The 60,948-nt window shown below is 40.7% G+C and overlaps 3 protein-coding genes across 3 annotated transcripts; 1 reads left to right on the top strand and 2 right to left on the bottom strand.

Annotated features, from left to right (window-relative positions):
- Positions 1–739: 739 nt before the first annotated feature.
- On the top strand, positions 740–5,421 carry LOC125747073 (translocon-associated protein subunit alpha-like). The gene is made up of 9 exons (XM_049021809.1): positions 740–925; positions 1,914–2,020; positions 2,165–2,258; positions 2,349–2,476; positions 2,846–2,980; positions 3,084–3,160; positions 3,267–3,345; positions 3,870–3,963; positions 4,687–5,421. The coding sequence occupies exons 1-9, from the start codon at positions 856–858 to the stop codon at positions 4,749–4,751; spliced, it is 849 nt and encodes a 282-aa protein (XP_048877766.1). The 5' UTR covers positions 740–855; the 3' UTR covers positions 4,752–5,421.
- Positions 5,422–6,152: 731 nt separating this feature from the next.
- On the bottom strand, positions 6,153–10,208 carry sys1 (SYS1 golgi trafficking protein). Its single transcript, XM_049021810.1, has 4 exons — positions 10,004–10,208; positions 9,283–9,526; positions 9,132–9,199; positions 6,153–8,422 (listed from the first exon to the last, which is right to left on the bottom strand). The coding sequence occupies exons 2-4, from the start codon at positions 9,442–9,444 to the stop codon at positions 8,182–8,184; spliced, it is 471 nt and encodes a 156-aa protein (XP_048877767.1). The 5' UTR covers positions 9,445–9,526; positions 10,004–10,208; the 3' UTR covers positions 6,153–8,181.
- A 4,542-nt stretch (positions 10,209–14,750) lies between these two features.
- eya2 (EYA transcriptional coactivator and phosphatase 2) lies at positions 14,751–46,201 on the bottom strand. The gene is made up of 17 exons (XM_049021800.1): positions 45,769–46,201; positions 33,608–33,736; positions 32,397–32,449; positions 32,092–32,146; positions 31,776–31,896; positions 31,514–31,630; positions 29,184–29,260; positions 28,866–29,046; positions 28,639–28,775; positions 27,953–28,036; positions 25,306–25,395; positions 21,411–21,469; positions 18,982–19,142; positions 18,560–18,674; positions 18,020–18,141; positions 17,556–17,656; positions 14,751–17,116 (listed from the first exon to the last, which is right to left on the bottom strand). The coding sequence occupies exons 5-17, from the start codon at positions 31,876–31,878 to the stop codon at positions 17,036–17,038; spliced, it is 1,428 nt and encodes a 475-aa protein (XP_048877757.1). The 5' UTR covers positions 31,879–31,896; positions 32,092–32,146; positions 32,397–32,449; positions 33,608–33,736; positions 45,769–46,201; the 3' UTR covers positions 14,751–17,035.
- Positions 46,202–60,948: the final 14,747 nt, after the last annotated feature.

The raw sequence follows: 60,948 nt of genomic DNA, 5'->3' as shown, positions 1-60,948 counted from the left end.
TGACTTTAACATAGATATTTGGACTGAAGAAATTAGAGCATCACAGACATCTGCAGATGGCTGGATGGAATCGAAAGGTTTCAAATCGATTACAAGCGTACTCGTTCACGTGATACCAATTGAACTGAGATCGTCTGGTCTGCTGTGCAACGGAGATACTGTGCTGGGGAAAATCTATTACCGAAGCAACACGTACTGTGCTGAGAGACGCTGCACACCGATTCTCAAAATCACACACAAAGATATTCACCAAAGATATGGGTGACAGGCCAGTGACTCCAAAAGACAAAGAACAAGTTGGATATACATTTTTATTACAGGAAATTTACTTTCCATCATTCAGTATTAGCACTTCATATGTACATGTTAGTTGCATAATAAAGTGGTTTAAAATACTGACTTCTTTATATTGTAAATACAAATGGTCTCACAATACAAATACAAATAATCCTCCCGTTAAATCATATACTTGCTTCTTTTATTTTATTAACATCGTTTTGCATAACAACCAATGAGATATTTCCCCTTTGGTTCTTAAGCAAAATAGGTAAAATCCAAAATATACCAAATCTGGTTCAAGTAATATACTAGGGATTCAAATTAAAGAATAGATACGGGATCTAATCATGTACATATAGCATGGACACTATGAAACCCTTTGGTGTGCTGCCATGAATTGCTTATCTTATGGCTCTGCTAATTCGTCATGTAACACGTTGCATGCCCCTTATTCAGAAGAGAGGGCGTGTTTTAGTGAAGTTTTCCTTCCTTTTCGTCCAGCTCGGGGCTGGTAAACCTTTTTTTTCCTCAGTGATCTGCTTCCACAGAGCAGGATAAAATCCATATCTGCAGAAAATGTTCACGTTGGGAAGAAATTTGCTTTTGCTTTTTCTCCTTGCAGTTCCATGTACCTTTATAAGGATCGGTAAGAATTACGCTTCCACGTTGCCAGTTACAATGCACTTTACGGTAGAAGTTAAATTGTATGTTGTGCCACCGACGTGGCACAATTGACTGATTTTTTTTGTCATGGTTTTATTATTGTGTTAAAAATACATTTCTCTTAATCTTTACTGATAATATTGATTTAACTAGAGCTGGCCGTGAATTTCACATTTTTTGGAAAGTTAATACGAATCACTGGGAAATGACTTTAAAGTACGGCAGCAAAGATTTTTAACATTTCGTATTCGATTTAGATCATTTAAAAATTGGTTTATGAGGTTTTATCAGATTGGCCGTCTTTTACTTTGATGCAATTTGCTACTATGACGCGCAGTAATAAATGTTACATTAGGGAAGTGGGTGTAGAATTCAAATCAGATCTAATGGGCTTAGAATGAATTTGTGTTTTTAAAATTTAGTATTTCATGTTCTATGTACTTTTACCGTAGTTTTCGTTGTTAAATGGAGTACTACAGCCAGTCAGTTTCCCATACAACACACTTACTGCTTTGGTGACGTGTCTTAAAACTCGCCTCGTAGCTATGCGATCGCTTTTGCCAGTGGGCCGTATTTACTACTACTGACCATACAGTTTGTAATAGAAATACGAAATAGTGCGAAATCATGTACCTAGAAATCGCTGTTTTATTCGGAGGTTTTATATTTCAGAGAGCCATGGTTAATTCTGTAGGGGTACCGTGTTAGTGACACTCGCTGTATTTTTCGAGATGTTACAAATAAAAGAAATATTCATTCTTGAACCTTGGACTGCAGAGTGCGCAAATTTGTTAAATTAAGAGTTGACCTAGAATTGGGTGTGTTAGTGAGTTTTTTTTTTGCGCTATTACACGTATTTAAATCGATATTTTTTTAGCTTTCTTGCCACTAAGGAGCAAACTGTGATCAATACATGGCCTACAGTTATGGGTAACCACCCTGAATGGAACCATAACTTTCTTTTTATGCAGGACAGGTGAATGCTGTAGATGAACATTTAGAAGAAACAGATTTAGTTGAGGATGAGGGTGATGATGATGAAGAAGGACTCGTTGAGGACGCCAATGCATCAGACTCCGTAAGTGTGGTTTGACTGACGATCAATTTACAGTAAGCATGAAGTGGGCTGTTGGTTCAGCATGAAGAAGTGTTAAACTACTACTGTGTTGCCTCTAGAGATTCAGTCAGGGTGGTAAGTGTGTTGATCGATGCTCTTTGACAGGGTACCGAAGATGATACAGATGATTACTCTATAGGCCCAGATGTGACATCTCATCCAGATGCTGACACCACCATCATATTCGTTACTGGGGAAGGTACACTGACAATCCAGAGCATATGGATTTCTGTGGAGCCAGAGAATGCAGTTCTTGTGCAGCTAATCTAATGCCATTTCCTGTTCCCAGAGTTTCCAGCCAATGAAATTGTCAAATTCTTGGTGGGTTTTACCAACAAGGGCACCCAAGATTTTGTTGTCCAGTCTCTCGAAGCCTCTTTCCGTTACCCGCAAGACTATCAGTTCTACATTCAGAATGTGAGTAATATTTACATCAGTTTCAGCTTCCATCTGTGTAGCTAATGGTCCCAGTCGATTCTCCGCACAGGCATGTTTATACAACCAACCTTCTTCATAAAACAGTGCATGTATGTAACCAAAGTTAGGGGCGGCAATTGTGTAAAGCTAATTATATATCAAGTTCTTAAAGGCCTTCTCTGTTCTCTTTAAGGAATGTAGACTTTGATCATACTTCCATTTCTCATTATATTAACCATTTAAACAATGATGATTTTGTTTTGGGCCAACACAATAGTGGTAGGTGACATGTATCTCCCTTTCTGAGAAACCGATTAAAGTAAATCACTGACAAGTTCTGTTATGAGGTTAAAATGCCCTTTGTTGCAGTTCACAGCCTTGCCCCTGAGCACGGTGGTCCAGCCTCAGAGACAGGCCTCCTTTGAGTATTCCTTCATCCCCGCTCAGCCTATGGCAGGCCGTCCTTTTGGCCTGGTCATCCTCCTTAACTATCAGGATGGTGAGGTGAGCAATGCTGTTGTCTTCCCTCTCACTCCATCTGGTAGCTCAGATCCTATGTGTTTGGGCTACGTATGTTTCTGCAACAGCCTTCTTTTTGGGCTTGCAGGGCAATGCTTTCCAGACTGCTATCTACAACCAGACGGTCACCATCATTGAGCGAGAAGAGGGACTCGATGGGGAAACGTAAGCCATTCTTTTTATATAATCGGTTATAATTGGCGAGAAATAGCCTGTGTGGTGATTTGTTGATTTAGTGATTTTACTCTTCTATGTAATGGCCTGTTCTCAGGATGTTCATGTACGTGTTCCTGTGCGGGCTGGGGCTACTCCTGCTGTTCGGAATCTACCAGGTGCTGGAATCTCGAACGGTACGGATCCCAGGATAATTCACCTGCAGCTGAGGGATGGGTCGATGGGAGGGATTCCATTTCTTTTGTTTTTGGGGATCAGAAATTTGCAAAGCAGGTCTACATATGTTCCAGTCAGTGCAAACTTTTCTTAAAATGAATAAAGCAATAGATCATGTTCCTTTAAAGTAAATTGCTCTTAAGATGGTTTGCAAACAGAAGAGGGATATTGTTCCACCCAGTAGGTTCTGTGCATGTAATGGGCACATATAAAGCTACAGCAGTGCTTAAAGGGTTTGGGAAATGGGCCCATGTTCAGCAGGTTTTGGGTTCCAATCCCACAGTTGGCAGAGTAATCACCTCACCAGCAGGCTCTTTAACAGGGCCCTTAACCTAACTGCTCTGGGGGTATGACACCGGCTGGCCTTGTCCCCTAACCCTAATCTTCCCTCATTTGTATATAACAGCACACAAAAGTACTTGATAAATAAATGCAGAAGAGTAAAAGTTACATTGGACTTGTGGTGTATTATGGTATTTTGCAGAGGAAGAGAGTGACACCCAAGGTGGAAACAGGCACAGGTGGGATGAATGATGTGGACATCAGCTGGATCCCCCAGGAGACCCTGAATGCCATGAGTAAATGCCCTGCATTCTCTCTCTCTCTCTCTCTCTCTCTCTCTCTCTCTCTCTCTCTCTCTCTCTTTCTTTCTTTCTCCCCCCCCCCACTATGCTGGGCTTCAGGGATTGGCTGATACAGCCATGACATCAAAGGACACGTTGCACGAAATGAAGTCTGGTTTTCCTGCCTGTCTACTATCCTTTTGCAAAACTTGATATGGTCTTCCCAAGATCCATCCATCCATCCATTTAGCAAACCGCTTATCCTACTGGGTCGCGGGGCTTTCCAAGATCTTAATGCTTAAATGTTACCATAAGTATTACAGAAATTATCATTTTTATGCTCAGGATTATAGTCCTAAACTGAGCTGTTCCACCCTTGAGCAAAGCCCTCAAAATGCTTAATTTTATTTTATTTCAATGCTCTAAAATATCTAGATGTATACGTGGGGAAAAAGCAGTGCTGGCTGTGTGTAGCTCTACCAGATTAGGACTGTCGTCATAAGGTCACTGGCTCCTGATGCTGTTCTTGGGCCCCTGAGCAGGGTCCTTATCCGCAGTTGCCCCTGGGCTGACTGGCTGATCTTTTAATTGAATGTACTTTTGGATCAAAGCATCCAATAAATGCATGTAAAAATGGTGCAAAAGACAACAGGAAGTGTTATGGGAAATGTTTTGTAGACTTCATCATGTGCTCCATTCCTATTGTTCATTTTCTCTCTCTCTCTCTCTCACTCTCAGACAAGACTTCTCCTAAAGCTTCTCCGAGGAAGCGAACTAAGAGAGCAGCTGGTACTGATCAGTAGGCCCTACCGTCTTCACTGTGAGGCAGACACTGAAGGCATGCTGTCACCAGCCTGAAGCATGGTCCTACAGCCCCAGGAATCAAGATCCTCTTTGTTAAACCCAGAATTGAAGTGTGGATGTGCTGCTTTGGTGGTTGAAAAAAAAAATGGAACTTTTTAGTTTCTTTGGACCTGAAAGCCTCTTCTACTGGACATTGCCAGTGAGAGAGCAAATTCTCTGTAATATGCATATTTTTTTATGGATATGTCTACGTGAGTCTTTGAACATGTCTGAACCATCTTTCCAGAGAGGCAGCTGCATCATTTTATTTTTATTTTTTTCCTTTTCTATTTTGCTGTGATGTCACACCAGAGAAAAATTTGAAAGGGCCGAAGGTGCAGGTATGCTTATGACACTAATGGCCGTCCTTTAAACTTCAAATTTATGGCGCACAAAATAGATACTCCTACTCTTTGGTATAATTAGAGCAGACAAAGAATACTCTGAAGTTGGTGTTAGGACTGTGTAATGCTGTCAAAGAGGAATACTGGTGTTGCGGACAGTATTATCAAACTGTAATAAAATCACCCAGTGATTCTTTGCAGCATTCATTTTTGTAATTACTGTGACATGTTGGTTATCTCCCCTAAAATAACACTGAGAAAGAAAATAAAGTCAGGGTTTAAAATTGTGCTGTACTATTTATAAGGAGGAAGGTGTTCTCCAGCTAAATTGTGGAGAGATACCTGCATTAATTTGGTCTAGTCTAGAATATTAGGCAGTGTATCAATGTCTAATATTCTGAACTGGATGTGTTTATAACCCAGAACACTACTGTAATATTACTTTTTATTGGTTCAGCGGGTACAGCAAATCTATCCCCCCCTAGTCTACTACAAATCAAGGCAAATAAGGGGTCCTGAAGATACGCCAGTTGAGAAGCCTTGCTCTAGATTGTTTTGAATATCTGACTGTTCTGTAAGACAACCAGAATTTGAAATGTAACAGGGCTGCACGATATTGGAAAAATGTTGCCGTGAGTTGTGCTGAAAAATCACTTATTTTTCCACAATATCGTCTCCATGGAATCCAAAGTATTCTCATATAGCGGAAAACTATTACCTTTTAGCGACAAGTTCTTTTTTGCTTTATTCTTTCCGACTCGTTTTGTTAAACGTCTCGCAAAAGCACCGTACTGTATGAGTGCGTCTGTCAGCAAGTATGAAAATGATTGACTGGCTTGGAGAGCACGTGCAGAGCTCAAGCAACAGCGGCGGCAGTAAGTTTTACACTGATTAGAGGTTAAATGATATGAATGTTAAACATCACGATTCTATTCACCAAAATTATCACGTTATCAGTATTATCACTGTATTGTTAAAATGTGCTGAAAATGCTCAAAAGTACTGTGACACAAGCAATTTCACAGAGTTTTATATTTGACAACCACGAAAAATCAGCAGCATTAGGCACTTCTCTGCCTATGAAAATCATACCAAATGGGCGTTACCATTAAAACTCTCCGGTGTGCCATCATCGTCTTCTGCTTTCATGCTTTCATTGACAAAAATCTGATACGTCTGGAATTTTATTGTGGTTTATCGTGTATGACTGATTCATTCCTAACACTGATTTTTAACAGATAATTCTGAAAAGAAACAACCATTCAGCTTGTCAAGCTTCGCTTCCTATGACGTAGTAAAAACGTTTTAGTCGGAAACCCCCATTCTGCTGGACAATATACCAGAACTAAATTGCAAAATAACATTGCCGTGTACTGCAGTATATCTGGATTATATGGTATGAAAAATGAAATACCGCCAAATCTCAACCCAGCTATTGTGGTCCTTGCGACGTGTATAATTTGCAATGTTGATAACGCTACTCATCACCCAGCTCCAAAATACAAAAAATGACCATCATTCCAGCTGTACAAAATGCGTTACTATTCAACATCTCCCTATGAGCTCCCTGAGTGAATGAACCCCAATGTGAAAGCCATCAGTCCAGAGAGTCTACTGCCTAACAACTATGTAGCTATCAATAGCATAAAGGTGCAGATTCTTAATCGATCATCTGCTTAATGGATCATTTACAGATTTGCAACTAAGAGCTCTCCATCTGGCCAATGCTACTGTGACTTTCTTGCAACATTCATCAAATGCCCTAAATTAAAGGCAGTTATCAGCTTTCAAATTAACATTACTTAACATAAAATGTGACAAACTTGACTCGTGATTATAGTTTAACACTGATTTTTTGTCTATATGTCAATAAAATCTATGCCAACGAGCTGGACTAAGCGTTACCAAAACAGACAAATCATAAATGGCATGAGATAGTAAGGAGACATAAAACACTACACAGAACTGCAATTACAAAAGTATGGACTTAATACCTTTTTCATACTCGTGAACAACATGAAATCTGTACTTCTGGAGAAAAACACAAGTTCATAGAACCTTAACCTTTGCTCAGAAACCATAGAAATCAGACACATGGATACATTTTGTGATGTGTGTGGTAATGCAACCATTTAGGCTCAGGTCCATTTACAACTAGAGAAGTGTTCAGGTATCAGGGTCACCTGCACATAAAACATTTGAGATTGGATTTCAAAACAGATTATCAATTAGAAAGATGTTCATGTGCGATCGGTTCAGGAAGCATTATATGTTATTTAGCTGCTTCGCAAATTCGCTTTATACAAGTAGTCTTCAAGAGCTTATAATTTTACACTTTAAATTACTAGAGAAATTCAGTACCTTAACACTAGTGCCACTTCTAGCATTTGAGTTATTAAACAATTAGACAGTCAAGCATATTCTCATCCAATGCTTAACAAGCTGCCCTGAAATGAGTTCATCAAAAAAGGAATGCTGGTTTCTTCTAGGAAACAATCACCTCAAAACAAATTTTAAAGAAAAATAAAGACGACAACCCTGGAAGTTGGTAGGTAAAAGCTTTCCTAGTATAACAATGTGTAAAGATCAGATACATTACGATAGAGATGAATTTATATCCCAATGTTAATTTGAAGATGTTCAAAAATTAATTCTGAATTAAACTCAAAAATAAGCAAAATCTAATTTTGTGCCCAATTCACAAGTCAGAGTTAAGGTAGGTGGGCAAACAAGGATTCCTTTGATTAACACAGCAAACTGTTATACATAAATACTGCAATGTTACAAAAAATAAACCTATTGCCTATGGATGGTGATTGTGGACTGTGAATATATCATTAAAGTAATCCCTGGCGATATGTCCTGACATTCACTTAATCCATTTCCCCATGTGCCTCTAGTTTCTTTCAATATTGTTGCACAAACCCCAGAATTACCAAGTTACCCCGAGTTTCATGTAACTCGAGTAAGCTGTTCCAGCAAATTGCTTCACTGTTCCTTTAGTGTCCACTGGTAGCCCAACTGTCACTGAGCTGTAGGTAGGTTGTCAGAGGTTTGATTTGGCTCCGCTGTTCACCGGTATGGCACGGAGCTCTGTTCTCATGCACAGATACTCTCCAATGACCGCCATCAGTGCTATGCATGCCATGTTCACAAGCCACCAGGAGAGGGCGACAGGGAGGTGGGAATTGTATATCCAGCAACCAATCATGTGGAAGAAGTGGACGGTGACAGTGAAGTCCAGGCACTGTTTCCCACGGCGGATGAAAAACCACAGACCAATTGCACTGCCAAAACAAGAGAGATGATCACACAATCGATCCATGGGAGCTTAACGTAAGGCAAAGGTTCCCAAAGTTCACAACCCCAGGAAGGTTCATGAGATATCAGCAGGAGGCTGTGAGCAGCGATAACGGCGGTCGTGAGTCTCCGGCTCTCTTATTTTGGGGGTCATGGGCTGAGAAGTTTGGCCATTCATAATCTAAGGGAATGTTACTGAACAGAAGGGTGATTTTAGACGTTAAAGGGTTAAAGTGTGGTGCTGTGGGGTCAAAAGTTCTGGGTTTAAGCCTGGAGTTGGTTCTGTCGATTCTGTCTTTGTGGATCTGTGCCCATTATCAGAAGGTTGCTGGTATCAATCCTGTGGTTGTTAGGGTGATGGTACACAGCGCAACGTTTTAAGCATCGTTGCTGGGCAATGCTGCTGACAAATGTTGCTCAGGCACTTCGCCTTTGATGCTGGGCCACAAATTTCTATTTGGTGATGATCCAGATCCAGGCGAGTTGCCTTTTGTCTCACCTGGCTGGTAACTGCCGGGTAACACTGCTCAAAAAGGTACCCTGTGTATCATCACCTTTAGAGTGACGTCACCATTCGGGCTTTGACCGAAGCTCTTAACCCCCAATTGCTCCAGGTAGTGGCTGATCCTGCTCTCTCAAATATACGTCACTTTAGATAAAAGTGTCTGCTAAATAGGTAAATTAAAATTTATTTACCATGTGAGAGAGTTGAGGATGAAGGCCATCATCGACAGCCTGCCTTGAAGTGTAGCGAGCCCAAGAACCTGCAGGGAGACACACATCTCAAACTCTGGCCAACCTGTTAAACCTACAAAAGGTTCAGGACATAGAAACACACAAAACTCACCTCATAACTGAATATCTGGTCTAGTGAACGGTTGTTCTGTACCAAACTATCCACCCCAGCCAACCATAGCCCTAGGAAGCTATAGTAGATGCACTGCATGAGGATGATCTGGTAGATTATGAGAACAGGGTCCCATATGTAACTCCGGAAATGACTTGCCATGTTAGGACCTCGTACAAAGGACAGATCCCGGACGGTGAGGACAGGATGCCAGCTACGTAGAAACCAGCAGCGCTTCTGCAGCCTGCAACGCATTTTCATTGATATTAAAATCAAATTGCTCCATTTCAGCATCGCTTGATGGTAAAACTCCGGGCCAGGCCAGTGAAAGAAGGTTAAAACTCGTTATGTCTTGCACATAACTACACATAACAAGCGGGGGAAAACGAATAATCTATCGCTAACTACATTTTTATAACGTAACTACGCTACCCCGTCAAAACCCATAGCGTGAAAATGTCTCACTCTAGAAATAACACAATAGTAAGCAACCACGCCAATGAAATACGAACGTAAGAGAAACTAATAGCTTCTTAGAAGGTAACTTTAACCCTAACTAGTTAGCATTCGACACCATCATATGGCGACCGTTCATCTCTCTTCGTCAACCTTTATAAAATCATATTAAACCGATTATCAAGCTACTCGCCACTGACGGTCAACTTTGGAGCGCTAACAGATACAAGAGACACACACAGAGAAAACATGATCGGGGCCTTACTTTACTTTCTGATCCTGGGAAGTTGCTGACCAAGTGTGAAGATATTAAACAAAGATTGAAGAAACCAAACAGGCATAAAGTGAGAAACATAGAGCGACAGCAAGGTTACAGCGCAGATCTTTCATATTTTTAAATTCTGACGCTGTCCAGATCAGCCGTGAACTTTACACCGGACACAGTACTGTATAAACAAAGTAACAAGCGATCTACAGTAAACGACGACACTCCGCCGCTCCTGATTGGCTTTCGGCGACATGACTCCTGTGAAACAATTGGATAACCCTTGACCTCTGCCGTCAGCGGAAGTTATCAAATGAGCACATCCGCGTCGCAGTCCAGGACCTTAAGTTGGGTTTCGATTACGTGTATTCATGTATTTATTTATTATTTAGATATTTATTAAACACAACGGCGACTGCAACGAAAGTACGAAGCACTGTTGTCTGAATACAGAAGACGTGTTGGTAGTGATGGTAAAATGGGGGCTTTTGGCCGATGGAAGCAATTGATTCAGAAATATACTCGTTCTTTCTAAACATTGTTTACAGTGACATCTAGTGGCAAAGTAGCGCTCCACGGACACCACAGCACAATTTTTTAATTGGTGATTAGTGGTTATTGTTCATCCCACACTACAGCGAAATGTGTCCTCTGCATTTAACCCATATGTGACATAGCAGGGGGCATATAATTCAGCGCCCAGGTAGCAGTATCTTGCTCAGGGTACCTCGCTGGTTAGGAATTCAAAGCAGCAATCTTTTGGTTACAAGTGTGCTTCCCTAACCATTAAGCCACCACTGCCCACCATGCTCTATTATGGCACCGTAGAAACGTGCTAAAACACTATGCACGGTGTGGCATTATTAAAGATGTGTTTGATAAACATTAATGCCGTTACATTCATTTAGTTTTGTTATGTAACTTAGTTTTGAAAGTGGTGGGCAATGGTGGCCTAATGTTTAGAGGGATGTGCTTGTAATCAAAAGGGTGTCAGTTCAAATCCCCCCCAACAAGGTACTTCTCCCCAGGTGCTAAGTAATAGCTGCCTGATGCTATGTCATATAGGAGTTGAGTACAGTGGATGCCTTTTGTCATTTTGTGCTGTGGTGTGTAAACATTGATAATTAATGACTTTAAGAAAACAAAAAACTTAGATTTGTCAGTACCTTTGAGGGTTTTTATTTCATGATTGCTTGCTATTTATTTTTGTTTGCTATTTATTTTTGTTTGCTATTTATTTTTCATTCTTTTCATTTGATTGTGATCAGAGATTATTTAATATGATTTACAGGAGCTTGTGTAATGATTTTATGAAGAAAGACAATATTGTTCAGAATATGTATTTCAATCTAAAAGATTTCTTTGTTGTGCTGCTACAGTACTAATTAAAAACTGTGCTTGGACTGAGATATTTTCCCCTCTTACTAAAAATTTCTTCTGCTTTGGGAAATACTTTCTCTAAACATCAAACATCTAAGCATGTACCCTCCCCAATCAAGAAGGCGCAGCAGAGAAACCAACTTCCTGTGGCACTTGAGATGCACGAGAATGTCACATCCCTGTCAACCTTCTACCGAGGCACCATTGAGAGTATCCTCACAAAACGCATCAGCCTGATTTGGATCCTTCAGTGCCTCAGAATGCCAGTCCCTCCAATGTCTCATCAAAACAGCAGAGAGGACTGCTAGGACCACGCTACCTTCTCCACCAAATATCTATAACGACCACTGCATTCAACGATCGGGGGCCCATCCCACCCCTTTAACACTGCCTTTGCTCCACTGCCGTCTGGTAAGAGGTTCTGCAGCCTCAAAGCCACAATATTAAAGCTAAAAACAGCTTTTTTTCCCCAGGCAGTGTGCTGTTGTATGGTCTCTCTCTGAAAAGGACTAACATTCCCCCTATTTGCACTGGAACCATAACTGTTACAAAACTGTAGCAAAAATCCATACTGCACGTTCCATACTGTAGCCATAATCTATTGTTGCACATCTTGGCCTATACAACTCATGCCAATTTGCACAGTTCTATATATGTTTTTAAACTGTATTTTTGATTGTACATCTTTGTCTATGTTTTACATCCTTGTCTCATTATATTGTGTTGTCAGTGTTTAAAACGTCTTTCAAATATATATTCTATTTAACACTGTTTTTTTGCACTATGACCAACAAGATCATAATTTCATCTCAGCATATGACCCTAGAGATGACAATAAAGGTACTCTGACTTTGATTTGATTTTCTCACAAGGCGCTGAGGTTATTGCAATGCTTTTATTAGCTGAAAGTGGTTTGGAAATATTGAAGAGTGTCTGGTCCACTAATCTAGGGGGTCATCTCCTCTGGATGTAAGGGTACAACTGGGGTCATGTTTCTGGATGAAAATGAAACCCTTCCACAGCAGAAAATGGTAGGGAGACCTTAACAGCAATGTCAACAAGAGCTGCTTTTGCCTTACTGTCAGGAAACAACAATAAATAGCTGGATTTTAAAACAAAATAATTGTGAGGTATGCAGAAATGCTCATATACATATACATTTACTTGATGGACCTCAGCTTTCTAGTGCTATCAAGGGCGACTTGAGTGATGCTGACAACTCAAGTTTTCCCAAGTTTATTTTGCGAATGCAATTTACGTTTTGTCCAGCAGAGGGACGCATTTAGCAACACAAATGTCCACGGTCTAGTACTGAACGCTAGGTCGCGACATGTCTGGTTCTGTACAGATTAGCCTATTGGCTAATAATAGTTGTTAAATTGAGTTTAAGTTAAATTGGTCGTGCGCCTTTACTTTATGCCTAGTCCAGTACTATGACAGTGCGCTGTCCTAACCATGCGTCTCTCTGGGTGAAAAGCTAGACAGATAACGAACATCTAGTAAGCAAATCGTGACATATATATATTTTTATTTTTCTTGAAAAATCAGTTTCATATAAATAACTTGCGTTATACATGGCGTTTGCGCAAACGTAAAAGTTTCATAAATATCATATGCTTGGAATTCATTACCATTCTTCACAGCTTCTGATATGATCGAATATTTCACAGTTATAGAGTTTGACACAGATATATCAATATATCTGTCTATCCTGGCAGGTCCTTCGGTCCTTTACAAATACGTTTTCTCCATAAAGTGAAATAACTTACAAACAGCGTCCAAGATGTGAACAAACTGGCAATAAACAGCGTAACGGCCTCATGCTCCGCTCGCCCTCAACCGGCGTCAAATCGAAGGCTGCTAGAATAATAAATGTATAACGTGAATGAAAAGTCGCGCCTCTTTGCATTTGTTGTTGAAATGAAGTAAGGATTCTTAAGTTGTTTGTTTGTGTGTGTGTGTGTGTGTGGTATATCTCGGATCCAGGGTGCAATGCAGTGATCGCCGTAATACCATATCTCTGCTTCTAACGTTATAGACATAATGTTGGCCATCATTTAGGCCAAACAATTTCGGTGTTACATTAGAAATTAATTTTGGTATTTTCTACGGTTTCATGACAGCAATCAACAGATAAGTACGATTCTAATTTTACACTACAGATTAAACAAAAATGTGATGTTTTCAAATAAAATATGTCATCTTTCATTATCGTAGAAAATAAGTTAATTAGTACTGTCGTTTTTCAATTGGATATGTTATGGTGTAACATGGTTATGGTGGCTGTATCGTGGACAATGTCCTATCTTGTTATATAACAAATGCTAATTGGTTTCTGAGGCCCTGAAAATTATTATATTTTGCAATTAAATATGTATATTATATTTATACTATATTATCTTTATTTGTTATAGATATATAATTGTAATCCAAAGTATTTTGATGATGAATATTGTCGACTTCCTTTCTTTCCAAATCTCTTGAACATACACCTATGAATACACCTCCTTATTAGGGTAGGTCAAGTTTGAATAACTTTTTTTATAACTCTACCCTGCAGTCGTTTTTTTCCTCAACTTCTCAGAGGAACGTTTTCTTCTATGGGAAAGAAGCAGTGTTTGATATCCTTGGCTTGTTGTGTTTGGCCCCCAGAACTGCCCAGGGCTCAAACCCCAAAAGGACAAAAGACTTTAGGATTTCCTCTAATCCCCTTTCTTCTGTTTTTTTGGAGTCTATCAGCTCTGAAATGGGGCTGGCAGTTTTAGTATCAAAAACATATGTTTTTATACAGAAGCTTGGAACTGTTTTTTTTGTGACTGGGGAAGAATGGTGGCTTCAAGAGGAATGTCTCCCGTGATTTATGCGTACTCTGCCAAACCACCCCTAAACTACCTTTCTCACATCCCTACTCCCCCTCTGCACCCCAGTTCAGCACACTGGCTGTCCACAGAGCCGTGCAGGGGTCTGTAAAATCACCTAGGAGTGATATTCCTCCTTCTACTCGCTGCGGTTTCACTGTCTTTTGTTTCATTGTTTCTTTTTTTCCCTCCTTTGGGGTGAGTTGCACTAAAAGCATTCGACCCATCTGTTGCAATACAGTCAGGGTTACAAAATGCACAGATGAAAAGGGGATGTGGTGGCAGGGGTTGTCCATTTTGGGGGGCGGGGGTCGGAGTATATTATGGTACTGCGGGAATGTCAAATGGCAGATTGTGAAGAGGATACCACTGGCAAATGAGAGAATAATATACAGAAAACCATTTCTTTATTGATCTGAGGTAGACTTCTTGTTATTTATCTGTTTAAAAATTCTTTTATTTCTGCTTTTCTATGTAACAGAGCCCGTTAAGCTGAAGTCAAACACATATAGAATCCCTTGGGAAGACTTTAATTCTTTTCACACCAACGCTTAAACACATCAATGGTCAAATAGTAGGTTGAAATCGGAAGCAGGTTGTTATCAACAATACAAATTTCTGTTAGTAGTTTCATGAAGTAATATCAAATAAACAAAATCAGTAAACAGATCAAAATTAAATAGTGGACAATTAAATAATTGTGGATGTTAACAGAAACAACTGAACGTCCAATAAATGTTGTGTGGGCTTGTTTTATTGCAGAAAATATTTGTTATTCTTAAGTGCTTTTGCTTTGAAAGCAAGCCTTTTAAAACCTTTTAAAATCTCATTCAGTATAACTATTTCTGACAGCTTACGTGTCAGAACATGAAGTGCGCCACGGTAAATATGCCTTTACTACTTAAATACTGCTTTTATCTAATCAATGCTTTGTCTATCTTATCTATTCTGAAATCCCAGAGCAAATTTGAGTTTGATGGTTATATTCGGTCTATCACTTACTCACCAGTATATTTTACACTATGCTTTACCACAGAATTACCGACTGAAACAATTATACAGTAAAAGTATTCATAATGAATTCTTTAAAATAATTTGTCTGAAGAATTTAATTAAATTATTTTATTATTCTATTATAATGGACCATTAAAACAGAAACAACATATAAACCTTATATACAAATCAGAGCTACAGACAAATGTAAAACACATGCAGAGACCAAAAACAACCCATACCATTATAACACACGATTTATATATATAAACATTTAGTAAAGCAATAAAAAGAAATAATACAGAAAAACAAATATACACCCAGCAACACTGAATTTGGTGGCCAGCTATTTTTTCATTTTATTAATACAGAGGAACACTCAAAAATTCTTAGTGCGGAAGAAGACAAGGGATAGAATATTTTATAAATTAAATAAAAGATTGTCATTGGCAGATTTAAGGATATAGCCACAACTGTGAGAGAATGAAGAATGAATTAGTATAATTAGTAGTGTACTTTGACTTGCATTTCAACGATAAGCTGCAGAAGGATATTCTATATTTTGTGAAATTTGCTCGTCTCCCTCGTCGGAGCAACCCATGAAGAATGACTGAGATGACTGTATGCCAGTATCTTTATGAAGCAAAAAGAGCCAATTAAAATTCAGACATATTAAACGTCTATGATATTATATGTACAATACTGTTTTGTTTTGTAACGATTTGCTTTTTCATTTCCACCTTTTCCACAAGGTTAAAAAAATGTTAAAAAAAAGTAAAAAAAAAAAACAAAAACATTGTCACCAAGCTAAGATCCTGATGTAATTTGCCTCTCTGCTCTTTGCTCATCTGCCAGCTTCTTGTTTCGTTAGAGGTCTGACACCTCCAAAAAAAATCACGCTTGATTGATGCTTGATTTATATAGCAATGACTAGTTGTGCTATTATCATTTTAAGCCATATAAAACAGGGCAATTATAATTACCTGTCAGTGTCTGTTTGGGATAATTGCTCCTCGGTTCCTCATGTATTTCAGCTTTACGACTCATCAAAAATTGCTTAAGATGTCTAGGCTTGTCTTGAGCATCTGCTCCTCCCATTAGGTAAGACTCTGGTTTGATTGAATCATCTGACTGTAATTTAGCGAGGGAATTGTTACAGATCTAAAAATAAACTACATCTTACAGCAAAGTGCCCTAAGCTATTCTTTACAACCTCTTAAACTACAGTTAACCCCAGTTCCCAGTGGTATAAAGATAATTCGGCAGCATATTATGGTATTCAATATGGCCTGTAAATGTTTGCATTCCCCTAAAGCCATCATCGTGTAAACCAGTCGATCGAGACTTTATCTGAACAGATGTCAAGCTAATGACACAAATTTGCTTTTTACCATAAAGTTACTTAAGACTCGCGATCTTTGGTCAATTCTGCAAGTTACCTGACTTGAAAATGTAGCTGTTCCCTGCTTCGCAATGAACAATTTGGTACCGAAGAAGTATTTTTTTTAACTGAGAAAAACCAAACCACCTGGAGCTGTTCACTCCCACCAAAGGTCCTGCTTCAGTGCAAATTGCAATAGTTCAATGAGAGACGCAAGGTCTGCACACGAAGCCGTTGGATTTCAGTCCAAAATCATGTTTCATAAAATCCCAGGTTTTCCAGTATTTTCTTGCCATTCCCTGCAGATTATATCAGTCCCATATTTTTGGCTTTTGTTTTCTTCCGGTTGTTTTTGACATCTTGTCCACGGAGAGATGGTAAAGACTTGTTGGAAGAAAGTGTAAAGGCATCTGATTCCCCCTAGAGGTAGTCTAGCTCCAGTGCATGACTAAGGGCTTCTAGGTCAGCCCTGCATGACACCCTCCAAAACGGCATGTTTTTCTGTAAAAGAGAGACTTGTGTTAGTACTGTTGTTCTGTTTATTAGATTACTTCCTTTGACAAAGGGACTAGCATAACCTCCAGACAGATATTATTACTAGAGCAATTCATACTTTAATACAGTAGGGGGGGCTGTCTTTACATAATTTAAACCCTTTAAAGCTTCTAAGAATATAGTACTGTTGATTGTAGATGCAGACTTCAAACTAAAAGCTCCTGAGATGTTTAGCTGTTATATTCTCGAATGAGATATTTAGCCTGAATTTCTTCATAAATATCTTTATTAATATGTAAAACAATTTGCAGCTTTTTGAATAAATTGTATTCTGTTACATTTGTTTTCTATAACTTGTATTGTTAAGAACTTGCTGTCATTTGGCAGTTAATAACTGTTATATCTCCTTTATGAAATCGTAACTAACGAAAAGGTAACGTCTTACCTTCTTGGCGACAGCCTCCTCTTCGACTCCGTCCCCCACCACCACGTAGACGGCCCTGCGGCCAAAGCGCTGGGCCACACGCTCGAAGCAGCTCTCCTTCCCTATCACACACGTGCAGAACCAGTACACACTTTACTGCTAATTAAGGGGAAAGAGAACCACCTTTTTTATCAAGCTGAATTTCCACTTCAGTAGAATAAGGTACATGAACTTTTTAAACCACACTGATAAAGGTTCTTACTTAATATGCCAATTTTCTATCTAGTGTTAAATCGTTTAGTAACTTCTCCTTTGTTAACACTACACTATACTGCACCTTAAACACACAGGTAGCATAAGTTAGCGTAATGCTATATTTTATTTGACATATCCGCAGTGTGAACGTACCACAAGAAGCACTTGTGGCCAATGATGCGATAATACTAATGGTAATGTGATGGTCAGGGCAGCTTGCGGCAGCTCACCTATCTTTGTGGCACTGTAGATGTTCTCAATGGGAAAGGCTGCACCTAGACCGTAGAGCAGGATCTTGGACAAGGCTGGGATCAGCTGGGTTGTGGTGACCAGCACGTTCACACAGTTTGGTCTGTAAACAAAGCAATGCGAGCAAATGGATATTAGAGGTTTTCTTTTTTCTATTATTGGCCTATGTGATGGAGATCTTCATCTGAGGCAAAGTCATAAGCTACATAAGCTTAAGAAGTGTACAGATATTACATTGCTGGACCATAAATACATATTTGGCTTTTGCTACTTCATGATCGATGGTGTAAGATCTTGTAACTGGATCTGTAAGTGATGAAGTATTGAGATGGGAAATACGGGTTTACCTCTGAGAAAAGCACTTTGTCAGGATTGCTTAATATGTCCATCTCTATCAGTGAGTACCCTTATAAAACTGCATGCAAGTGTCTGCTAAGAATATGACTGTAGATAGAATGAAGCTTTTTACATGTTAATTATGGGTAAGTGTCTTAATGAAGGAGAGGAAGTCCTGTCCATACCTGGAGCTGATGAGAGCCAGAGCCTTTAGGGCCTGGGTGAGCCAAAGGTCCGTCAGCACCTCCAGCTCTCGCCGCAACTGAAGCCACTCCTCCCGCTTTGGGCTGCCAAGCAAACCTGTCAAAGAGAAAAAGCTACCATAGGCTGCACGTAACATGGACAGTGTATAACATAAGGCATTATGGACTTTTTGCCCATTACTGAAGACAGTACCCCAGTAGGATGAGCGGTTTGGAAAATGGATGGATGGATGTACACACATATACATACACACATACACACATATACATACACACGTGCACGCAAACACACATTCAACCTGCTCTGTGTACTTATGCAGCTGTCTAGCACAGTTGGTTAAGGAACAACAAGTCCATTGGCTTGCGTGTTGTACTACAGCCTGCTTACAGGTATGAGAGCTCACCTCCCACGTTGTTTTTGTATGTGTTGTAAATCTCCTTGACCCGTCGATACCGGAAGGCCAGTTTCCTCATCCAGTCCACCCCACCATGGACGCCTGAGCCCAGGCAGAGTGTAGCACCCCCTGCTGGAGTCTGGAAGCCATCTGCTCCAAAGTTATAGGTACTGTAAATTGATTAAAAACAGAAGTATGTGAAATAGCTGCAGCAGATTAATGTTATCGCCGTATAATGAATAGGCATATACATCGGTATATACATCAGCCTCCATAACATTTATGTCATTTTAAATATATATCATTCTTATGTATGACTATTATTGAACTGAAAACATCTGGGACAATTTTTATTAACTTAAACAATATCATGCAGCATTTTGTATCAAGCGCTGGTATAGGCCTGACATGGGAAATACTTAAAATGAGTCCAAGCACTTTATCTTTCCAGTTTCAATTTGCTCGCATGTTCAATTTCCCCATTTCCCCATTACTATCACCATGATTACAGACAAATAAATGTCTATAACCTTCCTTTTATTATCCTTTTTATAGCCTCGGAGAAATATCAAGTTATTTACGCATAAAAATACTCTCTCCAGTGCCTATTATTTCCAGCCAAAAATCGTGTAACTGGAGAGTACGAAGCAGGGGTGGAAAGTAACAGAGTAAATTTACTTATTACTGTAACAGCACATATTTTGTGAAATTGTACATTAAGTATATTTAAATAATAGCTATTTTACTTTTACTTAAGTTTTAGTAATTTGAGGAACTGTATTTCGCTATTTTCTGATCTAAGTAATAGAAAATGGAAAAAAAGGTCAGAGGTCAAATGGTCACCTGACAAAGTGTGAATGAGAGCCTGGACTCGGACCTCTGCCCACTAGTCGTGATGACATACTTGTAGCTGGCAAGCGGGACCATGGGAGGTGTATCTAGCAGACCTACGGAGTCAGACCTAAACCCACCTGGCACTTCTTCAGACCAGCTGTCCAAAGACGCACCAGGAGATACTCGCTGGCTATATTTAAGGGAGCTTTTTACCGTCACGTCAGAAAGGGACGATGGCGGGTGCTGCTGGTTAGCAGTGTCCATCGTCATCTTATTTAGTTTCTGTAAACTACAATCGATTGGCAGGCCAATGAAATTACGATTTAACAGCATTTTGGGGACTGTTTGAAGCAGTGCTTTACAAACCTTTCGCATCACGTACGCTTGTGAAGTGACTGTCAAGGTGTCAGAAACACAATCTAGAAATATTAACTGAAGCCAAATGATAAACTCCTATAACTGTTACCTTTTTCTGTGCGCATTTTCATCATGTATTCATAAGCAGCATCCTAATATCCCTTAACAGCTTTAATATACATTAATAAAAACACCATATGAGTATCCAATTATAGTGTTTGTTATTATCATGTTTTTATGAATGTATAATAAAGCTGTTAGAGTATGTTAGGATGCTACGGTATACTTACATGCTGTTTATCAATGTTCTACAAATGCATTATGACGGTGTAGTTAATGTAAAGTGTTATCAAAATGTCTATATTAATCGCATATATTCCCCTGCACTTCTTATCATCAGACGTATGTGTAGACCTCAGTGGTGTTCTTCCTTTTTCATAAACTCCTGTCCTTCAGCGTCATTTTGCACCAGCACAGCATTTCTTATATTATTTGATATTGTTTATTTACTGGAGCTTTTTCTATTTATTCACTCACTTTTAGGACGGCTACATTTTCTTTTGCCATTTTTACTCTAACGGACATTTTCAATAATACTCTGTAGACTTGCACCTTTTACGTGTGTCCTCAAGCACTGCATAGTGAGGAGGTTTTCCCATAAATGCATGGACCTTGTGGAGCACTGGATCGGCACTGGGGGCAGCAGGAACAATGTGCTCCTTCATGGCTGTCGCCACGTTTATTCTGCCACATCACAATGAAAGTGTTTCCTCACAGATCATGGGAATCAGAGCCCAGTAACAAAATTCCTTTCCGAATGAAACTGTCATTTCTGAAGGCTGCAAAAGAAAGTGTGTGGAAAGATCACAATTACCTTTACTGTGTATGTTTTTGAAATGAAAGGAAGGTGTATCTTGAGACACATTTTTAATAACAAGTCTCTTTTGTGTATTACAATTCCAACACAATGTCAGTGGAACTTCTACTAATAAAGACTAAAGAGGTACATTATAATTTATAAATTAGTTTTAAGCCTGCGTAATATGCATGTCTTAGTTGGGCTTGTTTAAAAATCAAAAAATCAAATGGCAAAAAACATTCCCCAGAAGAGAAGCTGGAAAGATTCCAACTCTACAGTTTCTTGTGAGCTAACTTGTCTTCAACATTAATTGATATGAACTAGTATTTTCTGGAGAAAAAAAAAAAGATTTCAGGAGAAGACCGTGATTATGATGAAAACACCTCACCTGAGGTCCTGCCCATTGTCATCGGAGGCCACATCATCAATATGAACTTGGTCACATTCCTGGGAAATGAAAAGAAACAGGATACATCGGCACGGGAGATTGGTTTCAGTTGGGCAAGGCGTTTTGCATGAATAGCTTTTGCTCAGGGCAACCTTAACGAGAGAGAGAGAGAGAGAGAGAGAGAGAGAGAGAGAGCAGGAAAGCCGGGTCAAAGACACGGAGGCGCCTTGATTAACAAGCACTGCTCCCCAGCCTCTGCCTGATGCCACCATGCAGCTATAATGCAAATCAGCGAGGGAAGGGCAGCCAGCTCTGCCTTCAGTATATCGGGATACAGTCCTATAGTACAGTACAGAGGCACAGGCTGTGTCAGCTAAGAACAGGCGCAGTACAAAGATCTGAATCGGATCTGAAGGCAACAGACAAAGTAGAGGTTTGATTCCCAGAAGAGATGCCGCCCTCCTGCTCTTGATGAAGGACGTCACTCCCAAAATCAAATGTAATATCAAATATATGCTTTATTTTATATGCGTAAGCGATATATTTCAAGCTATAAGACATGAATTAGTATATATTGTGATTTGTAGTTAGAGTTTATCAATCAGCATTCAGAATCCTACGCATCAGCATTTGTAACACTTCTTTAAATCGGCGGTATCAGCAGTATTTGAAAGGCTATTTACATCTGGTATAGGACCAGCTTATGTAATATGGCAGCATGGGCCGCGGACTGGTGCTGGTTCGTGAGAAGGTTCCTGCCCCACTTCTGCACCAATCAAAATTAATTCAGAACAGGTCAGGTATGATAATAATAATAATAATAATATCTATCTATCTATCTATCTATCTATCTATCTATCTATCTATCTATCTATCTATCTATCTATCTATCTCTCTATCTATCTATCTATCTATCTATCTATCTATCTATCTATCTATCTATCTATCTATCTATGTGGATACGCATTCGTGGGGGCTGGGGGGTTGGGGGCGGTTGTTTATGCAGGGCCCTGCAGCCCCAAAGCCTGACATGACTCGTCCCCAGGACAAATAAGTTTGAGAAACGCTGTATTTGCCCAGGTTTTCATTGTCATAATGTTCATAACTGGTCCTGAAAAGCCTTAGATGACACAAATCAGAGTTCGTTCCCCTTCTGCACTCCTTTTTGCCTCTGACCTATCTTGCCATCATTGCCATTTTCCCCCTTTTCCTCGAAGCCTTTTAAATGCCCCTAACCCATCCATTTGTTACATTACGCCCCCTTTCTATCATATTATCCCAGCCCTAGACACACCTAAGATAGAACCCCATCCTGCTGTGATATTTCTGCATCCCTAGTGGTGCCTGTTAAGTTCTCCACTGCAGACCCCCAGGCTACCAGGCCCCACGACGCCCCAAAAAACAGACACTACATTTTTCCTTTAATTCCATGAGCAACAAGTACATAGAGTCACAAAGGAGCCCTGACACTTATCCTGCCTATTACATCTTGAGATCCTGACACACAGGATTAAATTAAAGCTTGATGTAGCTAATCTGCGTGTAGAATGATATGAAGGTAAATATATTATACGGTTAACAAAAGTTTATTGATTTATGTGATATTTGGCTTGGTGTTCTGTTTCACGACATTCATTAGCCATTCTTCGACCTTTAAGAGAAGCTGAACTCTTCAAACCATGACTGAACTCCCCTAAACTTTCCCAGCTTGTAGACTCGGAAGCCCTTCCCACAACCACCTGAGCTATTTTGCCCACGGTAATTCCCTGGCTGATCCACGTCAGTTGGGAAAGCAGCTTCCATAAATTTCAGGACGTCCTGAAAGGTGCGAGTGGCGGCTGGCGGCTGGGGCCACCGAGACAGATGATCACAGAGATCCAAACGACATCATTAAAATCTCTGCTCAGAAATTGTTCATTCTCGTCGCGCCCTTTGAAGTGTTCCTTGGCATGGCTAATTTTCCTGCTTTCAGAAAAGCACAAACCTGTTATTAGCACTACCAGTCAAAAGTTTTTGCATGCACTGAGATTTTCTACATTTGCTTGTTACTCACTTAACATGTACTAAAATGCACTTAATATTCCGTGCTAACAAATAAATGTACAATATGTTCACAGTTTGAGTTCCCTTATTAGAAGAAAATGTCATATCTTTGATTCATCAAAGTAATCTCCTCTAGCAGTTAGAGGCATTCGTCCTACAAGGGACATTAAATACTGCTCAGCTTCATAGTGCATTTAAAGCTAAATGACAGCCTAGAATTTGACTATTCCGTCACCACATGACCAGTTAGTAGGATGCCAGACATGCACTATTCCATGTTATAAAGTTAACTTGTTTTATTTGACTTATATTTTCATTTATAGATGTTCACTCAACTTTCCAGTGCTTAACAAGAATGAAAAATCTGCAGTTTAATAAATAAAATGGATAAGTAGTAAAAAAACAAAAAACTGCGGAATGCAAAAACTTTTGACTGGTAGTGTATGTATATATAAATAAAATTAATTAAAATATATAATTTATCTAAATATGATATATTAATTTATAAACTTATTTATTTAATTATTTATTATAATATAAATCTTTTTTTCCTTTCTTCTTTTAGTAGCTATTACATGCTTTCCCACCAAAATTCAGGAACCTAGTTCCTGTTTCTCAGTTCTTGGGGCGTCTTTTGTAGCTCCTGGCCACTTTTCACTCTCCCACCACATATCAGGAAAGTGACCTTTATGCTAAATAAGCCTGGGAGATGCAAAAGCACATACATTAAACTTTATGCAGTTTCATATTAAACAACGAAGGATGAACACGTCATTTTGTTACCCATTTGTTAGTTGGGGGCATTGATTGTGATGGAAATCAGATACAGCCTTTAATTTATATTTATATGACCCACACGTTTATAATTCATTATTATATCTGCCGAGCAGATCGACTGTTGTTTTCCACAGAATAAAAAATGGTGTAACATTATTCTGCTAAAAAGCGCTGTTTCCCTGTCAATACCAGCAACATTAGACAGAAGTATGTCGGTTATCGACTGAATTTTCAGATGCAGAAATATGAAGACGCAAGCAAAAAGGTATTTATTAATGCATATGATGTAACTGAGGTACAAAAATAATTCCTTCTGCTCGATTTGCTCCGCTATACTCCTGGACAAAAAAAATGAGTCAAACCCAAAATTTCCTGGTCAGAGTCCAGATTTGAACTTTATAGAGAGTATTTGGTCTCACGTTAAACTTATCAATGGTTTGAAGCCATTAACATTCAGTACCATTAACTCTTCTTTCTATAAAAAGCTGTCCACGAGCTTAGCCAAAAGACTTACATATCTAAGAGAAAAGCTTAGTTTCTTTATTTATTAATTGCACTCTTGCTAATGTCCTGAACAATTATTTGCTGTTGAGACCCTGAAAAGCTTAGTATTTGCCATTTTGGGTTTGGCCATTTTTTTGCCCAGGAAGGTATTTTTCCCAACACTTCTGTGTAACTTTCAGATTAGAGCCAGTCAACCAATCCGCCAGGTGTCTGTGGTCAAAAGAAAAGTACCTGGATCAAAACAGGGACTAAAAAAATCACCAACTACCTCAGAGGAACAATAATCGGACTGAGTTCCTGCGGTGAGAACACGACAGAAGTCCCTGGTTCCAGAAAAAAGACCCAGCTCTGGAAAAAAAAGTTCCTGCGGTGGTAAAGCGCCCATTACAAAAGCTGGATATCAGTTCAAGCAACAGCCAAAGCCCCTTCAGCTCTTGAAACACAAACCATCAGATCCATTTCCTTAACTGCGATCCTCTCTGCCATTCCCAGCAACTTCCCGGTGAATGTAGAAGTAAAAATTAAAGAAAAACAAGTAGCTAAAGTGCTGAATAAATGCTAGCACTCTCACCTCAAGGTCATTGAAGAAGAGACGTGAATCGGCCAGATTGAAGATCATCTCCTCCATCCATAGCCCCAATGACACAGATTTTGCAGAATCCTAAAATGAAAAATGAGAGAAGAACAGTGAGACAGACAAATGTCATTTACTGTCCAATTTGAAAATTAAAGATTGCCTACAAGTTCACATTATGGTATGAACTTGCATCTCAGTAATTGTCAGAAACTTTATTTCACACTTCACCTATTCTTTCATAGGCTGGCAGAGAGTCAGCTTGGTAATAATGAATTATATTATTCTGAGGCTTATACATAACAGGCGTTCTCATTTTTCTTTTTAAGAAATGGCACAACCCTGCTCAACTGTACATTGTCCTGTGTATATTAAAAGTTATTTATCTGTTCTACATATCTGACACTTATAGAAAGCAAAGAGCATTAAATTCTGAGGAAAAAATTGCAAGTTAAAGAAATCACATGGAAAGAGACAATATATAAAATGCGATATTTGTAAGTCCATTTATGCTATTCTAACTATATTAATGAAGATTGACAGGATATGGACGGCATAGGTATAGCATACCATCACAAGAACGTCCATCAAGTTAGACTTTTTGTTTTGTGATTATTCAAAAAAGGATCCAACCACCTTTACTAAAAAAACAACTCTTTTTTTTTCTAAGACTTGAACAAACAAAACAAGCTTATCTTCTTAAAGAAGAATCTGATTATATCTCCATCAATCATTTCTCCACACTGGCGAGATTTGTATTATTTTTTCTTTTGGTTAAAGGCTTTAAAGATTTAGCGATGTGTCATGTAGTCTTCAGCCCACGTTCGTCGTCAGGCAGTAAATAGCACCTCAGGGGGTGGGGGGAGGTGGGGGGTGCAGAGAAGGTGGAAAGGGGTGATAACGTAAATCTTCGACGCTGGCTATCAGTGTGGTTTGCTTCACGGTGACGAATAGGAGCCCAGTGCCTGGAGTCGGCTGCCAGCTTTGGTAGCTGAGGAGGCTCCGGTGTTGGCGGCCTGACAAGCGCAGAGGTGTCAGCCAGAGGTTCACGTCACATCAGTGCCGGGGGTGACAGCCCACGTCTCCTCCCACACATCCCGGGAGACGGAGTCATTGTGTGCGGAAAAGGAGGCTGTGGGGATGGGCACGGGCAGGCTGTGGTTTACCTTTAATTGGCATAATTACCCGCCGTACCCTGCCAAGAAGAGACACCTTCATTCAGAGGTCAGGCCGTTCCATGAAAGAGGCCCAGCTTCATAATTATAGGCGAGGAGTGAGTGGGAGAATTAAATGGAGACAGGCATGCGCAGCTCGGGGCTGCCGTAGCTGCTGACGATAAGCCGGCCCATTGTTCACACCGTCACGGGCGAGAAGAGAGAAAAGGAGTCACATGATAAGCGGGCTGATGTCGCTCCCAGGATATGCTTGGCCTTATACTGTACCGTAGCCTGCCGGCGTTTACGCGGTTTCATCGTAATAAGCCCAGGCTTGCAGGTCAAGTGCTTTGCTTATCGTGACGTGTCCTTCGTGTGCATTGTCTTGGGAAGAGGCTGGAGTCTTCCAGACTCAACATGCAATAGGAAGGAAAAGAAAAGGATCCCGTTTCTTTAAGAATGAAACCCAAACTAAAATAAACAAAAGCTCCTTGTCTGGCAGACCATGGGATTTTCATAAGGTAAAATCAAACTGGTTTCTGCCTAATTAAGCCCAAATTCTCTCTAAGCAGAATAATCCCAGTTCTCTGTTTTGCTCAGTTTTTGTTGTTGTGTTTTTCTTTTTTTTTCCCCGCAACACAAATGGTTTTTGCATGTCTCAGGCATGATGTCACAGCATGTCGGATTAAGGTTTACTCCTTCAGCGGGCAGACCTGCTGGAAGGAAGGAGAGATTCTGGCACATTGTGCAAAGTCATCTCTCCCACCCTCTTTCCCCTGATGACAAAAAAAGAGAAAGAAAACAACAGCACTCATAGATGGCTACGTACCCACTCCACAGCATTCATTCGCATGGTGTCAGAGCAGCGAGGGATCGTGGGAATTCAAAACACGTCCCCGGCCAAGAAAAAGAAACAGGCTCATTGTTCCCCCAGCAGCTGCCGCGAACGTGACGTAAGGGGCTCACCGGCTGTCAGTCAAACAGTGTGTGACAGGCAGGGCGAAATAACCCGCCGCGGCCCTCATGTGAAGGGCCAAGAGGTCCCCAAAAGACAGGGGGTCCATGGAAACCGCCCAAAAACCTCAGAACAGAAAACAAAAACAAAACAAAGAAAAACATCTCTCTGATTGGTTTATGTGAAATGTGCTGGCGGGTGTCCAGCACAACGCAGATAGGAAAACACTGCATTTGTGGGCCGCCGAGTTAGAGCTCAAAAAATATTCTCAGGCAGCAGGTGGGACAAAGGTCGAAGACACAGACTCGGTAACATCAGGCTGTTGGTCCAAGTCCCAAGAACTGGCTCCGTTTCTCTTCCTCTGGGCTAGGCATTCAACTTCTATAAGTTATACCATCTTCACAACCACGGAGCGCAACAACGTCACCTTCGTAAGTAAGTTTGGAAAGAAGCATTCGTGAAGCACATGAAACAAAATTTTAAAAGTCAAATGAAGGGAGTGAGGGGCTTACAAGGAGGGATCATGGGAGCCTACCTTGCCAAATCGCGTCGCAAAGGTCCCAGTCAGCAGGGAGTGGAAGATGATGATGGTCTCATCGAGATCCCACACAAAGACACGCTGGGTAGAAGGCAGGCACAGGTCCCGTCAAATCGAAGCAAGGTTCATCCATCACATGCACAACAGTAAAGCGTACAGCGAAGAAATGAGTAAAAATGTGTCCCTATTTGATCTAATGTTCATAATTGTCTGTTGGTGATAATTGACTCACGACTGAGCAGTACTGGTTTTGAGAGCTTCAGAAATGACAAAAAAAGACAAAAAAAGATAATAATCAGGAGCCGGCAGGACAACGGCCACATTCGTCATGTTGGCCTGCGACGTCGGCCCAGGGTGCTGACACATCGTAAATCTTCTTTCTTATCTACAGGCATCAGTGACGTATGGGTCATAGTAAACAACGCCAGTCAAGAGTCTAGTCAAGTGCTCTCTCTTGGTACAGTTTTGTGTATTGAGATACATTCCATTCACTCAAGCAACAGTAACTCTCCACTTTAATGACCCAACCTATCCCGCAGACTTCATGTTCCCTGAAGGCCACACCGATCATTCTGATATCAGTGTGAATGGGGCGTAGATGCTGACTGGCTAAGCGGTAAAGACGCAATATGCTGCTAACTCTGTCCCATAGTGCCCCTTGATGGCGCTGTGGTGTCACTTACTTCAATGTCAGAGTCCAGGGGCGGTGCTGGATCGTTGGTCCTCTTCCTGCCCCGCAGTTTCCCATCAGAGCCCCTCCGAGATCGAACCCCCTCTTGCTCTTTGCTGGGAGTGGGTGGGCTAGGGGGAGGGTGATGCTCTGCCAGAAAGCACATGAAGACTGCAAGTTACTCACAAGAAAGGTGAGTACGAAGCTGTCAACTGAGAGGGGGCGGGTCTCCAGTCTGACCTGCGAGGGACTCTGGACTGTGACTGGCTGCCACCGGGGGGAGCTCTGGGTGCTGATAGGGTATGGCGGCACTCATAGCCGAAGGGCTGACATTGCTGGTCGTGAGGTAGGGGGCGCTGTAGTGGGAACTATAGTACGGCGAGTACTGCGTTTGGCTGTAGGCCGAGTAAGCTGTGAAGTCCTAGACGGAAAGGGAAAAGGATTTAACACACAAGCAGTAAAACAATATGTGAAGTATTTCAATGACACCACACGTCTCGACTGCAAAGATGTACGTTATGTAAAAAATGAAAGCTATGTCCCCGATGCCGGACTCACCTGTTGGGATGGGTTGAATGGTGTAGAGCTAGTGATCCCATTGGTTCCCTGGAAGAGTCCAGAGGAAATGCCACCCCCTACGATGCGCCGCACAATGTTAGGAGCATTGTCAGTGTCGCAGTGCTGCTATCATTTTTAGATGCAACTCAAAATCAACATTATCAAGTTATAAGGCAACATGTAACCTAACCAAAGCTACTGAAATAGCTGAGTACTGTATTACTGTTGCAGCCTCTGAGAGGTCCTGCCTGCCAGTGAGTTCCTGGCTCTGGTCACATGGCTGCTGACCTGGAAGCTGATTGGTCAGGTCCCAAGAGGACCCTCTCTGCAGTGTCCCTAGAGAATGGCACTTAACCCAAATAACTCCATAAAAAAAATTAAAATAGGTAAAACTAAAAAAAAAGAAAAAAAAACAGCATCCCCATACTAGAGTATAGAGTATACTAGTATACCCCATATTAGAGTATAGAGTATACTAGCGGCACTGAACACACTGAGATGCTGAGTCTCATACGGAGCTTCCTTCCACCAGGCCTAGGCGTCTGCAAACCAACTTAGATGACAACTTTACCTCTTAAAATTGAAAACTACTGAAGGGCAAGAAGCTTCTGTTTTCCAGCAACTTTCCCTGAGACTATATGCCTTTAAAACTGTATCGTAAACGGCCGAATGTCACCCTGTGGACACAGTCATTTGATGGCAGCGCCGCAGTATAAATTGTAAGTATCTTCCTTTCATCAGCACGTTTACTTTACTTCGGCGCCATGTACCCCGGCCTGGCCGAACACGGCGCCCCCGCCTCCGATCCGCCCGATCTGCTACGCACCATCACCATAATACGGCCCTTTAACCTTCTGGCCCGGGCAGAAAAGGGTCGATTTTACGGCGCTTTAGAAGCTATAAAGTGAGCAGAACGCGGCGGGGTTTGGGCGCCATGGGGAATGCGGGGTGCAACACACATGTGTGCACTCTCTCACAAACACACACACCCTTATACACACACACTCACACACACCCTCATACACACACTCTCACACACACACCCTCATACACACACACAAACCCTCACACATACACTCACACACACCCTCATACACACACACAAACCCTCACACATACACGCACACACACCCTCATACATACACTCACACCCTCTCACAAACACACACACACCCTCACACACACCCTCATACATACACTCACACACACACCCTCTCACAAACACACACACACCCTCACACACACACACCCTCATACATACACTCACACACACACCCTCTCACAAACACACACACATCCTCACACACCCTCATACACAGACTCACACCCACACACCCTCACAGATACACCAACAACCTCATACACACATACACAACCTCATACACACCCTCACACATGCACACACCCTCATACACACAACATCACACACACCCATGTAGTCTCACACACACACACACACACACACACACACACACACACACACACACACACACACACGAGTGCAATCCTGCATCTCTGTGTATTTGCTTGTACAGACACGGAGGACGCGGCGTGACCCAGCGGACAAGAGTGGGGGCTGCCTGACGCTAGGAATCAGACCCCCGACCGCGGCTAATGGGGATCATGTGCGCGCGTGTGTGTGTGTTGCAGTGGGGGGGCAAGGGGCAGGACTGGCTTACGGTACCACCTGTGGGCAGCAGAATGGCTGTAAATATTTGTGCACTAGCTGAGGCCATGACGGAACATTAACAGCGGGTGGCGCTGTACTTAGGTCTGGTGTGTGTTTCAGTCCTCTTTATGTTGGTGTAAAACTATGATGTTTGTTCCAAGTGTGTTAGCTTAGCCAATTAAAAACCCTGGCATCCAATATACCTGTGTATTTGTTCACTTGATCACTAGTATAACACATTTGGCTAATGCCTCAGCAGGTTCTTAAAAATAAGTTAATTAATTAAGTTGGTGGTAAAATTTTATATATGTATTAATATAATACATGTAATGGCTGGGGTGCCCCTGAAGAGAGGTTTGGGAACTGAAGCGCTGTTCTCATAGCCATCTAACAGGATATCAGTAAGCTTTTAGGGAACAGAAGAAAAATTTATATTTCATTCATTTGCATATATTATAATGTTAAACTGATGTTTTTTCAGAGGAAATGAACACCATTTCTTCCCCAGTACATAGCTTTCTTTGACATCCTAAGACTTTTTGCCTAGTACTGGGTATAATTGACAGAAAGCTCCAGAACTTGCTTTGTAAAAAGCTGCTGTCCTTAGCAAAGCAGAAAGTACCATGCAGGTGACGGAAAGGGAGCGAGTGCGGAGACTGACCGTGCGCGGAGTAGCTGTACAGACTCTGGCTGGGAGGAGTGCCGCTGAAGTTGTTTGAGTATCCCAGAAGGCCATTCTGTCCTGGAGAATGGCTCAGCCCGTCCTCTGTTTTTATGTCTGAAGTCAAAGGGAGCAAGACACAGGGATCAACAAGCTTCATCAAAGAATGGGACTATGTGAGGCGACCTCGCCTGAATCTCTGCAGCATCTGAAACTGGCGTGCGCTCATGGGTCCATGAGTAACGCGAGAGTAGGTACTCACTGTAGGAAGGCATGCTGTAACCCTGGGTGTGATGTGTGTAGGGAGGATAGGGCCCAGCAGGCTGAATGGCCGGGCTGTACTGGGTCTGGCTGTATGCCGCCATGGCAACGGAATTGTAGGTCTGCAAATGACAAACGTGCTCAGAATGCCGATCACTGTTTCGGCACCGACGGCCCTGATGGCTTTGGACACTGCAGTCGTTTGCTAGGCAAAATAATACCACAAGCTGTATGTGGAATTCAAAATGAAAACTTGCTGATGTGGTAGTCATGTCGGCTGAAGTGAAACCACTTAGAAACAGAATATCGGCACTCACCGTAACAGACAGGCGTGCTGGATGGTGAAATCTAATGAGTCAGCCCAAAAGTCACCTGAAGAATGGAACAGAAAAAGCAGAGATTGTATAAAGCTGCGGGATTCTGATTGGCCAGTGCTGCTAAATGCATTATAAATAACACTTTTCTTGCATTATAAATAAAGATTGATTGCTGCATGGCTAACATTTCACTGCCATGAGACATAATAAATACCCAGTGTTATTACTGGAAGAATTTTGTTGCATGACGACCCAAAAATATAATCGGCAACCAACCACACAGACACACATGGATTTAACCCTACCTAACAGAAACGGAGTTGGTTCCTGTCAGTCAAGCTTCTTGCCCTCAGCTTACCTACAAAAAGGCATACAAAGAAATAAATCCTTTGAATAAAGTAAATGACATTGTCATTGCAACAGCCTTTGAGCTAATGCTGCACTGCCCTGTAGACAATTTTTCATGTTTTCTGAGTGGCTTTTCAGAGAACAGTATGACTCATTCGTAGAGAGAAACGACTAGGTAATTGAGAAAATAATTATTTTTGGTGACAACAGTCAGCAAGACAAACATTATGTTATGATATGCATTAAGTCACTATAAGCATATATGAGCTACAGGTTTTTATAAGCTAACGCCCTTAAAGCCAGGCCAAAATAATCGATCTGTTTGTTATCAGCCAACTTGAATTTCAAGTAGTCAGTTTCTAGATCATCCAACATAAAACGCATATGCAAGCCAATCTCTCTTCTGTTACTGACCAAATCTTAAAACTAATTTGGAGAGCAAATCAAATTTGTATAGTATTTGTATAATATGTGAGGTATCCCACATACATTCAGGACGAATTTGCCTCATCAGAAAATACCCTGCTTTAAGCTACAGTACTGTGCAAAAGTCTTAGGCAGCTAAAGAAAATGATGTTTAAATGATCTTCATGTTGGTGTAAAACTGTGCTACTATGCCTGTCAAAGTGTGTCAGCTTAGCCATATTCAAAACCTCTGCTAAAACCACCCCAGTATGTCCACCAATCATCCAACACACCAAGGTATTTTTGACTCGACCACTAGCGCATCTCCTAAAGCTAATCAATATCTCATTGACTTTTTTTAACTAATTAAGTTAATCAATTAAGTGAGCTAGTGAAATTTAATAAACACTTGGAATGGCTGAGGTGCCCCTGAGGAGAGGTTTGGAAACTGAGGTGCTGTTCATCTAGCCGTCCAACTAGATATCAGTTTGATATCAGTACCTTTTTGGAGAACAGTAAAAAAAAAATATATATATATATATATTAATTTTTATTGTGTTACTCTTAATTTGCATATGTTACGATGTTAAATTGTACTTTTTATTCTGAACAAATGTGCACTTACTACCCAGATAAGTAGCTGTAAACTTTCCTTTTGACTGCCTAAGACTTTTACTACTGTACATTGGATATAAGTGTCTAATAAATAACTATGAGAGTGATAATAGCAAAATCAGTAACAATAATAAGCATAAGAACTGACCTGAGGCGCCATGAAGGTCAAAGGTCAAGGGGGAGTGTTTACTGTCTGTTTATTCTGCTTCCAGTGGATGGGCTTCAAGGCGTCTGCACTCCTGCTTTGTTCCAGCACCAGATCTAGCATCCCCTACACCTACAGACACAGGGACACTCTATGTTCAATACTGAAGTGGCCTGAGAGTCAGAGATACATGGTAAAATGATTTCAGTTGTGTTGAGTCAACAAATTTTGGTACAGAATGAGGCTTTAATGTTGATCCCATCTGAGGTCTTTTGGGATGCTGTGTGTCACTAAAGGTGGTTGGGCTTGTTGGAGGCCACGACATTTTCCGGTGAGATCCAGGGATTTACAGGCAGAGAGAAGGTGCAGAGGAACTTTATTGTTTCAGCAGAACTACAAGTTCCCAGATCTGGGTCTCCTAGCTTGCGTACAAACTCGAGACTTGTTTTGACTCGTTTGGACTTATTTAGACTTGGCCATATTTGTTGTTGCGCCCCTGAGCAAGATTCCTAACCAAATGTGTTTCAGTTAAATAGCCAAATCTAACCAAAGCTATTTCAGTGTAATAGCTGTGTTAATTAAATCTGAGCTGAAGACAGGGTGGACACCATATATATCTTTGTTTGGTGCTTTGCTTATAGCTCACTTATAACTGTATAACACTCAGCATGCTGATGCTGACAGCCCACAGTATTATTTAGACAGTCTGTTCTGTTAAAACAATGTATCTGCAAAAAATGTATTACAAAGATAACGTTACTCACCGTTGGACAAAACACCCACCTCACTGGACGGTGATAGAACAATTAACATGATAAAAATCCAATTTTGCACTCTTTTTAAATTCCTGAATGTCAGTCTGAGTAAGATCCTCTTTTACTGAACGTAAATGTCTATTTTCTATCAACCCCCATCCCAAAAAGGTTCATTTGAACTCAGAATCCCCTGCCCCCCCCCAGGGTACTTCAGTCTAGTGGGGTCATACACTGCAGCTTGAACTGTGACCCCCCCTGCCCCCGAACCCTGACAGGAGACTGACAATGACAGGGGAAAGTTTAAGGGTAAGCAGGGAATGAGATTTAAAAGGGGAAGTTGGTGTAGAGGACATGCATTTTGGAGGGGAAACCAAGGTTTCCAGGGCTTTTTTTCAACCAATCAGGGGCAGACATGGGTTCCGCATGAACCTGTAATGTCTGCAGCATGAAAAATAAACCTCACCTGCAGCAAAACAGTTAAAACTGTCTTTTTAATTATCTGACAAGCTTTTGACGGAAAGAGAGCAGCGGCGGGCATTGCTCCATCGGCCTGATATTGCAAAGAGCACCGACTGTAACAGCGTGGTTTGTTTTCATTGTAAACATCAGTATTACTACTACGGAGAGACAGCTCTCGGAAACACCAGTGTGCCAAAGGCACAGCTAAGGATGCCAGGAAAGAAGACAGTTAGAATCTGCAGAGTGCAGTGGAGAATGATCACTCAGTTCACTGGGCAAGGAGGCCTAAGACAGTCCAAAGAATAGGAACAAAAAAAGTAAGGTGACTTCCAAAGTGGGGGATCTCACTGTAACTTTATAGTTGTCCCCAACGTCTGTGTGTCTACACAACTGTGAAGGCGGGGATGAGATACCACTTACAGGCAGAAGGGAAACCAAGTCAGCTCAGGAGACAAAGGTTCAGGAGAGCGCAAAGGGGACAAAGGCCCGACATGGAAAATTAGGCCCCAGTGGCCCATATCTGTACCCTGACTTCCTTTTTGAGGGGATGTCTGGCCAGGGTGCAAAAGAACATGGGAAGGCACAGAGTTTTTTAGCAGGACTATTGAAGAACCCAGACAGAGGCGAGGCAGGGACTGGACTGTTCACCTACACACACAGTGTCATAGGCTACTGTTTAGTAACGTGAAATACTACATTATGCTTCTATATGGCAATTTAAAATACAGCATAAAGTAAATTACAAACATGAAGCAAAAATTATTGTACAGCTGAGCCTAGTCTGACTATTCCTATTCCTGGTGAAGCAGCAGGAGTTTGCTGAGATAGACGGAGCATGGCATGTCACCATGGCAATTAGCCTTAATAGCATTTTCCTTGCTTGAATACTGCTAAAGTGTATCTAAAAGGTGGAGACAGCAGCTGGGACAGGGTCTAGGTGAATGGGGTCCCCGAGGAGGCCAGCCACACCATATGCTCTCCTCTCCACCTGGTACATTTAGCGGGTGTGTCTGTCCCCTGCCTGCCTGCCTGCCTGCTTGCCCAGAGGGCAGCCCCACCCACCCCGTGGCCCCCCAACAAAGCCTCTATGTGTCAGGCTCCCTAGCCGCTTCTATATGGAGTCCATAAAGACTATCAGCCCCATCTGCAATGGGATTCTGCCTGTGGCCTTCTGTCTGCAAAGGATCCCTCTGTCCCTCAAAGCATGCTGGGAATCCCAAGGAGAGCTTAAGGCAGTGTGGTTAAAAAAAATAGGAAAAAAAAGGTACAAACTGATAGATTTATGGCTTTTTAGGTAAGTCATACAACAAGAAGAGTAATGTGTGAATGTAATTTGAATGAGAGTCAGGTCTTCACAAGTACCGTGGTTCTAGGGAATCAGGAGACTGACACACAACACATTATTGACACAGCGCTAGATTTTGGAACTTAAATCATTTTGGGCATCCTTTCCAACACATTTTAGAGGCACTGGCATATTGTGCAACCACAAAAACGTATTAGAAGTACAGTACTGTTAATAAGCAGAGACAAAGGATGCAAGAGCTATGTATTACAGGCCAAGACAAATATGAAGGATAAATTAAATTCGGCTTTTGTGAAACCTGTCAAATGGTGCATTGTTTAGTAGTTACACATCTTATCGTGGCCATATTCCTGTTAAGACACAAGCAGAACAAAACTTATCAGACTGATCATCTGATCATTAGAAGGCCCAGCTTCAAAAACTGAAACTACAACAGTGACAGATTTTTCACTGTTCAGCCAAGTGGTCTAAATCCTGCTTACAAGATGTATTTGTTCACAGGACCTTACATGCTAGTGCGGCTCCTTAACCTCCTGAAGCAGCACTTGCTGCTGCCGTGGGGTCAGAGACAGACAGCGTCAGGCCGCACGGAGCCCGTCTGCAGCCTTTTAACCCCCAGTGTCATAAATAAGCCTGACTGGCCAGCACTTCTCCTTCCAACAGTATAACAGCGGCAGATGTTGGAAGTGATTATGGCCCCGTAATGGCTCTGCGAGATGATTTATAAACAGCGATTACCTCACTGCCCACCCCCCGCCCCACTACTATCCCACCGTTCACACAACAGGGTTTGGCCTGAGGGTGGCGACGATTTGTACTTGTCACCGATCATCTTCAGAGACACATTTAAGGTCCATTTGGTGGTGAGCAGATATCTGCGAACTGCTAATGTCTGCTAATACGAGACGATGCTACGTCAGCAAGCTGGCAGCTTTTATTTGGGTTTGAGATTTATGCTGGTCTCAGACTAAACTAAACCTGTGCTTAAGTAAGACCGGCTTTGCTGCTGCACAACGAACGGCAAAACAAAACGAATGCAACACTTTCCACATGGTAACCACAAAGAGGTCGCTGCAGTGAGTGCCTCTCCCGCCTGCTCTGGCAGTCCTTCGTCCCTCCCCCACCATGAAACCCAAGCCGCGACTCACGTAGGGGCTTCTTTTCCACTTGACAGGCCTCAGACAAGAAGCCGGCTCTCCTGCCAGCTGCAGCGGAGCCATTATCGTCGCTCGATCCATCCGGCCACGCGGCTCCCTTATCTGCAACCTCGGCATCCCCTTCCTCCAAATCGCTACCCTCAGACAGTGCCCCAAGAAGGGGGGGGCGGGGGGGGTGACCCGTGGCGAGGCCTCCCCTCAGGCCGGATGGAAGCCCGTGTGTCAGAGCGAGCGAGGGGTGATGCCCCCCCATGAAATCATGCGGCAGTCTGCTCTCAGGTAGAGCATCTGGTCCACCTTGGGAGATCGGAACGCTCAGAACTGGCTACCTAACTCCAGCAAAAGCAGCATGCTGATTTTTAATGGCTTTTTGCTCAGGGCTGACAGGGTGGTGGAGGGGGGGTTAGACTGAGGTAAATCAGGAAAACGGGGGGGAAAAAAGTCACATTTTAGAGGATTAGCCCAGATCGGTCAGACTGGTCAGAACGCAGCAAGTTCCTTCATGAAGGTAAAATGTCTTCCTATAATTGTGAGTCCCGGCAGCACATGCAAATACCCAGTACTCTGGAAACTATGGGAGAAATGATCTCCCAGCCACAGAACACACTGCTGAGCAGAGGCGCGTTGAGGCCCAGAAAACCAAAAAAAAAAACATTCTAAAGGGTCGACCTGTAGCACAAATGACTAAAAGCAATAGCTGAGTACTACAGGGTCAGGAGTGTATGCAGTGAGTCTCTGACCTGCAAAGAAACACACTGGGCCCTTCTACCTGGAGTCCATCCAATTTAATCTCCTTTTCCTAAGTCACTGTAAGCCAGTAATGAAAGAAAGAAAAAAAGGAAACTGAAAGAAGGAGCAGCTGCCGATGGTGTGAACAGAGCTTTGGGGCTCGGCGTCTGCTCCCCGCGTGGGTGTGGGCACACGTGTGTGGCTTTTGAACATGAGATTCAGGGGGCACGTCTGACCACCGCAGAGACAGCTGCTGTCTGCTGTTAAAAGCTGACAGAGCCCAGCCCTGGGATGTGCGGGGGAGGGGGTTGAGGGAGGGCTGTGGCCAGGCGTGGGGGGTCCGAGGCTAGCTGTGGGGTGTTTGCCAGGGACTGCCGGTCCGAAGGAGGCCTCCCAGGGAGGGGAAAGGGGATTATACCCAGGAACCCTGAAACTCCCATAACTACAGAGCCAGGTACAAACGGCTCCCCATAGAGACCATATTAGCATCTCCTGTGTGTAACTTCTCGTTTTTTATCTGCATACAATTGACCCGCCATCAACAGATTACAATGCAGTGTATTTAAACTGGCTTTTGCTAGTGCAAAACAGAAGGCACTTCCCTACAAGGCAAAATGGTCTCTTCCCACAGACTGAGGTTTGTAACAGTGGCCTGGCTCTAAACATGATGCTATGTGTAATGTTTGAGGGTTAGGATTTCAAAATAGTTGAATATTTGGTGCTAATGCATATCTCTGTGGACTATTCGATCATAGGATACGACAGTCTTAACAGATTTACTAATTTCAGGCCTAAAATACATGTATAACAATTACTCCTACGGAAGGGGGATGCAAAATACAAGTTATTCCTCTTCCTTAATAGCAAAAAAAACAAAGTGCAGTATCAAATTACACTTATTATGAACCGTTGACATATTCAGGGCCAACGAACTCCTACTGGCTCTGCTTTGAAAACGCTTCTCATGGGTTTATTTAAATATGCTCATTGCAACTTGCTCAATATTTGTAAGACCATTAGTGTCAAACAGACACTAACTTTCAGTATGTGCATCGTTAAATTAATTATTTTCTTATTCGTTGAGATCTAATGCTTACCAAATTCACTGTTAAAGAAAATTAGCCGCAGCTGTGTGCAAGATTTCAAGACAACCGTAAGGAGCTACACCTAGATGCTAATTTGTTTAAACGGCAGTACTGTTGAGTCTTTTGTAATTTCAAAGCCTCTGATAGAAAAGAAAGCATAACAATCCTAAAACTATGCTTTTCTAAAAGTGTTGTCGGTTGTTGAAAGCGTACATTGTATTAAAAATAATCAGTTTGACCTAGAGCATAATTTCATGAAAAAAACCACACCTCTTCCAACAATATTCAAACATCCACATTCCACAAAATAAGCCTAAATCATTTGCAAAATCTTCCTAATGCAGGAACATCCAGAACTGGATGTTGACGCACTTTATCCAACTTAAAAAAAAAATCCTGTTTGCATTAAATGGGTGTGTATGCTCAGGGTGTGAGAGATGCTGTCTGTGGTATCGATGGCTGTTTATGTTGAATTTGTCACAGAAAAAGTAAATAGGCCGTGTTAAGGATGATCTTTCACATGGGAAACTGAAAATGATCTTGCCATAGTAATCAGAAACAGAAGATATTACACGTGGCTCAAACACCTGTCTAATCTATAAATACTTCATCTTGACTGCAATCACTTAATAATTTATTAAGAAATTTCCTGTTTTATTAATTTTGGGAATGGACTATGTAGCTAAAACATTTATTTGTTGTTTTTCTACCTCATACAGTATATATTTATATATCACATCATATGTATAATTCATAATTATTATAATACTGTAACATCCATCCATTTTCCAAACCGCATATCCAACTGGGTTGCGGGGGGTTCGGAGCCTATCCCAGAAGCAATGGGCACAAGGCAAGGAACAACCCAGGATGGGGGGCCAGCCCATCGCAGGGCACACTCACACACCATTCACTCACACATGCACATCTATGGGCAATTTAGCAACTCCAATTAGCCTCAGCATATTTTCGGACTGTGGGGGGAAACCGAAGTACCCGGAGGAAACCCCACGACGACATGGGGAGAACATGCAAACTCCACACACATGTGACCCAGGCGGAGACTTGAACCCGGGTCCCAGAGGTGTGAGGCAACCGTGCTAACCACTGCACCACCATGCCTGTAACATAAATTATATATAATAGTATTATAATATAAAACTAAACTATGAATTCGCAAATGTATTCCAGCACACTTTGTATATGTGGAAGTTTTTCCTTTTGCCAGCAAATAAACAGTAACTGGTCAATGTTTTCATTTACAAGTGTACAAACAGAACAGGCTTTTATTTCATTTGGTTAGGTTTATGCCATCAAAGAATAGTAGTCAAAGTCTTTATTAATATTGAGACAGCGGCCACCTGCATATTCAGTACAGTAACATCTTTGTTGAAGAATGTTTATTATGGTGTAAAACATCTTAATTAGTAGTTAGATATTTAATATGTAGCCACTCGACGGACACCCCTCTCATGGTAGTCTGAACTAATGTGACCGACACCAGAATCGCTCCATAAATTCTTTGCTTTCTCTTTTGTTTACTTTACCAAGGCAATGGCGTTTCTGCAGCTATATATTATGTAACACTCAGTAACTGAATTTTTATCACTTATAATGTAACACACTGCTTCCTTAAGCATTCAGAAGTTGTTTTGTGTGATGTTAACTGATCCAAGTCTTGGAAACCATGTCTGACTAATACAGATTTTATGTCCAGTATTATAATGCTTTTGATAAAATGTGACATATAAGTTCAGAGTGGCATTTTGATAATAAACCCTTAAACCAATGAGGCCATTTCCTTAGCGACTGTCTGGGGCAGACATATGGATCGGGGGGGTTTCTTGCTTGGGTTCCACCTAACCAGTGCCCCACATGACACCTCCACAGAACTGGCCGCTGCCAAGGAGTGTGTGACTCACTGAAAACATGGTACACACTGACATGAGCAACACACACACATGGGGATGATCCGTTCATTTATATGGGCGTAACCCTAATCCCAACTATGACAACCTTAACCCCTACCCAACCCTAACCTTAACCATAAGTAACCAAACTAAATACAAGAGTTTTGGCATTTTTAGATTCCAGTCACAGATTTTTATCAAATTTATTTCCTCCTTGCAGGGCCCGAAAAAAAACGTTCCCACAATATCAAAATAATTTTTTATCACATTGTGGGGATATTTGCTATAACATGCTACTTAAATAAACTGTTGCATAAAGAGTCATAGACCTATGAACAAGAACTTCATATTACCCCAATACGCTATGCATCATACATTCATAAACAAGGCAATAAAAGCAACATACTTGTGTCAGCACCTGTACTTCAAGGTGACATTCTTTGGAAAAATGTCGGTACATTCATTTTTTGGGAAATCCGCCATGCTACTCTGAGCCGTTAATATTAAGATGAATAAACTGTGCACAGGTCTTCAAACCTAACAGCTAGATAACCACAATACACAGCCTACTATGCACGTACACGAGGAGCAAAGCACTACGATACAGCAGTATTATCAGCCTCGTTTTATGTTGCTTTGGTCAAAACATCTAATAAATAAACGTCAATATACTCAAAGATCATATTTAAAGTACAATTTTTCTAATTTAAGTGCTATTGACGGTTAGGTTTCGCGTTGAGGACTAACTTTGATGCATGATTACAGAGTTTCGCACAAAACATGAAAAAGCTAACCGAGTTAAAAGGTAAAAACAAATTAAGAGGGACTCGCGGACTGCGCCTTCGGCGGCCGCGCGCTGCTGCTCTGGGCGCCGCGCTCTGGATTCTGGGAGTTAAGTCATCATTAAGATAGGAACTGACCCCACGTGGTGCCCCTCGCATAAATCTACCGGTAAGGTAAGCTAAACCAAAAAAAAAAGCTAAATCAAAGAGCTGCGGACGATTTGGCTCTTGAGGACAGGAGTTCAGCGCACCTGATGTAAAACAGTTTCGCGTTAAAGATACACTCTGGCTACCAGCTTTACTTGCTTGCACAAACCCCTACGTACAACAAGCTCTTAAAATCGGTGGGAGCAACATAACAACTACGTGATACAATTAATTTGCATGCTCTCAGATATTAGCTACAGGAAAACCATGTAATCATACAATTTCTCTGTATCTGTTACTATTTTATGTCATTTACACAGAATATTATTGGTCTGGATATCTCTTATGGTTCAAACCCATACGGGATTATTATATTTTAGAGTTTAGCCACTCCTTGACACAATATTGTGTTTTATTAAATGAAAACCTTAAGGAGTTGATTTAAAGTAACACCCCCAGGCATGAACATGCACCACAAACTGTCTCCCTGTCACTAAAAACAATGCCCTTTCAGAGTTCTGCCTCTGCCTTCATTTGCTCACAAGCACATGTATAACATGGGGGGTGAGGGGGGGGGGAGATAAAACCAAATATGTCTGTTTCCAGTGTGCATTGTTTCCACTGCCTTGAAACCAGAACCACTTACAGAGAACTGAACTCATTGTGAACTTGTTCAGAGAATAACATCAGAAATAAATGTACATTTTTATTCAAAAGGATCCCAGTGTAAATAAACCAAAATGAAATATTACATCTCTCCACTGTGTATCCGCACAGCAGTCTTTAAATGAGGATACGTTCACACTGCTCCTCACAGTGGACTGCTTTCACATAACAAACTAGACGGGGTGTTTTGTAAATCACAAAGACAACAGGCTACTATTGTCTGTTAACCTTTATGATAAGTGTGGGGGTTTAACACCGACAGGCAGGTAGGTATTTTTCGAAGCCAGATACTGAAACTTCACAGACTCATTGATTAATTTGATTTGGTGGCCATTTTTAAACCGAAAGAGACGGTTTACAGTAAGAGACGGGATAATGTAGGCGACAGAGATAAGGTCAGGAGGAACTGCACTTCCTATGAAAATATTTTTCATTCCAGGAACATTTGGCTACAGAGGACTTAGGAATTAATTCATGTTTTCTTAAGAGGGGGCCGCCTCTTAGTCCCGGATGGGGAATACTCCCGGCTCGCTGATCCCCTATCCCAGACTAGTGCAGCTTATTCCAAATTTATTAGCTTCGGTAACAGGAACCATGAAAGGAGAAGGTTTGGAAAAGAAAAATAGTACAGGACTGAGCTCTTCTATTTGGGGTGGGTTAGGAAGCGGAGTGTTAAATCAAACCCAGCAAAGCACTGCCCTGATTATTTTCTTTATATCTGGGGTAATATGTGGATGTGAGTGAGAAATGTATAAGTGTTCACGTCTTGCAAAAAGCAGAAGGGTTTGTCTCGAAATCCACTTAGAAACACAACTTAAAATGTGACATGAAATCTTTTCGGAAATGGGAAAAAAAAACGATACAAAACAGGTTCAAAACATGAATCTTCACAAGGCTCTGATCTCTACAGAAACATTTAATTTGCCAAAGTACAGGTAATTTCACTAATTTAGGTTTTATGTTTTGATTAAACAAAGCGAGGTATATGTTTTCAAAGGTTCTTTATATTTCTTAACAGAAAAAAAAAAACAGATGAAATGTTTTTAGATGGAAGCCACAAAAGATATTTGAGAGTTTAAACAGTGCTCTTTGAAAACCTCTCACTGCAGTTCCCTTAAATTACCTGACCACACGGCCTGCTTATAACAGCGCTGCAGTGATCTCTGGATAACCCATGATATACCTGCCTGTTCATTAACAAGGAAGAAAAATACAGATCAGAGGAATAACTTTGCCTCCATAAATGAAAGCAGGAGGTTTCTTCAACACCCAGAATCACCGTCCACAGCCACAGACGCATGAGCCTCTACACACAAAGACGAATGATGCTAATGCTATAATTCGTGCTTGCAAAAACATGCATAATATATCTATATACTGATGAGCCAAACCATTATGACCAACCCCATATAAAATGAATAACAAGATGTGCGGCATATTTAGAATTTTTTAGAATTTTAGAATTTAGTGATTAGTTGTCATTGCTGACACACCACAGCACCCAGTGCACAAGAACGAAATGTGTTCTCTGCATTTAACCCATATATGCCCATGTGACGTAGCAGGGGGCAGCTAATTGGAGTCAATAGTAAATATAAAATTTCAATAGGCAAATTCCAGGTCAATTTGAATGTAAAATCTAACTTGTGAAATAAATTGGTGCCTGAAAACGTATTTCAAAGCGCACATTATGTGTTACATCCAACAAAACGAAACATATATAAATAACACACTAAACTGGTAGAGAATAGGGAAGTAAATCAGTTTTGCGTTGATTAAAGAAGTCATTCAATTATAGATAATATCCCACTCTGGGGCAAGAAATAGAGGATAAAGAGGTATAAGTAAAATAAGTAATTTAAAGTAGAGCTATACATAATGAGTTAAAAAGAAGAAAATATTTAATACATAAACAAAACCAGGTAACTTTATATGTTGTTGTTATTATTGTTGATGATTATGTCAATTACAATGACAGCAGCAATACTCACAATTTATTTTTTTATTATGCTGTTTTGTTTATAGGATACGTCTATTAACTGTTTAGTAGGAACTTGTACGTGGTTGCGGCCTGTATTGTTTGAACCCGACGGTAATACTGCAAAGCTCCTTTTCAGCTTTGACGAACATATTTCAAACAGGACCGAAATAAAGCAGAGATAACTGCACACTGAAATCCATCAGTCTTTCTTACCGACAGGGCGCTTCTGACTATGCTTTGGGTATAAAAGGCAAACATTAAAAAAAATAAACATACGATGTTATTTTAAGTTCACAATATCTATATTTATCCAAGCTTTAGTGATTAATATTTACATCTTTAAATTTACATTTTTAAACTCAAACTGTTACCTTAAATCTAAACGCTACGGGTACGCTATTAAAAGGAGTTCTAACTATTTGTTGCTCTTCTCATAAAAATGTACAAAAAATGCGGTAAGATCAACAGTTATCCGTAGCTAAATCCTACACAAAGTCTACTTTAATTAAAAGTTAAGTTAAACTAAAACTAGTAAATGATCTTAATCATAATCTTTTCCGGAGCAACTATGAAACTTGACAATTTGGAAAAACAAAGAAAACGGGGATCAAAAATATATGGCGGTCAAGTAAAACCATAGTTTTATCATACTTTTTACTGATCTATCTATATAGTTAATCTGCACTTCCATCATTTACCTATTTATTTCTTCATACAATATCGTCACCTACTAAATAGTGAATTGATTTGGACGTATTTTGCATTTATTTAGCTTACCAATAATGCTATTATGACATGGCATTCAGTTATAAACATATAAAGAATACTTTACACTGTTATGATCATAAATAAAAGAAGGTTTTCCTCGTGACATTTCTAAACGCGCATATAGCCTATACTGCCCAAAGATGCAAAAGTATGCTTATTCACTGCCGCTATTCGTATATCACATTCTATTGCTTGTCATTTAATTCGTTCAGATAGTCTAAATGTCATCAAGCAAACAAACGTTTTCAAAAAAGAGATATTGGGAGAGAAAGGGCACAAAGTGTCGCACAAGTGATTATTCTTCTGTTAAGCGCCCAGTCCTACACTAGAAGCGCCGGTGATTTCCAGCCCATGTCAGATATAATACGCGCGTATTCATATGAAAACGAGTGGTGTTCATTATTTATCAGTCAACTTACCATTATATCTGCAAGTGAGGTGAAACTCAGTCAAATGGCCTTTCCATGTCGATGTCGTTTTAAAATGGCAAACTATAACGCTTCCCAAGTTAGGAGATCACAGCTTGAACCTTGCGTGCGTACAAGCGCTCAGTCCGTTCAACTCGTATAACGTATATCTTTATTTCAGAAAGTCCTCTTTTTAACCGCCACTCCTAAAACTGTCTTTTAAAAAGCTTTCAGGTTAAAAGCGACGTTAAAAAATAAAAGTTAGGGTTAAAACTCTTTTTTTCAGTGCAGAAAAACCACAAGGACAGAGCTGCTTGACTACACCTTCAGGCTTATGTTGTGATAGGCGATCGGCGGGGAAGTGATGCTGAACAAATTTCCCAATCCCAGTTCCTCCTCCACTTCTTCATTTGCTTCTTTGCTCTCCGCATGTCCCGGCTCTTAAAAGCCCCAAAGCGAGCACGTCTCTGTCGGGGCGGGGATGGGATGGGATGGGATGGGGGGAGGGGGCAAGTTGTCCGCCTTGCCCGTGTTATTCATTACGCATGCTGTTATTAGTTTTCTTACTTTTGACTATTTTTTTTAACGAACTTATAGGCGACATTCTTAAACTCAGTTTGTGCAACCATTACTAGAATTCTATTTCATAATAGTAAGTCCCTCTCTGAAAAACGCTTAAAAATTCAACTAATCTCGTAATATGATAATCCCTGAAAGTAAAAAAAAAAAGTTTGATAAAAATGAATCGCTTCCGAAAATCTGACAAAGAAAATAAATGAAGTTAATACTCGCAACTGCTCCCTGTAAAAAGTATCTGATGTCTCTGTCTTCGGCAAAAGTTATGAACCTCAAATTTTAGGGGGATGTCTTCAATCTGAATACCAGTATTAACTGTTTAAAAAAAAAAATCAAAACAAAATGTGAAATGATTTTGCATTTCTGTATTGCTGTTTCAGCAGGCAGAGTATTTTATGAATACCAGAACCATAAATATAAAATTTGTGCAGAATCACATTCAGAATTAACTACCGGATTGGATGACAAAATATATAAAAGTAATTGTAGATCGTTCTAGAGGTGAGTTCGTGTCGTACTGATTTCCGTCTCGTTTCTTTAGTTTCATTGCATATTTTTTATTTGGATTTTTTTTCATGGAAACAGTACTGATACAATCCAAAATCCACAATAAACGTAATGTATATGACGGCATGTATAAACTCTTTTCGAAATTAAGTAGTTTTAAGTAATTAGTGTTTTTATAGAAATATATTCCTGACGATAAAATGAAAACGGATGAGAGACAATCATTAAATTAAACTCTTTATAAACTTATGAAATGAGTGTTTCGGACTGACAACATGCTATTTTGAGCATTTTTGGCTACTTGCTGTTTTTGATGGATCTGTGAAATTCAGATGAATTGATAATAGGAGTGAAGTGAAAATATGATGAGGCTTTAATGTATGCTTCAAAGATAAGATCAAATACCACCTTAGTTTTACTGAATAGGAGCCAAACGATGAACACAGAAAAGAAAATAGTAAGCGTATTTATATATTCCGCATTTCTTGACTGGGAATAAGTAGAAGGGTTATATTATGTAATGTTTTTCGTATGAAACAATTTGAGGGAGCGGAATTGTTTGACCACACAATATATTAAGTGTTTTTGTTTTCTTTGAAATATGGCTTGCGGGAACATTCATCAAAGTTTCAGATAATGCGAAATTTGCACCTGTTTTGCTTCCTCTAACGGATAATGCGAAAAAAGTAAAGCTCATTAGTGTTTGTTTCACCGTTTTCTTTCATGTTTACTTCTACTGGCACCATCGAGTCACTTCAACTATTTCCATTTTAAATATATTTAAATGTAATATTACTCTGGGGAAGATCAACACGTGCACTTTCACAGAAATTTACATGTATTACGTTTTTGATAAAGAATGAAGAGAACTTGCATTTGTTAAGGTACTTTGGAACTTATACATATATGGGGGCCATCTGCTGTTAATACAGGGTTGTTCACAGCGTTGCCTCTCTGTGGTGTAAAATTGTTTTTTTTTATGTCGAGGCAATCTTTCAACTAAAAGACACAGTATCGACATCCTATGGCTGAATTGCCTCGGGTGGGGGTGGGGGGGGGGGGGGTTCTATTCACGAGTCCACGATAGGCTACAACAAAATATCACTTTAAGCATATAAATGAACTCAGGAATATGTATACTATAGGTCCATATATATATATATATATATATATATATATATATATATATATATATGGTATAAGAACATACATTTGGGATCACTTTCAATGTTTGTGTGTGTGTGTGTGTGTGTATGTTTTACTAACTATAAATACGTATTTTTTTTTCTTGGTTTTGTGTATTACGTTTCTTTCCAAAATAAAATTGTACTTTTAACTATTGGACTTGTGTGGCTATCTACACATTCCAATTTACATAAAGTTTCAAAATATTATGTTCAGGTAACTGACAAGACAACCGATGGTCCCTTAGTCTGTGATGATGTGTTATGAGTTTTAGCTAAACTTTGCAATGCAAAGAGTACTTAACCCGTGTGCTTCTATAACTGAGTAATGACTCAAACAACTTCTTTAAAATAATAAATCCATCTGCTGTATTATGTAAATTTAATATATATATATATACACTCCTCCCGAAAATGACGGTATAATAACTGAGGCATTGGAAGCTGTGGTACTGAGTTTTGGGACGCCGCAACGTGAGATGGTGGTCTCACGCCGTTTTTTGTTCATTCTCTACTCGGGTCAGGGTGTAACGTGAGGAGGCTTCTAGCTGCGTTTGAGATTGTGAAAACCTGAACAGAAAAGAGTGTTTCTGAGGAGTGCAGACTTGTCATATGGTAACACTGGACTCCGTAGCCTTACTTTTGCCCCCCCCACCCCTCCCCCCCCCCACACACACACACACACACACACACAATATATATATATATATATGTGCGTATGTGTATGTATGTAGAGAGAGGTACTATACTTTCTTTAAAATATATTTCCCTATAAGTAGACTGCTAAAACACTAACACACATGCAGACATAAACACAATGGCGAGAAAAAAACGGCCGTGGAAAAGTCCCCGAAACGTTATCTATAATTTGGTTACGTAATGCGATATTGCTGCCTCTTATTCATTCTATAAAAGGGTGGGCAGGTTTCATTGTTATCCATATTTGTGCCGCCGGTGCATTGAGAGCTGTTATTGTTTCGCTCCTCCTTTTAGGAACTTATTTCCTCAAGATGGCACAAAGTACAATGTAAAAAGATTTGGGGATTTAAGACCGATATTTATTTGCTTTAGAATCTGCTGCCTCCTCTATACCCACCATCAGAAGTCTTTGAGTAAAGGAAATAGGTCTTGTTCAGATGTTAAACATGGGTCACCGTAGGCCTAATAGACCAGAACACTTGCTCGTGAACCCAAAGCAGTGCAAGGCTGTGACACTGTGATCGTGAAATAAATTAAAATCTAAATCAAATAAACACATAAATATTCCATAATAGAGAGCAGCGTAAGCACATGCACCCATAAAAAACAGTGAGAGTGGTAGCAGTAAAGAGGAGAAATAAAAGCAGATGTAGTTCGCATGGAACTCTCTACTTGGGGCCTCAGTTTGACGAAGTTGCGGTGAACAGTTAGTGCCATGACACCCCTTTGCCACCCCTTGCTTTGAATGACCCCTTTGCATGGCACTATCACCCTAATAAAAGGTACACAATGATTGTCATCAGCCCAGCTTGAACCGGGACTGCCCCAATGCGATACCACGCAAACCCACCTCCCCACCGACTCCCGACGTGCAGCTCCGTCAGTCGCCGCCTGCACTTGATCCCGCTCTCCCGGAGCTGAGGAATGTGGAAATGGTTTCCCTTAATTTTATAATGCCGAGGTCTCCCTTTGGTTCAATTTTCACCAACACCATAAAAAACAGAAGTCGTAAGAGTGGCTCTAGCATCTGTTTTTCCCATCGCCGTGGTTTTAATGATCAGGTAATAAAAGTTAAATTTGACAGAAATTACAACAGATGTTTAAGACCATAAACCCCACACATAACACGGTTCCCAGGAAGAAATCTTAAAGCATCAATACCACCCCGACATCAACCTACACTTCTTTAGTTATATAATTTGTACAACTTCTCACCTCAAACGCATGGTCAATAATGGTATAATAACTATAGAAATGAATGAACTATATGACTAACGAACTAATGTAGCAACGCATACCAAAAACCAATGTTGCTTTTATAAGTTACAATGAATTAACTTCTTGTTTCCTTTTCAACTTGCTCAGACGGATATTATGCTATGATCACTCAAACACCTGTACATACAAAAGAGCCGTAAAATACACAATGGTTAGGCTATAACTGAATAAGTTTAGCAACAATAAATTCTGTTTAAGGCTTATTGTTTTGTACTTAAACGAATAAATATTAAACTACATTACAGGTAACTTGTCGAGATCCAGCAGTAATCAGATACCTGACTGTCATCAATGTACAAATGATTTTGAAACTTTTTCTCTATTTTTGTTAATGGTTTACAGTTTAATATAAGATTTTTATATGTAATACCAAGTAGCTAACACACCAAGCAATGGTAGTGCTCTTAAGTAGTTCAAGAATTCATAAATGTTATATATAACATACATAATGTTATATATATATATATATATATATATATAGTGGTGATCCTTTGCTAAGTGTAAGATATTACCTGTATTGCACATGCATGTAAGCAGAATAGCATTGCACCTATGAAATATATTTACTAATTTGTGGATTGTTTCACAGGACATCCACTGGTCATGTTAAAATGGTTTTATATTTTCCATAATGCTTTTTGTGTCTTAGTGGGATCTTTTATTTTGAATGAGGACACACATTTTGCAAGACAAGCAGTAAAATTTCTGACCCTGATTAAATGTCATAAAAGTCCCAGGCTGTCATCTGCTACCTGTGTGACTGCTACCTCAGAGGAAGCTGAATACTGATTGACAGTTCATTTCCTTAAAAAAAAAAAAAAAATATATATATATATAAAAAAAAATTGGAATCGAAGGATGAAAAGTACTTAAGCTAGGCTGAATCTAATCAGTGCGTTTTATGACTAATGCTATACTGTGAGAACTTAGGACTTTCTTATTTTTTTAACAGTCTACTTTTCTCTCATTTCCTGCCCAACACCCTTAAGGTGTAGCAGGAACCTTCACAAGTAGTTTTTTGTGGTTCCCACGGCAGTCTAACATTTATCGGGCTTCAGGGCTCGAGCAGGTATGGTAGTTTTAGGACGAGGCATGTCAGCTGCTTGCTTCTGCTATCTCTCCAGGCAGCAAGACCCAACAAAAGTGGTTTCCCACAAAGGCAAGCTATGCATTTTTGACAGCACAGTGTGGGAAATCAGCTCGCTCGCTTGTCTTTGACATTGTTGCTAGATGATGTGCCTTCAAAGTGCCTGGGAGATAGTAAGAGATAGTTCGTAGAGAGCTGTAAAAATAGTCTTGGCCAGGGGCGAAGGAAAATGTGCGAATGTGATAAATGCCCTATGAAGCACTGGGAGATTCTTTTTTTTTGCTTTTCCCCACTGATGTACATGTGACGTCTCTCTGAATAAAAGGTCATGAACTTCCACCAGCTCTGTGAGACTGTTGAGGGGAAAAAAAAAAGAATATAATTGTATTTTTGGTATCGCCATGGTTTTACGTTGTGGTAAGAGGAGCGACAGCCAACAGGCATCCGGCATTCCATATGTGTCGAGGTACAATAATGCACTGAGAGGCGATAAGTTTGCTAACAGTCTTTCAACTGTAAAAGCATTCCACCATTAAGCTTAAAAATTCTAGGGTGTGTTCATGGGAAAAATCGTCACACTTCTGAGGCCGATATAGAATGACAGTAGGGTTTTTTTCTTGGCGATATCATTGCCTAGAGATGTTGTACCAGGAATGTAAAGATCGTATGAGGTTCCAGGTCAGGGAAAGAGCATGTATGTCTAGTACCAGCAGGTTTAGGGTAACCTGGATATCTGCTCCTACTGTTTCTATTCTCTAAAACTGCGACTTTCAGGAAACAACATTTATTGTGGCTTTTATGAATTTTGCTAGTTCTATTAGTGCAGTGCAATAATATTTTTACGACTGCCCTCATGTTATTGTGAAAATGCATATAGGTCTGGTAAAAACAGTTGGCAGAAGACCCTTCTATAGACTATATAGACACTATAGATATCGATTTGGGTGTAATACCCTTTCGAAATTCCTAGCAGTAGGAATACAATAGACTGGGACTTGAAGCTGCTACCTTTTGTGGCCACTGCCTACTTCTTTAGTTATCATGCTCCCTGCTGCTCGAACTGTGTCTTCACATACTGTCGCCGGGCTCTGCTTTGATTATGCCCCTCAATGCTGTTAGCCCATGGCATTCTGCCAGTGGCAGTTACACCCTGGGTGAAAATGAGTGGGAGGGAGATGATGTCCTGGTTCATTCTAGCTCTACGGTTTCACATGCCGAAGGCCGCTTGTCATGGGCCAACTTTATACCGGAGACGCATTTAAAGATGTGCTGGAAACCCTTGGGGTACCTGGCTCATTATTCCTGCTCCCAGGGCCCGGTATGATTACAGAAATCAAACAAAAAAGAGAGAGTGGGAGGGGGAGAGGGATTGTGCTGTTTTTATGAAACCGAACAATGTCTGGTACTAGGACTTCACTTCCTGTTCTTTAAGTTGCCCCTCAGTCTAAAAATTCGAAACAGATTTCTGACCAGTATTGGCGAAATTGCGAGAAAGTCCGTGTGTCACTCGTGCATTCCATCGCTGCACCGTACGAAGTGAAGAGGTCACACGTCGCAGGGTCTGCCAGCAATAAACACCGTATCCGACAATTTGTGGCTCAGCTGACAGACAATAAGCAAACCTAACCTCTGCTTACACTTGACACAGTTCCATCCTTTGTAGAGCAGGACCAAATTGCTTACTTGCCTTTTAACCATCACTGACTTGTTTGTGACTTCTTTGCTTGGGTTCATTTCTAATATCATGATGTTGTAGGACTTATTGGTCTGATCCATAAAATTTCCCTCAAACCCTTATGTGGAACCCATAAGCATAAAAGTACATATTCTCTTTACATTTTCATTAAGTCCTGCACTGTGGAGGGAGCAAGCAATAAAACAGCCTTTTTTGTTGCCCTTTGATTAAATTCAAACAGAAATATCACAGCGCATTGTTATCGTTGTTCCCCAAATATGAAAATAACAGTGTCCTTATTTAAGAAATTAAACCAGGCTTGTAAGGCTGGGGGAGAAGATGTGGACACACCCAGAATGAGGTCAGCTCTAGGCCGAGACAGAGAGCATGGACCTCCCCCATCTCCGCTCGGCCTCAGAGAGCGCCGCGAGCCCTTTCCACAGTCAAACTCAGTCTGAACTCCAATGCGTCTCCTTCCACCCGCCTTAAATTAACTACTGGATCCTCAAAAACAAAAATCGATGCACCTCCCTGTCTCATATCTGTGTTGTTTTTACCACTTGAGCAGATTTTTGAGACATCTAAGCAGCACGCCATTAAATCCGACTGTGTGCCATTCTTTGATGGGTCTCCTGTTCTTTCAGCCTCACTAAATGAGTAATTATCAAAAATGTGTTAATTACCAAGGAGGTGATACTGACAAGTCAGTGGGATGTTGTAATGCAGCCAGAATGCCTTAATATAGTCCCTTCTGCATTCTTTATGTAATAATGCATCTAGTGGCACTGCTCTTCCCAAACTGGTGAGTTTTCTAAAAGAAAGGTTGTCACAGTCACACTGTTTGAAACATATAAACAGATCTCTTCAAAAGAAAACATTTTTTTCAAGCTACTACTGGGATATTTGTCAGACTGGGTTCCATAACCTATGATTTCCTTGATCAGATGTGTCAAAACCTGCAACCTAGATAGATGCTTCAACAGTATGATGATACCAATTATGATAATGATATCGTGTCATTCTTTATAATTATTTCTCACGTTTTTCACCACAACAGAAGAAGGTAGTATAAAGGTTTACCTATGTACTAAAGTCTCTAATGAACGAGTGGATTTTCCAGTCTTCCTAACATGCTACACAGGTTGTAATAATATAACTCTTATTGCAAGGAGCGTTTTTTTTTCCATGTACTTGTAAATAAAAGCCTTTGGTGTGTTTGATTGCTGAAAGGCTATGGAGATCAATAGTGCAGCTCATGAGTGGTTAAGGTCCATGTGTGCATCAGCCTTCATGGCCCCGAAAGCCGATATACGGCAGAGGGAGCTGCTCTCCACCCTGACGTGGGGTCATCTACTCCCCCCACAGCCCGAGTGCATTAATATCGACCTGAGCTTTCCACAGGAGATAGGCATCCTTTGTACCCACCCCTCTCTCTGCTTCTCTGTAACCCCACCTCCCTCCCCAGCACCCACGGGACTTTAAACATTAACTGCCATCATGTTAACCAGGGGATAGGATAGACTCGAGAAAGGGGTGGCTCGTCCCTCCCACTCTCATCAATCCATTAGTGGATAGATCAGGCCCATTTTTACATAGATTTACACAAAGATACTTCATGGATTAATCAATCGTTGGTGGCTAAAACGAAGGTCCAGATTTGGCTTGTGGGGTCATGTACCATGAAGAATTTCGTTGGGGTAGGAGATGGGTGGCGGAGGTAAGGTAGGGTGGAGTCCCGGTGACCTTTGCCCCAGTGCCTTTGTGCTCGGTGTGTTGGGACACAAAAGAAGGTGGAAGAAAGTCAGGCAACGTTCTCATTTCCTCTCCATTTGCTAACTTGCTCCAGGCTCTGTATCTTCCTTCTGTAACCTCTTGGTAATTGTCTTGTCATTTCTAAGGTGTGTGAAAACTCCTCCCATATGCAGCTTGGTTAACGCACAGCGGTAGCAACGGGAAGGAGGGCAGAATGCTAGCTGGGATGCTGCTGTTCCTGCATTTTGGGCTTTAAGGCTTTCTCCAGCAGTATTACTAGCCATTGCCTCTCCAGCCAGTCTTCCTAGGCTTCCTCTTTTGATCCCTTTTATGAAAGTAGGGCTTGGGTGCAGCTACATTGTGTGTCTTTGCTTGTTTTCTCTGCTTCGGATTTCTTCTAAGTGTCCGCCGTCTGGCCCCTGTCCCCCTCCCTCAACGGCCATGAGAAACAACAGCCAATTCACCCCCCCCCCCCCCCCAGCTCCAGCCACTGTCCCTGCGGCCTGCACACACTGAACGTGTTTATGACCATGTCTGTGGAACACTCTGGAAAACCACGAGTAATTAGAACAAGATTGCTGAACTTACTGGATTACCCAGTTATTACCCAAAGGCAATTTTGAATCTCAGCATAAAAAACTCAGCATATTAAAACTAAAAGCATGATGGCCAGATATTTCAAAGCATCACTAGGCCATCCTAAATCCAGTCCATTAATTCTAGGGGGAGGTTGGCTGGCATGAAGTGAAGCCCCCCCCCTCTACAGCTCCAAACCCCAAAGTCCTCATTTTGAACGGCTGGACAATATCAATTATTAATCAAGCTCCCCGACCTCCTCAGGATTCAGTATCTCATTAATAATTCAGCTCATCCTCGTTACATGCTAACCTCTTTATTTGCTAGTTTAATTATATGACAAGTAAAAAGCCCATACCTCTCTGACAGTTTTACTGGCATAGCTAAATGATAAAAATTAATAGCCATATAGAGCTACATTTATGGTTTATTTATTAGATCTAAGTACCTCTAAAAATGTTGATATACTTTTGTGTTTCTCTCTCTGTAACAGCTGGAGTTGTATCATGTGTCCATCAAGCTCAAAACATATTCTGTAGTTTCAAACGCGAGTCTGAAATACTTCCTACATAAGACACCAGAAATCAGAATAAAATTGAATATGGTGAACAACTTGAAGAAGAAACTGACCAATCATATTAAGAAGAAACTCTCCAATCATGTCAAGAAGAAACAGTTCAATCATGTGAGGCCCCTGGCACTGTTATATGACTGGAACAGTTTGATTGGTCCTTTTGACATTGATGTCATTTATAAACAGCTACAAGTTACCTAAATACTTGGATGGAATAGTCAAGTGAAAAATCATTTTAAATCAATTTCAGTGTCTTTGTGTCCAAAGTCACTCAAATTGTTGCTAACAAGTAACTCCAAAACTTTCTAAGCATCCTTAGATTGTGTCCAATCCTACATTTAAAGCAAATACCGTAGACTATTAATATACATAGCCGTGAACAGTTCTGCAACTTGTATGAAAGTTTCGCCATTTGACCACAAAGGCTTTGTTAGCATAAAAGACGAAATGACAGTATAGAAGCAATAGCACAATCTATATTTAGAAAGTGTTAACGTGAGTGCAGATTTAGCCAGGGTCGTAAAGCTAAGCGGTCCAGTTGAATGTCTCCAGCTCCCTACTGAACGTGCAGGTTTCAGTTGTGTGCTTAGCGTTTATGAGCCAAAACTCAAGTTGGATTATATGCTCCCAGCCCTCAAATAAATATGACTTTATTTCTAAATTTCCTTTTTATACAATGCGATTTCGGCAAGGTTCATAGGCCCGGATTTTATAATTCGTAGTATATGACTGCATAAGTGAGAAATCCTAACAAATTCTCACCTTTTCTGCTCCTTTTCATCTTGACCATACCCATCACCAGTCGACCTTCTAAAACTATTTATATAATCTTTTATAACCTTTAACCTAGGCTATCAATTCTCCCTTTTCTTCTTTCCCCTGTTGTTCTACTAAATATGGAGCTAGAATCCAAGAAGATCTGATAGATGCAACCCTACAACACCATTTACAAACAGCAATAAAAACAATAAATTATCGATTGATATTAGCTGACAAATCTTAATCGTAAATTTTATTATTTTGGCTACCAGCAAAATTATGATCGTTTCTTCATCTGTCCAGTGTTTATTGTAGTTATGTAGTTATGGAATAATGCATAGATTATAAACAGGCAACCCGATAGGTTGGCGACATTGTCGCAATGCTACTTTACCTAGTGCTTCAAAATCGAGATTGCTCTGCTTTCGTGTTGTTTGTTTTGCTCCTAATGTGAAAATGAACACCCAGCATAATATAACACGGTTGGAATTTTCTTTGTGGCATTTACAACTGCTATTGCGACATAGTACATTCATGGTGCATTCACAATGCTTTCATGTTACATTTACGGAATATTTATAGTGTAGTCAATACGCTGTAGACTATTCCTGCATACTCATACAAGCCCACTAAACCTGAGCAACATAGAACAGAATTTTATACAATGCTTTGATTAAAATAATAATAATAATAATAATAATAGCACAGTGAAACAGCTGTAGGCGATGACTGTTAACATTTGTAATTAAATTTAGGCCCGTTAATAACAATAACAATTATCACGGATACCCTTTAGGCTCCTGGTGAGATAATCCACTGAGTAAAGAGCTTCCTGTTCCCAGACACATACTGATACCACATCAGGCCACTTGTATTTCTACATTCATGTACATTACGTAAATAGACAAAAATTTGCTGTTAATTAGCATGTCTTCATTACTTGGCCGTTCTGGTTAATAAGTAGGTGCTGCAGCTTGCCTTGTATGCCAGTATATCGTGTTATATATTGCCTGCATGTCTGTGTGATGCGGAGGGTCTGGGGAAGCCCTTTTCCCTGATCTGACATCTGGTCTAAGTAAACAGCCATCTGCCTCGAATGCAGAGACAGCTCAGTTACATAGGGCCTAGGCGATGGTAATAAGGGGCATTTTCCCTGCTCAAAAAACCTCATGGCAGAAGCAACTGACTGGCTGACATCCTGCTGCCAAGAAACAGAGAAAATGAAAAAGTAGCAGATTTTCTTTTCTGCCTTGCCGTATGTTTTTTTTTTTTTTTTTTTTGTAATGAGGTAAATTCTGATTGACCAGAAATGGCAGCCATATTTCTTAAGGAGTGCTACCACGTCATGAGAAAATAAGAAATTGCAAAGCATCACTGATAAATAAAGAAAAATAAATAAATAAATAAACAATATATGACTGGAACAATAAATAAATATAACAATATATATATACATATATTTTTCCTTTTTTAAAGTTGTTTATCTGATTAGGAAGTATATATTTTTATATATAAGTAGGTATATATCTGTGTGTGTATTTATATATATGGTTTATTTTCCTATGTATAACAATGTTTCCAAAAAGTTCATTGCCAGGCATACCATATATGGATAGATGAAGACCACTTCGGTTCCCAAACCTCTGGACCTTAGAGTCACCCCAACTATTCCACGTACTAGTTAAATTTCACCACCGGCTGACTTGATTGACTTAGTTAGTTTAATAATCCGACGGATTAGCCAGACATGGTGCGCTAGTGGTCGAGTCAGCAAACGTGGATACACTGGATAGTTACTGCAATAACTAAGGTGACTTTAGGAGAGGTTTTGAAATGGCTGGGCTAACACACCTTGACAGATATTAAACCGCGCAGTGCTGCATGAGCTGCCCTATATGATTGTCACGGGCGATCCATGGCTTGTGCGGAAGCCGACAAAGTCCTGTATAAAAACTGGTCAGTTACAAATATATGTTATTTGCAGCATATTTCAGGCACACTTTGCTTTTTTCTGTCTTAGTCCCCAAGGTGTGTAAATGGTGTGATGGGGGCAAGCTTACTGTATGTCTTTGATTTATGAGCCCGAAGGGAACAAAAGAGAAAAGAAGGGAGATTATAGGAGCATAAATCATCACAGGCACAATGGCGACCATCCTATAAAACGCTATCCTGCCTTTGCTGGAGCTTTGAAAGAAGGAGCGATGCATGATGAATCCCGAAAACAGAGAACTGTGAGAAAACAGAGTGGACAGATATGGTCAGTAAAGAAATAGTTTGACTATTAGTCATGCATTGGGTACTGAAGAAATGCCCTTGGTTTCCTCCAGCTAAGAGGTGGCAAAATGTAGTCTGGGTTAGGGTTTGGATCTTTGGGTTTCTATCTCAGAATGCTCCTCGTCTTCAGAACCTCACAAGTTATGTCACAAATGCACAACACAGTCGATCAAATCATGCACTGTATCACATATTTTTCAAGTTATTTACCAGAATATAAAAAAATATGAAAAATCTTAAATGAAAATTCTTTAATGAAAATCTTAAGAAAATCTTAAGAAAATCTTAATGAAAATCGAGCCATCGTGTGATTTCACCTCGGATAACTTGGGAACACCATGACAAATACACTATTTTTATATCTCCTAGATACAACTGCAAGCAGAAAGATAAGAATCTTGGAAAATTTTCAACACCCCAAATATCTGGCATCATCGTGAAATATGATCCTTCCCTAACCTTCACTATTTTATACAGTTTGTTTTCCAATAGGGATTTTATTAAAATAGAGAATAAACTTCAACAATAAATCACTCAATATTTCTTCTACGATTTGCTGTGTTTTTCCAGCTTTTTGTGATAAAAATTTCCCTTTGGTCTCTCTGTAGGTCAGATGAAAGTTTGATCACTTCATTTGTTCTTGTAATTCAATGATACTGCACAGGGGAATTTTGGCCGCATGCTGGTCTACACAAGGTTTAACAGGGTTTTTCAAGGATCTTTAGTGGTTTGACGCCAACAACAAGTGTTTAAACTTCAGTGGTCTTCCTGCCAGTCAGCTGTTCGTTAGGTGTAAAATAAGCTACATTATACTTTGGATCTTGTCCAGGTAAAGTGCAAGGTCTCAAAAGGCATCACAGGCCAGTCACAATGTATTTAATGTTCTTGAGAGTAGAACCTGACACCAGCACTCGTAGCCCAGCTCTTGTGAGTAAATGGAGATTATCACATTCAGCCCTCTTGGATGTCTTTGAATAGATACAGGGAAGGAAATATCTCCACCTGGTTTTACTAACACTGTACATTTTACTTTTTTTTTCAAATTATATGCAAGCTTTTTATTGTGTAGCCTAATATGTAAGCTTACTGTGCTACTGTACAGCTACCATTTACACAAGCATGTCAGAGTATCAGTGTTCAAATAATGTTCAACTGATGTGGTCGGAGTTCAATATGGCTTCTGCTGCATGATTCAGTGCGGCATTTCACCTGAATTAAACTCCATAGCGATGTCAAATCACTTGGTATTTTGACAATACTAGCAGAAACTGACTTCTACTTTTCAGACGACTGCATTTCAGCACTGATGTCTAAGGATATGTGTTATTCAGTGTATATGCATAATCTGATAATGTGTGCTTTAATGATGTATCTCTGGATTGTCAGAAGGGTCATGGCAGGCCATGTGAATTCCAAGGTCTATGTCATGGGCCTTCCAGGCATCCCTATCTCAGCGTGCTGTCATGTTTAAGCCTTCCACTCGACATGTGACCCGGGCAGCACTCTCACGTCTGTATGTGGGGCATGAAGATGTATCTCCAAGCTGAGATCCGGACTTCTGGCAGCTGTCAGTTGAGGCAGACGCTAGTGATGTCAGCGGCAGAGGCCGGTGAGGCACTGGTGCTCAGGGGCCCGCCTCCCCCACCATGTGGTGCTTATTAGCCTCAAGCGCAGCAAGGAGCAGAGAGGGGGAGTTCCTATCCCCCCAAAACATCACCTTGACGGCCCTGGACCCCCCTCAGCCCCCTCCCCGGTGTCCTCGCATCCCCGAGGCAGGCTGATTGACAGGCTCCGGCTCTCTGGGGGGATTATGGTGGACGAGGGGGGGGGGATTAGGTGGCCTCAGCTTCATTAACCTGAATGTTTATACAAGCTGATCCTGCGCTGTGAGTCCTTTTCCTTCCCACAAGTGTCCCCTTCTCAGATTCCCCCCTCCCCTTCCACATCACCAGTGTGCCCCATAAACTGGGAGTTGGTGTGCAGTGAGTACAACATGAGTGGAATGGTTTCAGATCATCAGAAAACCGTTATGATTGCCGAGCGCTATGGTGAAACTCTCTTAGTCTCTATTCTCTTGGGCTGTGTCCAAAACCCAAGATAAGTATTAAACGGGTCTTCCACAGATGAACTATTTGATATGTTAATGAATCCCATTTCTTGCAACAAAGTATATGCAATTAATTAAATGTATTGTATTTGAATGGTTTATTTTTGGAAAAAAATGTTTGCCGTGACAACATTTATTATATTA

The sequence above is a fragment of the Brienomyrus brachyistius genome, chromosome 8, assembly GCF_023856365.1.
Source record: "Brienomyrus brachyistius isolate T26 chromosome 8, BBRACH_0.4, whole genome shotgun sequence".
NCBI lineage: Eukaryota > Metazoa > Chordata > Actinopteri > Osteoglossiformes > Mormyridae > Brienomyrus > Brienomyrus brachyistius.
The sequence above is the reverse complement of the archived record's forward strand: the minus strand, read 5'-3'. Positions and strand labels throughout refer to the sequence as shown.

What these genes read in the sequence shown, in the direction of transcription:
- eya2 (XM_049021800.1), bottom strand. Translation starts at nt 31,878, where the DNA reads ATGGCGGCATACAGCCAGACCCAGTACAGCCCGGCCATTCAGCCTGCT. An exon ending in GTACAGCTACTCCGCGCACG is followed by an intron (nt 29,261 to 31,513) that starts GTCAGTCTCCGC and finishes GGCGCATCGTAG; the next exon opens with GGGGTGGCATTTCCTCTGGA. An exon ending in ATACAAAAACAACGTGGGAG is followed by an intron (nt 18,675 to 18,981) that starts GTGAGCTCTCAT and finishes TCTCTTTGACAG; the next exon opens with GTTTGCTTGGCAGCCCAAAG.
- LOC125747073 (XM_049021809.1), top strand. Translation starts at nt 856, where the DNA reads ATGTTCACGTTGGGAAGAAATTTGCTTTTGCTTTTTCTCCTTGCAGTT. An exon ending in ATCAGTTCTACATTCAGAAT is followed by an intron (nt 2,477 to 2,845) that starts GTGAGTAATATT and finishes CCTTTGTTGCAG; the next exon opens with TTCACAGCCTTGCCCCTGAG. An exon ending in AGGTGCTGGAATCTCGAACG is followed by an intron (nt 3,346 to 3,869) that starts GTACGGATCCCA and finishes GGTATTTTGCAG; the next exon opens with AGGAAGAGAGTGACACCCAA.
- sys1 (XM_049021810.1), bottom strand. Translation starts at nt 9,444, where the DNA reads ATGGCAAGTCATTTCCGGAGTTACATATGGGACCCTGTTCTCATAATC. An exon ending in ACCAGATATTCAGTTATGAG is followed by an intron (nt 9,200 to 9,282) that starts GTGAGTTTTGTG and finishes GTCTCCCTGCAG; the next exon opens with GTTCTTGGGCTCGCTACACT. An exon ending in ATCCTCAACTCTCTCACATG is followed by an intron (nt 8,423 to 9,131) that starts GTAAATAAATTT and finishes TTGTTTTGGCAG; the next exon opens with TGCAATTGGTCTGTGGTTTT.